The sequence below is a fragment of the Pistacia vera genome, unplaced genomic scaffold, assembly GCF_008641045.1.
Source record: "Pistacia vera cultivar Batoury unplaced genomic scaffold, PisVer_v2 Contig173, whole genome shotgun sequence".
Classification (NCBI taxonomy): domain Eukaryota; kingdom Viridiplantae; phylum Streptophyta; class Magnoliopsida; order Sapindales; family Anacardiaceae; genus Pistacia; species Pistacia vera.
In genome coordinates this window covers 881,294-953,382 of record NW_022195823.1, presented here as the reverse complement: position 1 = coordinate 953,382, position 72,089 = coordinate 881,294, and the positions used below count along the sequence as shown (strand labels likewise).

Below are 72,089 nucleotides of genomic sequence, written 5' to 3'. Positions count from 1 at the left end.
GTCAATCGATCACTTAATTCTCTAATGATTATTTGATCTTCTCATCCACTTTTTATAATTTGCAATTCATCGACATTAGGGGTTCTAATTTGTAATGCTTAAACAATGAATTGTTTGTGGCTTAACATCAGTTTACCAACAACAAACTATATTAAATTCATCAAAAACACTTCTCTTTGCTAGTTCCAAGACAGGATCTTCTATTCGTTTAGAAAGTAGGCAACTGAAGAGCTAAATTGAAATTCTAATATTATAAAACATAATTGAAATCCTAATATTGTACTACTCAAACATGAATTATAAAATAAGAAATTTTTGTAACTACATCTCTATTAAATTATAGACTCTCTATAATAAAATTAATTAGTCCCCATTATGACTATGAGAGGTTTTTTTTTAATTCTAATTTCATTTTCCCAAACAATTTTATTAAATCATTTCTAGTTGCAGTTTTAGAATAACTTTTAAATTCTGGAAAAAATGAATTTTTAATAAATCTTTCAAAATATTTATCTTCAGCCATATTAATAGGTTGATCAGTTGCAGCAATATAAAAAACTAATTGTTCCCTATATACATCAGAATTACAACGCCAAGTAGTACCCATATTAATTATTTGAGTTTGATTGGTTTCTCTATTTCCTTGTTGAGCAATATGTTTATTAGCATGCCTTTTTAAAGAACTAGCACAATTATCTGAATCAGCTTTATAAACATTTCCACAATACTTGCACCTTGCTTTCTTCACTTGAACTTCATTTTCTATCTTGTAAAACTTCTCGAAATGCATCCAAACATCTGATCTGTGTCTGTCTCCGAATCCAATAGTAGTTGATGAACTTGCTTCTTGTTGAGATGAAGTTGGACGAGGACGACTTCTAGAACCACCGAGAGCTGTAGCAGCATGGGGAGGAATCGGGGGCATATTTTAAGGTGTATCGGGTTCTGAGACTGGGAGAGTAGGACTATTTGAATCTGCTGCATTTATGTTAGCAAATTCAGCGGGACTAGGATAGTTTTCTTCATCATCGAAATTGATGGAAGAGTAATATCTATCCATTGTAGTTTAAAAAAAAAAAAAATGATATAGAAATAGAAGAAATAAAAAATTAAAGAAGGAGAATTGGAATATGGAATAATGGAAATATGAATTGAAAAATTGCAAAAACTAATAAAAATTAAAATTAGAACAAATTGACAACAAAGAGAATAATTAGAGATTAGAGATTAAAGAAACTGAGAGAATGAGAGAATTTGGGATGTGAGAAAATATGAGAGTTTAGGGTCAATTTATAAGAAAAAAATGGGAAATAAAAATGACGAAAAAGACCCCTCCAACTACTATAAAACGGCGATATTTCAAGGGTAAAATGGGTATTTGAAAAAATAAATAATATATATATATATATATATATTTTTTTTTTTTTTAAATTTTAACGGTCAACCCGCCGGGTTGGCGGGTTGCAACAACTAACCCCGCGGGGTTGGCGAGTTGCTCACAAAAACAACAAAATAGCAACCTGCGGGCCATCGGGTTGCCATATATCAACCTGGCCCGCCCGAGGCTTGCATGTGGGTTGGACTCAACCCGACCCACCTACTTGGCAGTCCGGGTTGAGCCATCTTTAATGCGGGCCAAGTTAGGGTTGACCCGCCTAACCCAGCCCATTTATTCCACCTCTATGTATAATTATAGGGGTTAACTAAAATTGGTTATACTATTTTTTAATATTCTATATTCGGTGTAATGGCCATAATGCCCTTATATATATTCTTCCTCTCCAATTTCTTGAATTGGTTCAACATAACATGTTTAGATCATGGTTGTCAAATCGTGTATCGTATCGTGTGTCGAAAACCTAATTTTTCGAATTGTATATAGCACATCGTATTGTATCGTATCGTAGGATACATCTTTTTAAAATAAAAAAAATAAAAAAATTTCTAAAAATTAATATCATCCATATGATCAATTAACGAATTTTGTGGTATTATTGGCTTTAAATTATAATATTACATAATCACAAAATTAAGAATCTATGTCATTTTCTCTCAACCATTCATATCATTTCCAAGATCAATGTCAATATTTGTATCTCCATTAATGTTATTATTATCACGCAAAATGGGCAACACATCTTCCTTTTCACTTTCTCCATACAAAATGGGTAAATTTAGGCGGGTTTTAGTGAACCAGGTCGGGTGACCCGGATCCGACCGGAATTTTTTTGGGCCTTTGGCCCAAATTAATAAAGTTATATCGATACTTTTAAGGATATAAATAGATACATATTGTATCGTAGGTTACATATCAACGTATTGAAAGGTTTATGATACACTCTCTGATATGTATCATTGGCGACTCGTATCGAATCGTATCGTAAGATATATATCTCGTATCGTAAGATATATATCACGTATCGTAGGATAATAATAACCATGGTTTAGATACCATATCAACTATCAAGTTAAAATATTGGATACTGGTCGGTGGTGATTTTGTTAATATTTATGAAATATGTTAGGTTAATATGAATAAACTGAAAAATAAAAACAAAATTACAAAAAAAAAAAAACTATAGCCAGGGATCGACAGGTTTGATCTTGTCTGAGATCGTTTGTCAGCAATCCAATTTCGTAGGTTGTCATCTTTATTTTATAATAATTTTTTATTTATTTTTAATAATTTTCAGTATAATATTTTATTAAATAAATATATTTATAATTATTCAAAATATATAGAGTTTATTTTATTTATTTTTTAATTGATAAATAAATATTTTTGAAATTATTTTTCATTTTTGATATTATTTTAATTATTTTGGTATCTGAAATAAAAGTTAAACAAGTACAGTAAAACTTTCTATAGTGATACTCTATATAAGATAAACTCTACATAGTCATAAATTTATATTCCCAACTTGGATAGTTAAAATAAAATAAACTCCACATTGTATAAGTTATAAATTTTCTAATTCCCGTTTTAAGAAAAGTTGCCTTCATGTAATGATTATATGTATATTGCAAAAAAAAAAAAAAAAAAAGTTATTTGTTACTTAAAGGTTTAAGATAAATAAAATATTTATTTAAAGTTGTTTGGAGAATGATTAGTGTTTAGAGTTGTTACCATATCTTTTAACTTGCGGTACTTACTCGCTTTACAAGAATTTATGGTTCTCACAACAAAATAATTTGTCACTACAAATATCAAATTGTGACAATTTCTTTAATGTGAGAATTATATTGTCATTAGTTTGTCACATTAAGCTCGTACTCTTAAGTGTATGGTGACGAAAGAGTGTTTGGTCACCATGCCTAATTATTATTGTGAACAATAAATTGTCACTTTAACTAGCTTATTGGATAAATTATTTGTAACATAGAAACAATTTTGATCACTCCAGTAATATTTTGTCACAATTGATTTACATTTAAGACAATGATAAGCTTTATGGTGAAAAAATCATATATTATGACAATTGATTTTGTCAAATTGTGAATGTGGACAAAATTATTTGGTCATAATTTTAATGTGACAGAAATTTTTTGTCATTGACTTTATTGTGACAACATTTATTTCGTCACATGTTTGTTTATATGACAATATTTTTGTTAAAAATTGTATAGTGACAAAATAATTTTGTAAAAATTTATAGCATGACAAATAATTTGATACAATATTTTTACATGACGATTTTTTATTGTCAAATATATAAGCGTGACAAAAAAATTTTGACATCTCAATAATAATAAAAATTCATGTCTGTGCTTCTAAAATGTGACGAATCTTTTTCGTGAAAAAAATATTCAAGTGAAAAAAAAAATTATGGGAAATTAAAATCGTGATAAATTATATTTATCAATTTTGTTAATAGCGACATAAATACTTTTGTCAAAAACATGAAAAGTATAGTGACAAAAATTTAAGTCTAAATTTTGGACCTTTATATTTTTTTGTTTAATATTAAGTGACAAAAATATCTGTCAACAATTTAAAGAGTAACAAAAGTTATTTTAATCTTTTTTGATTTAACAATTTATATATACATTTCACTTTAATAAATAAAATTATAATAATCTCTTTTTTTTTCCCACAATGGAACGATACTATTATCATTATCAAAACTATGATCCATATATAACTTTAACTTAAGATGAAATTATATCAAATAAAATTATTAAATATATAAAGTCAACAACATTTTAATTTTAATACGTTTAACACATAAAACTAAGACAGTCTACTACAGCAATTTTTGATATAAATAAAGCATCCATGTGTTGATGGTCCCTTCTTGATCATTTTTTCATTCTGCAAAAAAAAAAAAAAAAAAAAAAGGTCATAGGAATAATATATAGAGAGAAGGAGAAAAAAATACAATAACCTCTATATATATTATATTAATTACTAAAAGGCTTTTAATTAAAACATAATTTTCTTTATTACGTTTATTATATCAAAAAGTAGCATGAAAGAAAACTAAAAAAAATTTAGACCTATTAATTAAGTAATGATCTTACCTTCGGGGGAAATAGAACCATCTCGTCCACTACTCCTTTGTTGGCTTAATTCATCAACATTTGACGAGTTTTCATGAATTTCTTGTAAAGTATAGATTATCGCCTATTGATTTGTTATTGCTTATGTGATCTTGTATTTGCTCCTTCAATTGACCATTTCAATGTTGTTCGAATTCAATTTTTCAGCATCGAATTCAATTTTTGCATTTAAAAGAGCCTCTAATTTTGAACTTCTATTTTGGTTTACCCCCAAACTTTCTCTAAAATTTCACGTCCAGTCATATCAATACCCTCCTCTATCGCTTGTGAGTCATATAAACTTTCTCTAATTTGCTCCTATATTATAAAATTAATTAAAAATATTGATATTTAATTTAAAACTTTACATAAATCAAATACAAATAAGAAAAATGAACTATTAGAATTAACAAAAACAAAAACAAACAATCTACCTCTAGTATTAATGATTCAGATCTCATAGGTTTTATTTGGTGTAAGTGTCAAATCATCAATCTTAATTGATTGGGGTGGTGAGATTCGTTTGATATTCTTGAGATATTCTTTTTGAGTTCACACGCACCTTTTGTTATTTTTGGAGATAATTTTATTGAGTTTGACTCAATTTGTTTAGGATAATGTTCGTGATAAGAGTTTTCTTCTTACGACCAGTTGTCATGATTGTTTGTATAATGAAGAAAGATTGACAACAATGCGGAAATACAAGGAAAAAAAAAAAAGATAAAGGTTAGTAAAGAGGTAATTAGATTATTCATTCTTTAAATATACACTTAATATACCTCAATCAAAGAGAAACGACATTGCCAATCAAGAATAAAATAGGGATTGAAGAGGATGGAGAAAAGACAATAAAACAAAAACAACAAAAACAAAAAATGCATATTTGCATTAAAGAAATGATAAAAATGGAGCAAAGAGGGCTTACAAGAAGTTTCACTGAGAAGATATTGGGGGGCGTTCCCTAGTAAAAGCAAAATGAGTAGTTGGTTCTCAATTTATAAGTTTTATAAAGACAGCGAGAGAGAGAGAGAGAAAACGGATTTGACAGTTAGAGTTTTGACAGGACAAGGTGAGACAAAAAAAGAAAAAAATGATGAAGGGTAGTACAAGAAGTAATTAGGAAATATTTTAAAATGGAAATATGTTTAAGAATATTTCATTTTTATTGTATATATATAATTGACTTAGAAAGATATTTAAAATAGGAAGGATCTAAATATTGATGAATGTAATTGCATATAACAATTGATTAAAATAGAAAAGATGTTTAAAATAGAAATTATTTAAAAATAGTTTTAAAGCTTTAATTTTTATATGTTCAAGAGGGAATTACAAAACAAAATTACCGCTGTCCTTATAAATTGCCTCCAAAATTTTCACTAAATGTTAAGAGAAATAAGAAAATTCAACTTTGCAATTGTATATATCAATATCTAGAAAATCCCCGCTTTCATATAAGAAGAATTATCAAGGCGTTGTTCAGTATTAACACAGTGAGAATGGAAGAGGTTGTGGGGCGCCTCGTTTACTTAGAATTTTGTATAAATTTTAAATACAATCTTAAGTTTCATTAATTAAACAGGTTGCTTTCATTTCCCAGAAAGTGAGACTTTACAACTTTTCAATCTTGAAATAATTGGTGGCGCATGGGTCTCTTAATTTATTTTTTATTTTAATTGGAGTTTATCAACAGTTAAGTGATAGATGCAGAAAACGAAAATCATATAATTTTATATTGATTAAAAAAAGAAGCAAACATTTTATAATGTTATCCTTAGTTTATCTCGTACAATTTTATGATACGTTTGATCCATTAGAAAATTTAATTTGATTTTTCTTTACTGTAAATCATTCAAATAAAAATTGTTTATGTCAGCAAATCAAAAAATTATAATCTATAATTATCATGGGATCCTCTAATTTCTAATTTTATGTCACCAAATCAAAAATTATAATTTTATGAATTTTCCATTTCTCTAACATTTAAATTTATAATGTTAGAGAAATGGAAAAGTCAACTTGCAATTGTGTATATCAATATCGACCCAATGGGCTAAAATTTTGAATTTAAAAATTTTGTGATCACTAATTTACAAGCAACTTTATTATTATTTGATATATAATAGTAACATTAAAAGAGATAATAATATACAAACCGGTTATCTTAACCTTAGGACAATCCTTGACTGAAACAAACACAAGGCGTCATAGATTGAGAACCAATCTCTTTTGTTTTTCTATCTAAGCACACAAGAATAAAATAAAGAGTAATGATGAAGCAAAGGAACATGAAGACAAAATAATCTTCTCTAGGATGTGCCTTGAAACTTAAAAAAAAAAAAAAAAAAAAAAAAAAAGTGCTATACACACATCATCCCTACTTGGGACAGCCTTAGTTAGTGTACACATATTTATCTTAACTTACATTCATACTTAACCTAACAACTTAATCCCCTCAATTGTGAATATTATCTGTTTAATTATTATTACTTATGCTTATAAGAAAAAACAAGATTGTCTACTTTAATATATAAAATATATATTATTTTTTGACATCACTATAAATAAATTATAATTGTTTTTTTTTTTTTTTTTTTTGTTACAATGTCAAGCTAATATATATTCCATCATTTACATGTATTAATATTTTCACTCGCCCCATAAAATAGAAGTTTAAATCATTATTCAATTGAAGTCCTAATTGCAATAAATTAGAAATAGCACATCAAATAAAGTAAGTATTAACTAAACCCACATATCAAACAACGCCTCAAGAGTAGTTTGAATTACATAATTTATCTCATATTCTAATTTCATATGACATTATACTATATATGTTTAGTACATGACAACCTAAAAAAAATGAAAGTGTTCCAAAGAGGACGAGAACAACCGTCTGTATGGTCAAATACTGGTTGTAGGGTTTTTTTTTAAATTAATACTTCCGTCAAGTTTTATTAGTCTAGAGTTATTATTAAGAGTGGAGTGTATTAGGATTAAATATTACTAGCTATGGTTAGGAATATTACTCATTATATTATAAACATTACAATCATTTTAGGATTATGGATTGGGATAAGATGTAAGTCTATATAAAAAGCCTAAATCTGGATTATCATTGTAATTTTTTTTTTGGTTAGGATATATTCTAATATGGTATAGTGAGTTTTTTCTTTCTTTTTTCCAATTAGAGAAGTAACATGCAAAGATCATTGGTGGAGCTGCTAAATATTAATGAAATGATTAAAACAAATTAAAAAAGACCAAAGGTTTAAAAACCTTTTTTTTTTGTTTTAAATGAGGACAGTAAATTTGAACCCATGTTCTAAATGAGACAGTAAGTTTGTACCCATGTTCCCTCCCAAGTCTTTCCCCTTAACCACCCGGGCAAATCTGCCATATTTGTTTTAATTTCTTATATTAATTATATATTTAGTTTCTTTATATCTACCTAGAAAAACAAACTCAGCTCAGTGTGAGAGAAAACGACGGCGTTTTAGTTGTTTGTTTGTCCCCTCCCCCCGCATATTTTTCCTTCTTGCCTTTCGTCTGCCATCTTGCTCCCATTCATTTTTTCTTCACAATGGCGAATCTTTATTTTTCTTCTTTCATATTTGTGGTTTTCCCAATTCAATTTACAAAGAAAGAAGAACCAAGGCAGCTCACTTCACCCAATTCAATTTTTTCCCTTTTCGCGCCCAATTCAATTTTTCCCTTTGCGCCCAATCAATTTTTCCCCTTTTCGCCCAACTCTAACCCGGCATTAGCTACAAAAAATTTAGGACAATCAAGAGGAGAGTTCATAACGAAATCAAGAAAAGAAGCAAAGGAGTAAAAGAAAGCAAGATAAGAGTGACTTGAAAAAACCAAAAAGCACTCCAATCTTGAATTTCAGGTTCTTTGGGCTGAAACCAGTAGTTCTTTATCTTATTATTCTTGCTGATCTTGTTGTTTTGATTTTTAATTTATGCAATCCTAGATTATAATACATTTATGATCACCGTATCTTTTTTTTTTTTATTTTTTATTGAGATTATTTGAATGTATAAAGTTGGCTAAACTCAATCAAAGATTCAGCCCCACATACATTCGGGGTCAAAATTTCTTGGATGTTGCAACATATCACGCTGACTCTGCTAGTAGAATTCGATGTCCATGCAAAAACTGTAATAATTGTATCTTGAAAACTTTAGTAGAAGTCAAAACAGTAATAACTCGACCCGCCCCTAATACCCCCCCAATCCTGACCAAATTTCTTAGCCGATGACCTTGTATAATGCATTAGAAGCGCAGCAGAAATTCACTAAGAAAATGCAGAAAGCTGAATGGGTAGTAAATGAATGTGGGAGTAGATGATATTGCAGGTCATGCTGAATTCAATGTAGAATCTGCCGAAAGGTGAATGTGTTAGAAAAATGCAGAAACTGAATTGTATCTAGAATGCTGCAGAAGTTTTCAAGGCCAAAATGCAGAAAGCTGATTGGTTTAGTACAATGCAGAAAAACTGAAGTGTTAGAAAAATGCGAGAGTTGATTGTGTTAGTAAAATGCAGAAAAGCTGAAGTGTTAGAAAAAATGCAGAAGTTGAATGGGATAGTAAAATGCAGAAAAGCGATTGTGTTGTAGTACAATGCAGAAAGCGATTGTGTTTTTACTATTCAGAAAAACTGAAGTGTTAGAAAAATGCAGAGAGTTGATTGTGTTAGTAAATGCAGAAAAGCTGAAGTGTTAGAAAAATGCGAAGTTGATGGGTAGTAAAAGCAGAAAAGCTTATTGTTGTTTAGTACAATGCAAAAGCTGATTGTGTTAGTAAAATGCAGAAAAACTAAGTGTTAGAAAAATGCAGAAAACTGAAGTGTTAGAAAATGCAGAATTGATTGTGTTAGTAAAATGCAGAAAAGCTGAAGTTTAGAAAAATGCAGAAGTTGCATGGGATAGTAAAATGCAGAAAAGCTGATTGTGTTTAAGTACAATGCAGAAAGCGATTGTGTTAGTAAAATGCAGAAAAAACTGAAGTGTGAAAAAAATGCAGAAAGTTGATTGTGTTAGTAAATGTAGAAAAGCTGAAGTGTTAGAAAAATGCAGAAGTTTGAATGGGATAGTAAAATTCAGAAAAGCTGATTGTCTTAGTACATGCAAAAGCTGATTGTGTTAGTAAAATGCAAAAACCTGAAGTGTTACAAAAATGCAAAAGTTGATTGTGTTATTAAAATGCAGAAAAGCTGAAGTGTTAGAAAACAATGCAGAAAGTTGAATGGATAGTAAATGCAAAAAGCTTAAGTGTATTGATAAGCCTCCTATAACTAAATATACAAGAAGAAGAAAAGGGCAGCCTGGAAAGTCATTGGACAGGGCAGCCAAGGAAATTCATATTAGATTAGTTAGGCAAGAATCTCCACTAAGGAGTGCAGAAAGTGTGATTTCAGTTGATTTAAGAGAGAGCATTTGTTAGCTGAAGAGATGAAATCTGAATCAGTGGAGGCCGCTAGACCCTCGAATGCTTAGCCACTCTTTATCTTTTCTCTGTCATTCTTATTTTCTGCTGCAGTTTTTGTCAACCAAATCAAATATATATCATTTGTTTTTTTTTAATGCAGAGCTGTTTCGCTGAGTCTCATTAACAATACTTCATTGAGTTTGGGTGGCATTTTGGTGATCTCATCATGTTAGAAAATGGAGAAAGTTGACATGGGATAGTAGAATGAATATGTTAGTGTATTTTTTTTAGAGACCAATGCGCGGCTGGCGTGTTAGTTGACTGATATTGCAGCAAAATGCAGCTGTAACAGAAGGCAAAAATGATCGTCTGCTGTGCCAGGAAAGAAATGGCTGAGAAAATATGCTGAAGCTGAATGAGTATAAACACTGTAGAAACTGATGCAGTAGCAGACCAAAAAAAAAAAAAAAAAAAGACAGAATGGAATTGAAGTTTTGTTAAGAGGGAATATTAGATGAAGTGGAGAACATTGTCCTGAATGTTTGAAGAGCAGTTCTGTTCGAGAGGGAAATTAGTAAGTGTAGAAGAATGTCCTAATGTTTTTTTTTTTGGAATGAGGTGAATTGTGTAATAGAGTAAAGAAAGGGGGTTTATTTTGTATAGTCCAAAGAAAATCCAACGCTGCTGTTTCTTTATTGTTTTTTTCACCAACTATAAAAGAGTTGTCTTCGTCTTCTTCAAGAGAAGTATAATCACACATTTTTTTTTTTTTTTTCAGTTTTTCGTTTAGTTACAGTCTACAACGTCTTTCATACCAATCCTATGTGTTAATGATTTTTTTTTTAGCGACATATATGCTAAAATTATTAATGATTTTTTTTAATACATATATGTTATTGCTAAAAACTTGAGAGGAAGATAAATATTTGACACATCTAATTATGTTTTTTTTAAGCAAATTTTTGTCACAAATATCACATATAACTTGACTAAGTATTTTTTGTCATTAATACCTTGATTTTAACATATATTATATAGATTCTTTGTAACAAATTAGTTGTAATTATAGCATGTATACTAATATATGACTAAAGTTTTTTATGACAAATATGGTTTGCCACGATAACACATTTCTCGGCGCTTAAATTTTGACTCAAACATTTTGTTTTAATACCTCCATTTTATGCATCTATTATGACATTTATTTTGTAGCATAATACATTCTTTGTGACAAAAAATTTGTAGTTATAACATGTATAACTAAATCATAGTGACTAAAATGAATGTTTATGACAAAATATTTTTGTCATATAAACAATTTACCTAGGTGTCAAAATTTGGCGCCAAATTTGTGACGAAATATTATGAAAAATGTTTTTCTTCATAATTTCTCATGGATTTCTTTATTGTGATAAATATTATACAATATTTGTTTTAGCCACTATATTTCCTTTGTCATACTTAATGTATGGTTTTTATTTTGTTCATAATACTAATTACTTGTGACGAATAACTTTTGATAAAATTAATTTTGTCACAATATAAGATATTTCCTTAGTAGCATGGATTGTTTTGTTGAAGCCAAAATATTTATAGCTGTCAAGCATGTTTGGAGCTTCTTGGCATAAAACTTTTTGTATTTCCGTACTATCATCCTCATGATTATTTCATTTCTTCTTTTGTATTATAGCAAGATTTTTTCTTCAGTTAAAGCATACATGACTTGTTGCTCATTTGAATGATTGAGAAAACATTAATATCCATTCGAATTAGTGTGTGAAGTTGTCAAATCTGATCACTTAATTCTCAATGATTTTTGATTCTTCTCATCCACTTTATTTATAATTGCAATTCACACATTAGGGTTCTAATTTGTAATGCTTAAACAATCAATTGTTTGTGGCTTAACATCAGTTTACCATACACACATGTATTTATTTCATCAAAAACACTTTCTTTGCTAGTTCCAAGACAGATCTTCTTCTATTCGTTTAGAAAGTAGGCAACTGAACGCTAAATTGAAATTCTAATATTATAAAACATGAATTGAAATCCTAATATTGTACTACTAAACATGAATTATAAAATAAGAAATTTTTGTAACTACATCTCATTAAATTATAGCTTCTTAATATTAAAAAATTAATTAGTCCACCATTATGATCATAGAGAGGTTTACTGTATATATTGAAAATGTATACTTTTCTGTAAATAGTTGTTAAAATTAAATATTACCCGAGAGCAAGGGCGGACCCCATGGGGTCCACGTGGGGTCAAGTGACCCCACTTGAGTTTTAGTTTTTAAATTTTTTTTTTCAATTTTGCCCATCAAAAACTAAATTACAAATTACAGTAAATTAAATTAATTAAAAATTTTGACTTTCTCTAATAATATTTTTCCCCCAATCCAACTTTTTCTCTTGTCAACGTGCACGCTCCATCTCTCATCCTTATGTTTCTAATAAATATTAAAATTTATGCAATCATTTAATTTTGTGTTTAGTCTATCTATACGAAAGATTTACTTAACTTTACAAATGAACTCTCAAGCATTATAAAAAAAAATAAAAAAAATAAAGATATTGAAAATGAGAATTTGGTTGAAGCACGTAACAAGTTTACAATTGATGAGGGATAGTGGTGGGAGATTAACTTAGCATTTTTTTTTTTTTTGTCAACATGACATTGATATTCCAAATATGATGCAAATTTTTTATCAGGCGATGACAATGGAAGACTAAAGGTATCACAAACGTGCATCATTACCATATTGAAGTATTTTAGTATCCTTATTTAAGAGTTGATAAATCGTTTCAATGAGGTAAACACTGATTTGCTATTGCTTGATATGTAGTCCAAATAAAAATTTTGCTGCTTTTGATAAACAAAATGATGCGCCGGCTTAACTTTATCTAGAAGTTTTCTAACTTAAACTCACAGCGCTTGATTCTCATTTGATATTTACATTTTGGATGTACATTAATGTCAAATTTATAAATTGAATGGGATTAGAGATCTTACAAGAGGATGGTTGAAACTAAAAGATAGAGTGTTTCTATTAGTTTATATATTAATAAAATTAACATTGATTTTACTGGTTGCCATGCTAGTGTAGAGAGAGCATTTCATCAATGAATGTTTTGAAGAATCATTTTGAAATAGAAGAGTGATTAATGGTTGAATGATAGTTTTTAGTTGTTATAGAGAAAAATATATTTAATAGTTTGATAATAAAGTCATTATACAATATTTTCAAAGATGAAATCTCGTCGAGGCAATTATAAATGTATTAATTAATGAAATTTTATAATACAATATTTGTGTTTATTTTTATTTTTTATTTGTTAATTTTACTTTACCTTTTGACCCCCTAAGTTTCATTCCTAAGTCCGCCCCTGCCTGAGAGGGACGAATCTAATCTTAAGGTGCACTATTATTGCTTATAGTTTACATTTAATTTGTGGAATATTTCATATCAATTCAGGTATTTATTTTAACCAATATATATATATATATATATATAAGGCATTCAGGTTTTGAGATTGCAGTTATCCTTCTTAGAAAAATATAAAAAAAGGCATTCATGTTTCATAAACCTTACCAGTTACACTTTCTGCCATTCTTATATTTATCTTTACTTAGATAAGGATCAAAATTGCAAGAGAAGTTTCAATTAGTCAAGGCAGTGATGGTGATGATGCAGTTCAATTTTTTTTCACAGGAATGGATATTCATTCCCTTTTATGAAAATTGAACTAGCATCACTGCCTTTTAACTATGTAGGACATCACCAATATATTATCCCTAACATTATATTTATTTATGTTATTTAATGCATGCTACATATGAATTAGGTATGGAGAAATCAATAATGATGTGTACCTTTGAACAATGAAAAATTACTTGGACTACTAATTTTACATACACAAAACATTTCTCTTATCACGTAAATTAAAACATTTAAACGGATGAATTATATCCATAATTAAAGGCTTATTAGTTATTTATGAAACATTATTACAGAAAATAGCAATTAAGGATGGTTATATATTTATTAAGTGTCAAACTTTATCATAAATTCAATTAATGATTAGGTTGTAGCGTTTTTGGCATTTTTTTTTTTTTTGGTTGGATCGTGCATCAAAAACAAAAGAACATTCCTAGTTCTGCAAATTTTGTTAAAGTGGGGTTGAAAGGATAGTATTTAAAGCTTTTAACTTTATAACCCTTCAAATGGTTGGTATTTCTATAGATTGATTTATATATATTATGATTATGAGGTACAGTGACTCAATATTTTTATCTCCAAGCTTGTCATTCACATCCCAACAATGGGTACGACTATAGATAATCTCATCCTCTACCTAATAGTCCACAAAAAAACTAGGGCTTCGTTTGGTTATTTTTTGAATACTACTTTTAGTATTCCCAAAAAGTTGAACAGTAAAATACCCAAAAACTCACAATATTATTCAACTTTATTCAACATTTTTTAAACCCCTAAATTGTTAATTCAATTAATACCCCTAATATTTTTAATGTTTTTTGTACGACGACTCCGGCCACCCTCCGGCGGTGGTGGCCAGCTGCTTATTTGAGGGTGGATTGGGGTGTTTTTGTTACTTTTAATATTTTATTATAAGGGGCGTTTTGTAAAAACAAACATAGGGGTACTTTAAATTTGTAAATCCTATACGTAATACCCCGCCACTTCAACTTTTTTTTTTAATTTTTTCAAAAAACTTTCCCAAAAACACAACTTGTGAACCAAACGGAGCCTAGATAAACAATTCTTTGTAACTGATATTTATGGAACAGTTAATTATGATATCAAGTAATCAATGATGATATGTACATATGAAACAATGTAAAATCAATTGGAATACAACTGTATACATATACACATGCATTCCTCTTTATCACATAGACTTAAATTATCAAATATTTTGTATATTCAATAATTTTCTTATACATTTATACATGAACACAAACCAATTTCACTAAAGGGACTTAAAAATATTACTCGTTTGAACTAGTTTGCCCAACTTAGGTTTGGATAAGATTTTTATGTGTTGGACTTGACCGAACCGGCTAAAGCCATATGTGAAATTTAGAGTAGAGCTATTGACACCACTAATAACTAAAGAACATCATTCTAATTTATATTTAAATAGCTCCATCTTTGGGAGATCAAGAAAGTGGCTAAAAAAAACAATAAATTTATATGTAACTACAAACAATCTCATATTCCAAATCCTTTTTTTATTATTCATTCTCATACCAAAAAAATAAAAATAAAAATAGGGTTTATAAGATAATAGTAGTGTGTAAAAAGTAATGGTAAAGGATATGAAATTAAAGTTAATTTTAATAATTTAATATATGAATAAATTTGTCCTTATAAAATTCAATAAAAAGTGGGGTTTCTTGAATCCATTAGTGGGGTGCACCAGGTTATTCTATCGATGATCTAACGGTGATTATTTTGCTTCGGTTTTGCTCAAATTTCAGAATTTTGTTGTTGACGGAAAGATCTTCACATCCAATGACCATTTTCTTGATAACCATTATTATTGTGGAGTTTTTCCTCAAGAAAGACAGTTAAATCAAAGAGTTTGAGTTACAGAATTTCAATCCATCTATCCTTTGGTTTGACGATCAAAAGGTCATCTCTAGTATAATCAACCTGATATTTGGTTAGGACGTTGAGGACATTTGGAGTTATACAGCTTGTAGTTCGAATGCTTTGCTGGTGATTTTACTCAATCTCTTTATAACTCTTTTGTGTATTTCATTTTGTTAGAGTTGCAATAAATCTCTCAATTTGTTGAAATATTTTTGGTGGATTGTGGCTATTGTGATTACCTATTATTATAGTGAATTTAAATGGATCATTATATCCCGTGGTTTTTTAATCTCTTCACATTGAAGAGGTTTTTCAACGCAAATTGCTTGTGCTCCTTGTGAATTTTGATTATTGTTTTCAGGCGTATTTGTTCAAGGTTTTGCTTCTCACATATTCATTCAAGTAGAAAAGGTTTTGTTAGTGCCTTCTTTCCGTTTAATATACACTCATTTATTCTAATTTGAATACATGAGAGTTTATATAAGATTAAGTATATTTAGTATTATTAATATATATCTGATCCAAAGCCAATTCTTGCTTCGTTTTCTCATACTTTCATGTGCAAGTGTTGCTTTTAGGGATTATTAATATGTAAAGTTGATTAAGTTTGTAGAGGTTATACAAGAAGTTTTTGAATCCAATTTTGCTCATGAATTTAAATCTATGAATTTAAAAAAACTGTAATTTATATTTCGTGGAGACTTCATGATCACCTTTTATACCTTTTACTTAGGAAGAAAAATATAATAAACAACTTAAACTAGTACCATATCAAAGATGTTGGATATTCGGTTAACACAATTTGGCGTTTAAGTACCCATTTTAAGGTGTAGCGGAATATTACTAAGTTGATTAAGCAATTTTGATTTGAACACATCAAACATAAGTACGGAAAATAAAGAATACAGCCATATACATGGTTCGGCTAAATCCACTTTTAGCCTATATCCATGGGACCTTGTCTAGATCGAAGAATCCACTAAGTCAAAAACACATTACAAGATATAGTTCAAAGCTGATCTAAGTTACAGTAAAAAGAACTCCCCTGTTCAACTTTACACTTAACACCATACTCTGAATCGTTAACATGTAGCAATTTCTTCGGATCTACTTCATGCTGGGAACACACCTGTGAACAGCTTATAAACCACCAAGCTTTAATTGCTGAAACAACGCACCAATATCAGCAAAGGAACCACATTCTAAGAGCAATCAAGTCAATGTTTGATATGGTGAGGTTTTGGCACTAATGGAGAAAGAACCTTGAAACTTTAAGAGAAATAATACCCTAAGAAATTTAGAGTACGGAATGAAAACAAAAACAAATGTTCAAAAAGGTTAGGTTCATTTAGGCAAGAAGAAGATATATATAATGAAGAGTTTCTTGCTCAGCAATGAAGTGTCACATCAACCAACAAGGAGTTGACCCATGGTTTGTCCAAATAAGGAAAATATTCATTCTTTTGGTTTGGACCACAAAGCAAATCGGGAAATATTACTTTATTCCTTAGGATCACCTAAGCATTTTGTGAGATATGTAAAGAGGTCCTAAAAAGTAAAAGACAAAGATAAATAATATTTTTTCAATTTTATCAGACATGCAACTCGTGTTGAGTTTCAGAAAATCTGAAATGAGAGTGTAAATATAGACCGTTGTGCACACACACGTGAAACGAAATAAGCCAAGATAGAAGTCTGGCAAACAATGTGCACTGAGAACTGACATGCACACACACAACAGGTGAAATAAGCCAAATAAGAGAATTGGCAGTTAGTGTGCACACAAAACTTTTGTGCATACACATAATTTATAAGTTTGACAAAAATAATATTCCACGAAAGACAGAAATTTGTTGATTGGGTAAGAAATTTCAAGAGTTAATGGGAAGAGTAGACAATTCTAAAAGGCAGGCTTTGTGGATGTTTTATTCAAGAACTTGCACTTAAGATCGATAGTCAGCAGTCAGCAGTCCTTGTTCATTGAATATGGATAAGATGTTGAGCACTTTTCTACTCATTAATTCTACTTAGTATTAATTAAGTAATTAATATTGCTTTAGTCCACAGGTTATTATTGTAACACAAATTCTAAGTCTTTGATTCAATATCATCTAACAAACTTGAGAAGCCCGTTAGTTATTTTTTTTACCACCTTAGCAACGTCTCAACCATTAGATTGCAATAAATCAACGGCTGAAAATTTGTATTAAAAATTGAAGTCAAACTTGTAAATTGATATAGATTGACCCTTCATAAGTAAGTCCAATTGGACTTGATTAATTTTGTTTGTTGGATTCTATTGTTAAATGAATTTACATGTATGTAATACAAATCACTGTTGGTATTGATGAACTTGTTTTTCTACAAATTTAAATTGAAACTTCTCTCTTGCGATGCTTTCTTGTGGTGCTTAGCCTTAGCGAAATTTTATGGCTTGACGATGCCATTACTTGTTTAGCGTAATGTACTCGAAGAAAAGTTAAAAACATAACAGTTTCATGCGTCTACATATATTTAAAAGTCGAACTTTAGTTAGTTGGCAATAACAAAAATTAAAAGAAAATTTTATATAGATTTTAAACGTAATAGTTTTGGTTAAATTTTTTTCTTCAAGTATTAGATGACGGTCACCTCATAAGTAATATTATTGAAATATATGCAAGAACACTCCTTAATTTATAAATAATACTATTGAAAAACAAGAAAAACAAAAAATTAAAGAACTATATCATACTAACGAAACATTTAGAAGAATCAAACTTTATAATATCTGTTTATTTCATTTATTTCGTACGAGTTACATAAAACTCCAACAGATACGTACTCAAATAAGTTGTTTTATAAAACAACTCTTTAGGAAACAAGTACTTGTTTCATCACCAAACTTATAATAATTAACTGTAAAAGTTCTGAAATTAAGCATCTAGCATGACAGATTCTGGCCAGGATCAACGCCGAACTTCTTGCAATAATCTCTGTAATATCCGATACGAGCGTTAACCTTATCAGGTTGCTTGCCACCGCATTCAAGAGCGCCGTTAATTTTCTGAATTGTAGCTCCAAAGCCCTGGTTCATAACTGAGTGAACGTTGGTCATCCAGAACCACAAGGCAGCCTTGAAGGAGACAGCAGGGTCATTGGACACTGTTTCGGGAGCTTTGAGTCCATCGAATCCGACAGCTTTTCCGCAAGCTCCGTAGTTGTAGTTCCAGGTGAGCTGCATTGGTCCACGGCCGTAGTATTTCTTTCCGGCGACACATGGATACTGTTTGTATGATTGGTCACAGTAGGCATTTGACTTGTCAATTTCTTCAGTGTAGCATAAGTCTGCAAAATTAATGGAGTAATGAATCAATGGAGGATGAAGTCATATAATTTATTGTCGTTTAGAAAACTCATATAAATCAGCTGTTCTTCGGATAAAATCTTGCTCGCACCAAGTTGGAGGATTTGCTCATGTGATAGTGTCCTTTCATGGAAAAAGGAAGAGAATAGCAATCAATTAAAAGAGAGAAACAAAACTTACGTCCAGTTTCATGAGTAACATGAGCAAAAAATGCAGCAATCTCACGCTTGGATTCAACAGCGGAGCCTGATCCAAATTTAGGAAACGAACTGGCAGCCTTAAGAAATCCATCTCTTGTGTAGAAGCTCTTGCCAGCACAGCTTGCAGCAGCTTGATTCTTTATCCCATCAAAAAATGCAGGTGTAACAATACTAGCTACATTTTGAGACATCCCATTTTGGGGAATAATGGCCAAGGCAAATATTCCCAATAGAGCAAATGTGAGTAAATCTTTTCTCATGTTGAGAGCTATCAGTTTTGAGAGAGGTTATTTGAGTGATTAATGAGAAAGAGAGAAGGGATTTTTGATGTGTGAAAATTTAGTGGAGAGGGCATAGCTATTTATAGATTGTTGAGGGAGTTTACGGGTCAAAAATGGCGTTGGACTTGTCAAAGAAAACATTAAAGATAAGGGACGTGTTGTTATTGATGTTGAAGTAATGATTTAATCATCTTTAAAAGTCTTGATCAATATCTACAATTCGTCCTCGATTAGTGGCGTAAAGTTGTTGCACAGGCAACAGATATCTTAAAATATATGCTCCACATGCACATATATGAGTTTTAGTAAATATATACACAAACTATTGAATACAGTACTCTTTGATTTATATATCAGGTATCAAATATATATTTTTAGAATGAATTTTTTTATTTTGTATCCAGGTCAGTTTTTCAATAAAATCTTTTATTAGTCATATGTATATCTGATGATTTAAAGGAGCTCTTGCTTTGCGTTTTCATAGTTTCATCAAATAAAATTATATGTACATACTTCTTCTACAAACATATAAATAAAAACTAATGTGTTATAGTATGGTTAACTTAAAATTAAATAAATTAAAATAAATGATACGTCTAACATTTACAAGGTTGCCAGGTTTGTATAAATAACATTATTCTATAATTCCGTGATCAAGTTTTGTTTCGAATCAGTAATAAAGCAATAATATATTCAGTTGATTAAGTTTTTGATAGGTTCCACGGGAGGTTTTGGAAAAAAATTTTGATCTCATCAGATTAAAATTTATATATTTAAAAAGTGTAAAACTTCATGGTCACGTTTTATCAATAAGATAAAGATTTCAGAGTTACTGGAAGAGCAGAAAATTCAACAGGCAGATTTTAGTGAACGTTTTCTTTGAGAAATTGATGCTAAGATGGACACTTGTCAACAGTTCTAAATACATTGAATACAGATAAGATATATTGACCTGGGTCGTCTATCATTGATTATACTCCTTATTGATTAAGTAACTAACATTACTTAGAGTCCACAGTTACCAATATTTATTGACATTCATGCCACAAAAATGATTTAGTCAAGTCATGTAAAGTAAATTATTTTTTTGTATATATAATTAATCACAACATTATCAAATAAATTTTTTGTCTAAATCAAATAATTAAAAAAATAATAAAAACTAATAATAGATAGTATTATTAGAATCTTGTAAGTATACGTTTATTAATATACTTGTAAAAATTAAACCATAAATATTTTAAAAAGAAATCAAATATCTTCGTATTGAAATAAACTCGTGGAATTTTTTTTTTTTTTCATAAATTAAGTTTTTCAAGTGAAGTTACAAATGTTCTATATCAATCTCATTGTTTTCCAGTTGGGCCTATTTAATATTTACTATATAGCTTTGTAATTGTCTGCACTTCATTTGTCAACCCAAAAAATAAGGCATTCGTGCATGAATCATAAGCACATCAATGCAAAAATAAGGCATTCGTGCATGAATCTAAACTATTCAAACCCATATAAGAGCATGCCTAATTCTCAAGGTCACGAAATATCTTATAAGTTTAATGGATTAAGGTAACTTTCATGCGACTCGAATACAAAACTCTCTAAGTATAACTAGTCTTAATAACTAAAGGGTTTGTCATCTAATCACAATAGGAGAGGAAAAAAAATTAATATTCAACAAAAGAAAAGGTGTTAATATTCCAAGTCCATGTGGGGATTCGTCGTCATTGTATTATTATTTTTTTTTTTTTTAATGTTCAAACTTATAAGAATAATTTCATAAAAACTAATTAAGCAGGTCGGATCCTAATTTTAAAACCCTATAATATAAGGAAATTTTAAAACTTTCCTCTTCACTGACACCCCCTAGGTTTGTGAAATTACATCACCGACCACATGTTTCATAAAATACGGCAACACCCCCAAGCGTTTTTGATTTATAATAATTGAGTTCAGATTTTGTTATATGTATCATAATTAGAAGTACTGAATCATATACAAAATACTCTTTTAGAAAATAAAACTACTGAAAATAAGAAGAAAAAACATAAATAATGCAAATTAAGCTCAACACTTTGAAGAAACAAATTCTATATGGGCTTCCAACTTTATAATTTCTCTTTGTTTCATTTATTTCATTCGAGTTACTCCCACAGTTTTTTTACTCAAACAATTTATATGATAAAACAAATACATTATTTCATCACCAAGCTTATAATAATAAACTCTAAAGTTCTGAAATTTAATCATCTAGCATGACAAATTCTGATCAGGATCAACACCGAATTTCTTGCAAGAATCAGAGTAATATCCAATACGAGCGTTAACCTTATCAGGTTGCTTGCCACCGCATTCGTCCCAGCTGTCAAAGTTCTTAATAGTAAACTATATATATGTCTTAAACTCTTTTCCTAACATATTATGGATTAATATTTTATTAAGTTGATGGACTTTTATATATACTCATTTACTCTAATTTGAATACATGAGAGTTTATATAAGATTTTGTATGAGAGTTTATTTAAGATTTTGTATATTTAGTATTATTAATAATATGATGATGCCAATTCTTAAGCATATATTATTGGATATATTTAAGTATCAGGGTTATTAATATTGCAATATATCCAAAAACACTCCCCAATTTATAAATAACTATTGAAAAAAAAAAAAAATATAGGGATAAATCAATTACCCCCTATTAGTTTAAAAAATGACAAAATACCTTAAAAGTTTACAAATACACCCCTAAAAATATACTATTTGGGTTTAGGGTTTAATTAATGTAATATATAATTATTAAATTGTTAACATTTAATATAGTATGTAATATTGTTTATAATAAATGTTATAATAATTAAGTAATCATACCTAATTTATAATGTAATGTTATAATTAATAAAATTCTAATCATTTAATAAGTATTGTGTAAATTAGTAAATTACTAATGTTTATAATATAATGTCATAATCAATTAAATCTTAATTATGTAATGTTATTAATTATATGATCATACATAATGTAATGTTATAATAATTAAGTAATTAGATATAGATCTTTAATGTTATATTATAATTAATTAAATTTAATCATTTAATAGTAATGTAATAAATAATAATGTAATAAATTAATAGTTTGAATATGATGTTATAAATTATAACTAATTAAGTAATCATTTAATTATGTAATACTATAATATTAAGTGATCATAATTAAATGTAATGTAATAATGTATAATTTAATTAAGTAATTATTAACTATAATGTATATTTAATTAATTAAATTCTAATAATTGTTATAATGTAATGTTAATAATTTATAATTATGTCATAATCAATTAAATAATCATCTATATGTAATGTTATAATAATTGTAATCAACTAATCATACTATATGAAATAGTGAAATGTTACAATGAATTAAGTAATTTACTATAATTTTTAATATTTATAATTAATTGTTTATAATAGAATATTTAATTAATTAAGTAATCATTTAATTATAATATAATGTAAAATTAATTACATAATCGTACTATAAATTTATAATGTAATGTTGTAATTAATTAAATTTTAATCATTTAATTAAGTATTATGCTAATGTTTATGTAGTAAATTAGTAATTACAATATTTTATAATATATGTATAATCAATTAAGTAATCATTTAATTATGTAATATTATAATATAATAATGTTATAGTGAATTAACATTAAGTAATCATACTATAAATTTTTAATGTAATATTATAATTAATTAAATTTTAATCATTAATTAAGTTTGATTATGTTTATAATAAAATGTTATAATTGACTAGTAATTATACTATAAATCATAATGTATACATAATTAATTAAATTTCTAATTATTTAATTAAGTAATATACTAAATGTTATAAGTCAATTATTAAGTAGTAATCAATTAATGTAATGCTATAATAATTATACTATAAATCAATTAAGTAATGTTATAAAATTATAATAATTAGTACATTTAACTATAATGTAATTTATAATTGATTAAGTATGATATTTAACTAGTAATTAAATTTATTAATGTTTATCAATTTATCTATATAATTAATTAATTCTAATTTATTATAGATATACTTAGAACTTGATAATTGAAGTAAATAACTAAATATATTATTACTCAATCAAATATACTATTTTCAAAAATAATTCTTTAATAACATTAAAAATGTAAAACACTTTAATTGGATCATAATTCCAATTTTACTTTATTAATCAAACTTAATATTAATGTATTAAATATATTAAAGCTTTAATATGGTGTATTTATATTATAATAAGTATAATTTTATTCGTATATTATTAATTAGTTATTCTAAAAATTTAACTTTTTCTATTTAATTTTTTTTATATGTAAAATAATAGAAACCCTCCATTATTCACATCACAAATATTTCATTGTAGTCCAAGTTCCAAAACAGGTTCAAACAGGTTCCAAAACAAGTTCCAAAATCGGTTCCAAATCGGGTACCCTACAAGGTTCAAAAGGGTACCCTTTTTCGGTTCGGTTCCTCCACACACAAGAACGAACCGAACCGCATAGTATCGGTTCCAAAAAATTGAAACCGGAACCTACCCGCACAATACGGTTCGGGTAGGTTCTGGTTCCGGTTTACCCCTCGGTTCCGGTTCTACCCGCACCCGTGCTCACCCCTATAAAAGGTCTAAGGAAGGGAAAGCCATGAACACCAAACACTTTCAAAGACTCATAAACGGTTGAACTTGAATAACTGCTGATAGGAGACAAATAAGCTTGAGAACTGTAGGCATTCTATTGATGAGAAAAATTACAATTTCAAAGCTAACCACAAACTGAAGGGGCATAGAGGCATGGCAAGCCAAGTTAAATTGTCTCCACTATGTGCCTATGTTTTCTCTCACATCTACCATTTTGTTGGTGTATATGGGAACATGAAGTCTGAACTTAATGCCTAAGTGTGAGGTAAGAATGATGCAATGTACTCTCCTCCTTGATCAGACTGTAGGCACTTAACTTTGTGGCCAAATTGTCTCAGCAAGAGTGTGAAACTAATAAAGATTGATTTAACTTCAGCCTAGTCCTAAATGGAAAAAGCCAAGTACCTACTATATCATCCAAGAATAGAAAATAATATCTAAAACATCAGGAAGGTAAAGGGCAAGACCCCACACATCTTGTGAATTAGTTAAGTGGTGAATAGCTTGAGATGTGGATGATGGAAAGCTAGTAAGATGTAATTTACCTACTGACATGCATCACAAAAGGTGGATGGAGAACTGAACAATGTTTAGACTTAAGTAAGCATTCTTAGGTAAACAACAATGATTTTCTGCAAAATAAGGAATGAGGGTCTTAAACTTTGTGCCATGTCATGCAATTAGTATCAACTTTATCAGCAGTGAAATATGTAGCAACATAATTGATAGGCACTATTCACTCTATTCAGATAGTTTGCATTAGAAACAACAGATTATATTATTAATAGAAAAGGTGTTACAAGGGATAGTATCATTAACACAAACTGAGACAATCACATGTAAAGCGACTATTCTGAACACAAGTTGCAACATTCAGACAAGAGCTGGACATACCTTCACAAGAGCTAGAACCTGCATTATAACTACTGGATAGGACTTGGACACAGAAGGACACCTAAAGATGATTGTGGATAGAAGAAATCGGGCAAAGGAACATTCAACTGGTACAGGCCTCCCTTGAGTTCCCTTGTAGATGTTGCTCTGGTCAACCTTCCTTAACATAACAACAAATCAGCATTAACTCTACAGAAACATCATTATCTGCAGTGAATTTGGAAATGCTGGAGTTCTTGGTAATGGAAGGACACACAAAATGTTTTTAAGATATAAACATTTAGAATGAAAAGAACTAGGCAGAGAAGTATGGCGGTATGTAAGATAGGGAGATACGCACCATTACTACTTGAAGCTGATTTACCCATCATAACTCTTACTGACACTCAGATGATTTAAGTCTGTGGCAACATGATCTGTGCACCTGAATCCATATACCACACAAGATCAGATGGAGTAAAAGAGGTGGCAAGAGCAGAGTGCATGGTTGGGGAATGTGTTGTGATGTATGAGCCAGCAGGTCCATTACTGTTCTGAATAAAGATCATGTACCAGTGGCAGCAAGAAAAGCTTGATTGTTCCTGTCATCTATTGACAAGGAACACTAATGAGAGATAGTGGGATATTTTCATATGGGTTATGGAATGGTTGGGTTTTGCAAACTGTTATTGTGAAATTGTTGAGGTCTTGGATGAGTAGTGTTGAATTAGGTAGTATAGGTATTAGAGTAATGCTGCTGAGGATTGGACATTGGTACTGAGGATCCATATGTAGTGGATGAACCTAAACAGGGAAGGTTGCTGAACATTAGGCATTTGTGATAGTGGACCATAAACATGTGAGTTGGCTGATTGGGTTCCATTAAAACCACTGTTGTAGGCACCATTATAAGCTAAATTGAACGATGATAGCACTGGACAATGAATGTACCAACCTTGTTACAAACTCGACAGATTAGTCTGTTTTTGCTAAAGATTCGACCTCTGCCTCTTCCATACGATTGAAAACAGCAGGTCTAGAGTTAAAATAGGAAAAGATTGTTGCATGAGTTGGTATTGTAATTCTCGTTGTTGGAACTACATACTGTTGCTGATAGTGGATTTCTAACGAGATGAGTGAGGGAAAAGCATAAGGGTGTGGAACTGAGAAGGTTTAACATTAGAATGTGAATTAGCTGAGGAAGCTGCATTAGTCACATCCTAAGTACTCCAGATTGCTAAGAGATGCTAATTGGCAGAGCTTTTATACGATACAGTGGAGTTAAATTTTTCCAACCTAATCTCATACTTTGCAATAAAAACCGAGCCTCTTGCAATGAAGTATCAGCTTCGTTCAAGACTAGAGGTTTAGATTCACCACTACTGCATTGTTGGGATTCATGCATTTGGGATCATGGAAATGTGGAAATGGATGAACAGATGATGGATGCAAGGGTAGAACACAACATAACACATTAGCCCAAAAAATTTCAAGGCAAGGATGGAATATTACCTACTCCTTTGCTATTCAACACTTGAATCTTCTTTCTGACCTTAGTTCTTCAAGTGAAACTTGAAGAACCTCAAAATGTGATCACAACAATCAAGGAAGAGAAAGTCCGTAGAGAGTGGGAGAGAAAATGAGAAAGTGATTTTGTTTCAATTGATTCAATTCATTAAAATGGTATAATATAATACTAATTTATAATATAACCTAAATGAAGCAAAAAAATCAATATGTGAAATAAGAACACTTTCTTTTATTCATAATATTTACAAGATATAATGTCCTGAAACCACAACACGATTGGTTCTGGGCATACACTAAAACATTGTATTAGGCCCTAGTCATCTAAGACTGTAAAAGATCTTCATTAGAGACAACAATCCACTAGTAGATAAGCTTCAATTATTCTTTCATTTCTTTATGTATCTCTATACTCAAATTGCACTTGTACGGTTGTCTGTAACAAATTTTAAGTGTAATGCCCTTGCTTGGAATCACTTAAAACTCACTGCAAGAGCAATCACATTTTTGTGTAGAGTGACAAATTCGAAAAAAACTCCAAACAACTTAGATACAGAGGCCAGAAGCCAGCTAAGGAATTTATTGGTACATTTCACAATAACATACGCAGGGGTTCAACTTATCACCCATAGAACAAATAGTTTTTAAGCTCTCCTCTAAGTGACCTAGGTCGTATCAATTTCAGAATTTGACAGTAAAAAGAGGAGGAGGACATTGAATTTTCACAGAAAATAATCCTCGACTCATGTGATCCAACCGTAAACAAGACTTGTGAGCTCCAAAGCTGTATTGTTGGTGGTAAGCTCGGATTGATAATTGCAAGCTTGAGGCTTGAGCAAGGTGGAGCGATTTGCAGATTCTTTAAGAATTTGTGAGGTGGAACACAATATAGAGTCTCTCAACATCTCTCGAAGCTGTTAAGCAAGAAGAGGAGCTAGAATCTTTGCCAGAATCTTTCGCCATTTATGCAAGTAATGCTTGATACCGTGTGGAAATGACAAATAATGAACGAGAAGATGAATTTGAGAGAGTAATTTTAGAGGTGTAACTGTAAAATCTTCTTTCATTAGTCAAATAAGTGTAGTCAATAGCTCTATTTGTATGAACAAAAGGAAAGAGTAAAGTGATTTGTGGAAAACGACACAATATGACTAAACAAAGTCAAATTACAATTGTAGCTTTTGGCACATTAGTCAACAAGGGGAGATGTGCTTGGGTGTGGTTGGGGTAAAGGGCGAGCAGTGGTTGGCATAGTCAAAGGCAGAGAGTTTGGGTGGCAACGACAGGGAAAACAGCCAAGAAAAAAAAAATACAAATCAAACAACAGAAGAAACACTTCCATAAACAATCAATTTCCCTTAAACAGCTTCAAATCAAACCCAATTGAAAACCCAATTCACTATTGCGTAAGTCATTGGGGAGTGGTGGGTGACAAACCAACTAGCAATCACAACATGGGGTGTTGGGGGTTTAGAGAGGGATGTTGAGGATCGAAAGGTGGTGTGGGGTAGGTTTTCGACATCAGAATCGGTTGAAATCGGCAAGAAGCATGCGATTCCAATAGTGGGCCTATCGATTTGGCGGTGTAAAGGTGTGAGATGATAGGGGTTTGTATGGAGGATGTAGAGGGATGGGTTTGGTGGTGGCGGGGCGTTCCAACGATGAGCAATTAGGCCAATTGGCCTGAAAACAGCGACACACGGTGAGGAGGTCATGGGTGAAATCTAGGCAGTTGGGCAAATTTTAGTCAAAAGGGGGCTGGGGAGTTCGAACGATGCGGGGGAGTGATTCCAATCAGGTTTGGGGGATTTCCGGGTGAGGAAGCAACAAATGGCTTCGGAATTTATGATCCATGGGTGGTTTTTTGGGGCAATAAGAACTCAACAATCAATCACGATGTCATTTAAAGGAGGGAATATGGATTTATGAAACCAGGGATGGTAACCTTGAATTCTGAATTTGGCTAAACCTTGGGGGGAACAGGTCGTTTAATTATTTTTTATTTTTTTGTATCAAGTCAGTTGTCATAAAAATCTTGTATTATATATAATATGATGACTTAAGGATCTTTATTTGCATTTTCATAGTTTCATCAAATAAGATTATTGTACATATTTCTTATACAAACAAAAATCAACTAATGTGTTATAGTATAGTATGATGATTAACTAAATAAATAAATAAATAAATGATATATCAACATATCAAGATTGCTAGATTTGTATAAATAATGTTATTCTATAATCCGTGATCAAGTTGTGTTTCAGTCAATAATAAAGTATAACTATTCAGTTGATTAAGTTTTTAAAAGTTTTACGGGAAATTTTGGAATCAAATTTTGATCTCATCAAATTAAATTTATATATTAAAAAAATGTAACGACTGTTTTGTTGGCGGAAACTTCATGATAATGTTTTATAGCTTTTATTAGATAAATGAAACTAGTTAGTAGCTACGAATGTAGAGTCTTGTCTTTAGTGAAGATTTCAGAGTCACTGGAAGAGCAGAAAATCAACGGGAGACTTTAGTGAACGTTATCTTTAAGAAATTGTGTAAGATGGACTCGTTCAATAGTTTTTAATACAATGAATATAATAAGAATATGAGCACTAAAAATTAGTGGTGTAAAATTGGGTGCAAAGCCATCGGAGATCTTAATTAAAGACATGCCTCCATGTGCTGTGCCCATATATGAGTTTTAGTACACATGCAAGAGGCAACTATTTAATACAATACAAATTTAGTGTATAACTCTTTATTTAAATATCAGGCATTGATTCATATTCCTCCCACAATATACTTAGATATTATAGTATGATTTGGTTAACTAAATAAAATAAATTAAAGTAAATGTCAGTCGTTAATTTATAAGAAATAGTTGTTTATAATTAATGGATATAAATAACAGATCTATAATTCCGACCAAGGCTATTTTGAGTTGAGTATAAAGTAATAATGCATTCAGTTAGTAAGTTTTTAAAATGGTTCAGAACATTTTAGAGTCAAAAATTGATCCATTCAAATTAAAATTATATTATGCAAAATCTCTGTTTAATTTCGTGGAAATCTGTGATCCCGTTTAATACTTTTGTTTCGGAAAACAAAGAATAATAAATTAAATTAGTTAGAACCGAAGCACTGTAGATTGTGATTGATAAGATAAAGATTCAGAGTTACTAAGAGCAGAAAATTCAACAGGTTACAGGCAGAAATGGTGAACATTCACTATATTGATATGGATAGATAGCGAACATTTTTACAAGACTTCTACTTGGGCAGTCCATCATTATTACACTCGATAATTAATGATTTATATTACTTCTAGTCAACAGTGCCAATATATAATTTTATGGAATTCATAAAAACTTTGGTCCAAACTGGGTCGTTATAAATAAGAATAAATTATATTGTAATAACTTAATTTTCCTAGATTCTGTCTTACAGAACTTACCTCCAGATAGTAATAATATTTATATATGCAACAAATATATGTTATGCTATATTAAAAGTTTAAGCTGAAATAAAATATTTATTCACATTAATTTGAGAGAATAATGAATTGGTTGAAGATTGCATGGTTGTGTTATAGTAAATGTCCTTGGTATTGTTATCCTTCAGCGAATGGAAGACTAGACGAACAAATTGTTGTGGCAGGATGCTACTGTTGAGATTGTTGAATAACTGTGTCCCGCTAAAATTTAATTGTTTCTGTTTTTCTAATAAATCTAAAATTTTTATAATGGTATGTATTACCAATGGACTAGTAGGATAATACACACCATAAAGTTGTAAAGCGATGGTAAAAATTTTTAAGAAAAGAATGAAATTTTTTAGCTATAGCCATAATTTCTACCAAATAATGAGGACCTCTATTATTTGCTACAAAATAACTATTAAATTTGCGTAAGGTAAATGAATCAACATTAAATAGTACTATTCCATCTAAAAGCAGTCTAATGCAAAGTTCTAGGAGACATAGTTGATTTGTACAAGCATCTTGAAATTGAGCATTTTTTACTAATACAGTAATCCAAGACTAAAGAATCCCTGATTCTATCATATTTTTCAATTTTTTCATACCTTTTCAAAATAAATTATATGTGACATGCACACGTTGGTGTGAAAAAACTTCAAATTGTCATAAAAAGGAAATGGAAATTAATTTTAAAAAAAAATCTATGAGTTGTACTTAGCACTTGCCTTATCTAAAGTTAAACTTACACTTTATTAACAACCTCATAATCTTCTAAAACTTCAACAATTTTATTATAAATTTGTTGACACTATGATCCACACTCATTATCTAAATCCCAATAAAGATTATTTAATTATATTCGTTATCAAAAATGATTAACACACAAAATATATGTTTAGATATATCACTCAAATCGGGATTAGAGCCACACTAACCAGACAACTATGTATTTATTTTTTAATTCTAATTTCATTTTCCCAAACAATTTTTATAAATCATTTTATGCAGTTTTAGAATAACTTTCAAATCTGGAAAAAATGATTTTTAATAAATCTTTCAAAATATTTATCTTAGCTATATTAATAGTTGATCAGTTGCAGCAATATATAAAGCTAATTGTTCCCTATTATATTAGAATTATAATGCGAAGTAGTACCCATATTTTATTTGAGTTTAATTGTGTCCGTTCCTATTTCCATGTTGAGTAATATGTTATTAGTGCCTTTTTAGTACTAGTACCATTACCTGAATAGCTTTATAATATTTCCACAATACTTGCATCTTGCTTTCTTCACTTGAACTCCATTTTCTGTCTTTGTAAAACTTATTGAAATGCACCAAACGTCTAATGTGTGCCTGTCGTCGGTTTCAACAACAGTTGAGAACTCGTTTGCTTGAGAGAAGTTGGATGAGGACGACAATACGAGGATGACTTCTAGAACCACTGAGAGTTGTGAGCATGGAGGAATCGAAGGATATTAAGTTTGTATGTATAGATTCTGAGACTGGAAACAGGACTATGAATCTACTGATTTATGTGTAGTAAATTCAAGGGGACCAGGATAGTTTTCTTCGTCATCGAATCGATGGGTGGAAATATCTACCTTAGTTAAAAAAAAAAAAAAAATGGATATAGAAGAAATAAAAATTAAAGAAGGAATATTGGAATTTGGAAATATGAATTGAAAATTGCAAAAACTAATAAAAATTAAAATGAGGCAAATGAAACAAAGAGAATAATTGAGATATTTCATAGAGAATAGAGAAAATGATGAGAATGAGAGAATTTTGGATGTGAGAAAATATGAGAGTTTAGACCTATTTATAGAAAAAATAGAAAAGAAAAGACAAAAGACCCTTCCAACCATATAAACAGGTATATTTCAAGGTAAAAGGGGGTATTGTAAAAAAAATTATATTAATTTTTTTCGTCCACCCACGGGTCAACTTAGTGGGTTGACCGTTGGCTTGCAACGGCCACCACGCGGTTGAAAACTCCAACCCGGGGGTTGTGAGGGTTTTTAAAAAAAAAATAAAAAATTTAACTGCTGGGTCACCAGGTTGACATATAAACCCGGCCGCTCAGCAGGGTATATGTGGGTTGGGGAGGCGTTTGGATTGAACCTGTCTTAATGCAAGGATGGGTTATGTTGACCGCTAACTGCCCATTTGTTCCATCTTACTGGCATTCTCTCTTTTAGTTCATGAGATGGGAGTAGCGTCCATGTCGATCTTCTGTTGGGCCACAGTCAGGGCGAGCAAGGACTGCATAGGAAAAGAGGCAAAAGTCAGTTTCCTTCTCAAAATCATAAAGCTAGAAGGTTCCCGAACGGAACAAGCCGTTTACTTGATTGTGCAGTTGGAGCGCGGTAGTTACTAGGTGGCTGTTGCGAGGCCATGAACTCTTGAAGGCCTTGGCAAGCTGGTATTCAGTAGGGTGTACATCACTGTTGCAAAGCTCTCTGCAATTGCCCTAAGGAATCCAACAGGACAGGCTAGCCTTGAGAGGCATGTGCATCCTGATCGGTGCTTGCCTGCTCTTATGGGCAACCGCGGTCACCCTCGCTGTGGCGTGAGCTCCGGAGGCACTGAAGTGACAGGAGGGGCCCATCGGGGTGCTCCGAACACAAGTAAAGGGGTAGGGTTGAGTTCTCTCTAGCAGCACCCTGAAGCCTCTGGTTCGACTCCGTTTCCTCCTTGAACGACCACTGATTCCTCTTTTAGTTTTTTTTTGGCCATGGTTTTCTGTCTTCGTGGCACGAGCGGCCAGGGTCAGGGAGATCTTCGTGTCCTCTGGGGTGGTTGCTTTGGCACCGATTTGCACCTCTTTTGGGATGACTGGGGGTCACCTCGACCGGCTCGGTTGGGTTGACCTGGGGGAATACAAACCCCCGGCCCTGTCGGGGCCTCGAACCTTTGGTGGCATAGTCGTTGCATGCCATGAAAAGGTGTTAGAAAAATCATCTTAGCACAAGGCTAAAAGATCTTATGGTACAAAGATACTTACGAGCTGGAGCTTCTGGAGGGCCTCGAGGCTAAAAAATGTGTACTTTCGCAGGTGGCATGGCCACGAGTAGTTTGCGTGGACTCTATCGGGAAGTGAACAAAAGTTCAATGCGTCTAAAATCTGCTAGAGCCGACAAACTGATCGTCTTCTCTGCAAAAATAAAAAAAATTAAAAAAATAAAAAAATTAGTCTTGACCACCAAAAGAGAGTTAAAGGAAGGGATGGTCAGTTTGAAAAATTAAAGGGAAAACCTACCCCGCTCCCTAAACTTATAGACATTGTAATACTCAAAGAATAAATATTGATGTCATAAGCCCAATGTTGCTAGGGTAACCAAAATCCCTCCCTCGATGTAGATCGCTTCGAAGATAGAATGAATATTTCCTTGCTTTTCTTTAGTTGTAGGGCAGCAGTTCCCACTGTTAACTCGCCCGTTCGTGTTTGCGCATGCGATTATACATAGCAATTGCAATCATGTAAGCGTTGGGTGTCAGTTGCAATGAGCGACCACGAAGTAGTCAAGGATCGATCTGATAAAGGGGTGAAAAGGTATCATCACCCGCATTTAAAGATTGCCCTAAGATCGTAGCCATTCCATTTGGAGGGTCCTAAGTGTTGTGCGATCTATGTGGTAGACGTTTACATTGATCGCAAACTGATCTAAGCATTTGAATCTCATTCGAAGTGGTTGTTGATAGCATCGCCTGTGCGGGGGCCTGTCAAGGTGCTCGAGGGCGGCGAACTAGTTCCTTCGTTGCTCACATATCGAAGCGTCAATCGCTCCTAAGTCTAAAAAGCGCAAACAGTAGAGGTGACTCAGTCTCTGTATAGTGTGGTACGAAGACTTAATGAGTAAGAAAACCCTAATTTTCTCTCCTTAACTCCTAAAAACCCTAAACTCCTTGAGAATTAGTTCCCAAGGATCTGGGCTTAGGTTTTTTATTCTTGAGGGTGTTTCCTTTAACACACACCCCAGAATTGCCTAAAAATTACCAAGCGTTCAAGCCCATCATTATTGTGAAAGAACAGCTTTAACAGGAATGAAAAGAAGAAAGGAAAGAGTTTTCTACCTCCTAGTTGCTGGGAACGAACGCTGTCGTAACGGAGAGTGCGCATCAATGGAAGAAAGATGAACTTGTTTCTTGAGATGGAAACTCTGTATTCTCTCTAAGATTCAAACTCTGTGAAAATTCTGGGTAGGCTTAGGGTTTTATAGGGAAAAGGCGACCCTTGGTTTCTTTCTCAAGCAATGTTTGGGCAGCGGTTTCCAACGTGGGATGCGCCACGTGTCCCAACCTCGGAAGAGTGAATGCACGCTTCTAAGATCAATCGACGTTTCCCTCGTTTGAAAATACCAAACGTCGGCGTGGTTAACTTCACCACATTAAATACGCCCCTCATCGCATAATGCCTTAAAGAGAAGGTCGTTTAGATGACCTGCATTTAATGCTCATGACTGACTAATTGCCAAGACACGTCTGTTAGATAAATCTTCTTTATTGACCAGGCCAGTGTCAGGTGCAACAGATAAAATCTAAGAGGGTCGTTCGATTGAAAAACTTTCTCGTGTACTAGGCCAAAGCGAAGTGACTTTGATTTTCGACAAAAAATACTCTTAAGTGTTTTCAGGTCGCGAACGTGGGCAAAGTCCAAGCAGTTGGTATAGCATGAGCAGGATCCGATCCCATGTCACTAAACCTTTAGGGGATGATCACATAGGTCGCTTGTGCAACTCACGAAGCTTTGCATCGCCGGCCTCTATTCAGTTCGTGGTCAAGTTAAGTCGTGTGCTTCGCGTTACCTTGGGCGATCTCCATCAACAATTTGACGGAGCAATCCTCGGAACAAGTCAAATCATGGCATAATCATGAAGTTCTCAAAGTTCCAGCCTGAACTTAAGAACTGGGGCTCTGTTTTGCCTATAAAATCCGGCTGATGTAGACTCACGTCACAAGGATTATAAAGTTTAGGAAGGCATGTGCCGTCTAGGCACTGCCACGTTGTCCAAGGACGAAGGAGTAAGGTTGTCATCAACTGACAAGTGGGAAAGGCTAGTGAATGGTTGGGAGTCATCCACTTGTCCGATCCCTACGCAATTTAAGGATACCTACCCACATCTAGCCAATAGGAAGCAAGGTAGGAACTATACGGTACCTGCTCATTGACAGACCTGTAATCATTGCCTAGGAACCTTTTACTATAAATAGAGAGCTCCCCTCCTCATTCGGATTTGGCTTCTGATAATAAACACTCTCTCTCCCTCTCTGTATTTCTTTTCTGATCGCTACTGCGACTATTGTAACCTTTCTCTATAAAAGACAGTGGAGTGGGATTCGCTTTGAACATCAAACCACTTTAAAATCTTTTCCTTAGTTATTTATTTATTTCCATTCCTAGTTTACGGTATTTAAGTCCGCTTAGCACTTTCACGTGCGAAATATTGGTGTTAAAATCTAGCATCAAAAACACCAACATGGCTAGAGATTTGGGCAAATTCTGAAGAGATTTAGGCCAGAAACCGCTAGATCATTGTTTCAAAAAAACTCCATGAATTTGTCGTGATGATAAGAGGAATGTGAAGCCTGGAAATTGCAATGGCAAGGCAACAAGGTAGGACAAGAATTGGGATAGTTTCTTTATCCAAAGCGAATAATTTTCACCATCGTTCTTCGTTTATGATAGGCTGGTGAAGTGTGTTGCTACAAAATTGTCTAATTAAAGAGAAGTATGCAGTTGTTAGGTCTTCTTAAATAACAAGAGTCAAGGCTACAATTGAGAACTTCACTGTTTGGTGTTTAGGTGCAAAAGTGGAAGTGTTGAAGAGATGAAGAAGGTGTATAGGGTTTCAGTTAGGGTTCGGTTTTCCATGAGTGTACTGACCTATACTATTATTCTTCAGTCATTGACTCATATCCCGTGCTGACCTATACTATTATTCTCAATTCAGTCATTTGACTCATATCCCGTGGATGTAGCCAAAACCACATAAATTTGGTGTTCTTTCATGTGAGGTGTGATTGTCTTGTGCCTCCTTGATTTTCATACTCATATATCCTATGCAAGTCTTATTTTCTAAACAAAGTATGCAGTCATTTGAGCTATGCTAAAGTCATTGAGTTTATATAAGCAACATGTGTTGAACAATAAAGATTTTGGCGCCAAAGTTGGTATGGCTTACTCACCTAGAAATGGTAAGGCATTGATACACTCAAGCTGATTTCACAAGTTTGAAGCTGGAAATGTTGTGATCATCATAATAGAGTTAGAAAAACAGAGAATATGATGCTTAATGTTTACTTTGAGCTGTAATTTTCCCCTAACCAGTAATGATAGTACTAAATGCATAGTAATATCAACTTCCAATTGACATACAATAAAGTAGGCATACACTACATCACAATATTAGTACGTATGGTTCATACAAAGTTATTTTCATATGAACCTCGTCGCAAACAGTTCCTCTAGTTTAGTTATGTTGGATTGTTGATGATAACAGATGGGATCATTTCTTGGCTACTTTCAACACCATTCAAACAGGCTGGCTTTGCAGCCATAGTAAAAGAAAGCCATCATTTAGATAACTCATCTGCAGTCGAATTGCTAACAACCAATAAAACATAAGTTTAGATCACAATTAGTATTATAAGACCTAGAAAAGACTAGAGACTTTTTAATAAGGATAACCTTTCTTCTCTGTATAAGATCTTTCCAGCTTTAGTGAATATAACCTCTGGGAAGATGGACACTGTGAGCAGAAACCAATTGTGCTCGACATTGAATCAACTGCAACACACTGTTGAATAATATGTTACATAAGAATGCAAACAAATGAAGAAAAATAAGAATTAGAGTAGTTTTGCTATTACTAACTCTTGGTGAAGGTAGCCGACAATTCCAGATGATGTGCACAGCTTTCTCTATTTCGTCCCGAATTTTTTTGTTCCTTTGGTCTGAAGAGAATCAAATCAATTCCGAATGAGAACATAACAGAAACGAGCACAGTAGAGATGCAAGAATTAAACAATTGTACAACTATGGGGATCAAATTACCTCAGGTCTATATATATATTTTTTTAAAGAATGGAGATGGGTCATAGCCCAAATCAATTTTTGATCTCCTACCCTAACCCCATACAAACTTGGGTGCCAACAAAAAAGGGGCTGGTAAACCACCAGGCTGAGCCTAGGGGCAATTACCTCACGGTCTAGTGTTAATAATAAATTTAGTTAAAACAAAAATAAAACATATAAAAAACAAGAACTAACCTTTTATACCGATTATGTACAAGAACAATTAAAGGACTAATGTCTTTGAACACCATCTTTCATTCTACAGTCTTGATATCTTTGATTGGGCGGATATAATTGTCATCTTGCCATACTATTTCGTTCTCACTATCATAATTCTCATCATCATCATCCTTCTTCACATTCTTGATGGTAATCTGTCAAAAAATTGACGAGACTGAAACCCCAGCCATCAGCATCTTCAGGCCAATCAGGATCATCTCTTCCACCACAAGGGGTAGGGTATCAGCTAGCAGCTTCTTAACTTCTTCTTCTTTCAATAGGGTCTATCTCCTCCTTAACACAGGACACCGATCAATCACTTCTCTGATCTTTCTCCTCCATTCAAGTCTCTCTTCAGGATCCATAAATGGGCCGTCATCCACATTATTTGTCATCGAGGAATCATCATCATCGTCTGCATCACTGATTCTCCTCCTCCTTTCCTTCCAAGTTTTTCTACCAAAGATCTTACTGCTGTACTTCTTCTGAAACTACTGTCTGCCCTTTTCAGATAATTAAATTCCACACAATGTACATAAATATAAACATATATTCACACTTATATAAAGACAAAATATATGAAAATTTTAAAATATTAGGGATGCTCACCATGAATTGGTGAAAAACAACACACCCTTGGAGACAATTTAAGAGAGTTTGATATGAGACCAGTACACCATCTTGGGAAGAATCCCGACGTGTCACTTTGGCATTGAATTTTCCAGCAAATGAAGGAGAATTTTTGATCTATTCTCCATTAAAGGTGGATAAAACAACGGAAACTCGTTTTATACTGTAGCGCCATTTCACTACAGTCCTTGATTACAAAATAAACATAAAACATCAAACAGCAATATATAAGCAAGGAACAAAATATTTTCAAAAGAAAATAAGACGAAGAACAATCAAAATATATCATTATTCTTAAAAAGAAACCTATCATCCGAGAAAGGGGGCTGATTCAACGTTCAATTATGGTTGCCACTAAAGTGAAAAAAAGCAACCTATCAATATAGTAAATTTAATAAAACCACATTCAACCAGAAAATAGAACCCAATAGCCATTATTCCATATCTAAAACTCAATAATGAGTCAAGAATCGTAAACATTTTCATATAAGAATAGTGGAAATCTAAATCATCTGAGAAATGGGGATTATTTCAAGCTTAAACTATGGCTTCCCTGAAGAGAAAACAAGAAACCCATCAGAAAAAAGTTGTTGAACCCATGTTTATTAGCAAGTAAATTCAATAACAAGTTTAACTTTTAAGCTGAAAATAGTTCAACTTTCCAACTAATTTACCTCAAGAAACATTTTGAGCAAGTTAACATCAACATAATTGCATAAAGATTGATTTCCCCAAAAGGGTAGTATGAATAATCAAGAAAACCAACTCTGTTTTGACACTCACCAGTAGAAACTCTTATGCCTGTTGAGCGGTTTCAAAGAATTACAAGAAACAAGCAACTGAGAAAACTAAAGAAAACAACGAAAATGAGCTGATAAGAGAAAGAGAGAAATGACTCACCACCTCTTCTTCTTCTTCTTCTTTAGCTGCTGAAAACTCTCCCTAAACCCATTCACTAAAACAAGGCTAAGCCGCTCCGTTTTTGGATAGGGTTAGTGAGTGTGTGTCCATTCAAGTATTTAGTACCTAATAAGTATTTGAACCCAACCCGACCCGCCAAATAACTGAATTCCGAACTTATCTTAGAGATTTTATAAAAGATTATGCGATTCTTAAAAATCAATTTACAGAATATTTTAGATTTAATATTTATTATTTATTTTTGGATTCCTTCATTTTATTCTTATAGTGTCACATGTACATGTAATAGTGTTACATAAACATCAAACTTGTGGACGAATGATAAGACTTTAATCATAAGAATGTACCGAGAGGTCTGTATTCAAATCCCCGTAGTAATCCATTGAACTACAGTGTTAATCAATCCGGATTCAACCCCGATAATTAAAAAAAAAAGTGTTAAATATATCAACAAAGTGATACAGTTCTTGTACATACCATAACTATTATATAGAAGAATTTGTATTAAAAGTTAAAATTATTAGAGAGAAGATAAAAAATTCTCAATCACATATAATCAATAAAATACATGTGTAACTTGTAATAAGATCCTTCAGAACTCTTCAGAGGTCAGTCAGATTCACAGACAATCCATTCATCAGATAAGGAGTCAGGAGACGAGCATTTACATTGTCCAAGTTAACTTGCTAAGTATGACAGAACTTCAATATGGAAAATTATGTCCTGCATCATACTCTTCAGCTACTCAGAACCCTCCCTTTAAAACAAGAATAAGAAAGGAAACAGGAGAGCAGAGCATTAATTTTACAAAAAACCCAGTAGACCTATCCACAAGAACATGATATACAGAAAAGCAAATGGAGTAAATGTAATTCACCAATGATCCTAAAAAATGAAGTTAACGCGGTATATGGCAAGTCAAATATCTTGGATTAATGGGAAGTTAATGACGGAAGAAGCCAAGTAAAGAATCCAAGATTTGTTTGTCCCTTCAATCTTTGCAATGAGTATTCTACCATATATTCCGAGGTCCCCACTGTCCATTCATGTGAAAGAATCCACTGTGTCACCTATATTCCAATGTCAAACGGATTCTTATCGTACACTGACAATATATATTCAGCAACTTAAGATCATGCACTGAGAGAAAGAATGTAATAGGCCTCATGACATGATGGTATAACATATAAGCACTTGAATTTACCTTGCAGCAAAAATTTTAGAAACATTGGCCAGATGATGGTGTAAAAGAGAGATGATGAAGAAATTGCAATAACAAGAACAAGATAATACCTGACCCAGGTTCTGTAATGCCTCCATGCCAAATGTTATGTAGACATAAAAGGTCTTAATGCCTGAAAGAAAATATTAATTTTTTCTAATATTAATGCCAAAGAAAACAAGAAACGAGCTAGGAGAACACACCAAAAAAGTAGAAAACTTCCAACAAAAATTAAGGTTTGGTCTACTACCCCTTCCATCCAACACACAATATATATGTATGAATATATAAGAAAATTTCATGAACTCCTATCACTCCTACGTACAAGAATTAACTCTTGCTAACGAGAATTCAAATCCGCAACTAAAAAAATTCAAGAAGTCTGTAGGAGAGACGAACTATTATATATAACGTGCCTTTACAGTGTCTTATAAAGAATTATTACCTGTGAGCAGCAAGCCATTGAATTATGGCCTTCAGTCAGGATCTCCCCCAAAAGCGCCACATCCCCAATTCCCAGTCACCATCCCTGGAGAATCCTTATGTCTCAGAAACTGACAACTCTTCTGGTCAGAATTCCCGCATCAATTTACAGATATTCCTTCATTTGTTTCAACACCAGTGAGGAAGCTTCATGTAACTACAAAATTTAAATTAAGAAACAATTAAAATTTAATCTTCGATTTACGTACAGAAGCAAGATCAATTTATTCTACATTACAGAACTCACAAATAACAGTGCATCAAATTAGAAAAGCTAGTCCAACATGTCTGGAACATCCAATTGACATGCTGAGAAGATTTTAATAAAAGAAAGCAAATCGTAGAACAAGTAACTAAGAACTCGCACCGAAAAATTATTCCTTGATATGTTGTCGTTATCTTTGGCTTCATGAGGTCCCATGTCTGGAAAAAGTCTCTATATTGCCCAAATTTAGATTGATCAATAAACCCACAAAGTGCCTTATTTGTCTCCCTATCAAAAGAAACAAGTTGAAGTAAATAAATATATTTGACTAATAAAGGAAGAAAAAGAAAGAAGAAATCTGCAGATTCTAAAGAATGAAATGGCATAAACTTTTACTTTTGTCTCGTGTCTAATGCTTCTAGGTATAGGAACAAACTGCATAAAACCATAAGAAAAAAAGAAAAGTCCTTTGAACTAGATGAAGTATGCAAGATGTAATCTGAGAGCAACATCACTGAACAAATCAGACTTGGATGAATATTCTGACCAATTTGAGGTTTCCAATGAAACTGACATGTATTCTCCAAATAATTGTCATGTGTATTCGAGGTGTTACCGAAGGAGGTATTTTAGTGCATATTGTTTCATTCCAGGCCAGCATAATGCATCTATAGCAATATCCTGTCTTAGTCTCCGAAAAACATCAACATTCTTTTATCACATGATCACCAGAAAATGAAAATGAGAGGCATACCTACACCCATGTAAAGATGATACAATGATCAGATAATAACTACAACACAAGTGATTAAAAATAATTCTTGTATATGCTTGATATAGCCAACTGTTAGCAATATAAAAGATTTAAATCATTTATGTAATAATGAAAGGGTGAGAATCAATAAAAGCCCAACCTGATAACATGAAGACATAACATGTCAAGATAATATCTTGATATTCAGGTCTTGTAATATTACTTTATGGAGAATTTCCAACTAAGAATTTTGGCAATATAAGGATTTCTAAATTATTGGTTTTACATTTATTTAGAATAGTCATAAATGTACGAGAAGAATTAAAAAAATTGTACTTTTTTGGCAAAGCGCCATTTTAGTATCCAAAAAAGCATTAATTTTAGAAAAAAAAATTATTTAACTTACACACAGTTGGAACTATGATAATACAGTTTAGAGTCCTAAAACCTCACTAGCAAACCGTGTCCTTCAGCAAATACCAAAAAACTTCATTTCGACATCTCTTATATTTATCTACGTATAAATAACAAAATATGAAGTCAATAAGCCATCCTATTAGGTGTCTGTATCTCCATTGACAAATCTTGGATTTACCAGTTCAATGTGTAGACTTCCCATTATAATCTGAGAATCTTTCTGCACCAACAATTTTATAGCCTCGTTGTCAGCCATGGAAGGCAAGAAAAGCATCCCAGCAATTAGTTCTGGATTGATCATGAAACGGATCTCTTCCTACATAGATTGTAAAGATAATAAATAATAAGAAATCATAGATTCTACATTGAGTCAGATGCAGGAAGATAATGGCTCATGTGACACATGAGAAGGTAAATATTGCAGGAAAGCAACTTAAAAGAGAAAGGCATGCATGCCAAAGGAACAAATTCTTGGAAAATAATTTTAAATTTAGGTGATGAAAAAAAACCTAATTAGGCACGAACCATGAAGGACTCTACAATTTAATATTGAAAAGAAAATTTTACCTGCACACAGCCCTATGAAGTGCACACCTCCAATTACTTGTTTGCAAAATCCACTTGAAGAGCTCGGTGGGTGATCTTCTATTGAGCCTAAATTGTAAGCCTACCAAGTATAAAATTGCCTTATCACAGCTAAAAAGTTGAAACTAAAGAAAAAAATTCAACACTGTAGATTATAGAGTATCTTGAATTACTCAAAAGGGCAGAGGGCACGGCAGATTTGCTCCAAGCGTCAGCATCGGGATACGAGATGAATAGAGGATGATAGTCTAAAGGAAGAAACTTCGCTCAAATGAGACGAGCCAACAGGCATACATGAAGATATCCTTTCAAAAAATGTACAATGCACCTTATTTTATTTTCCTGATTTTCACTATAAATTTCAATAGACTCCTGAAAAAGATGAAAGTTTTTTACTATTCATTTACTAGCTTCAAGAATTAAAAAATAAAGTTTCAAAAGTAGACTTTTGTAAGAGTTCGAACAAAATAACCAAACTGAAGAGAATCAATTGATTTCAGGTGAAGAAGAAAACAATTGATTTCATGGGATACACCCGAAACCATGAAAATCAAATCAACCATAAAGCGAAATAGACTCATTAAGTAAAACTATCTGTTAAAAAAAATAACACCTGCTCGTAGTAAGACATTAAAACATCAGGTGAACAAGGAAATTCCAAATGTTTGTTTTCTACAAAAATGATAATAATCTTTACCAATTGTAATTACTTTCAAATCTTAGCCATTGGTGCAAGACACTGTATCCATCACAATATGCACATATCCACAACCTAAATATCACACATACTGGAATATCCATATGTCACTATGATATTTCTAATACAGATGCATGGTATAGTAAATGGTCCGCCATAAAAAAAAGAATAAAAAAAAAAAAAGATTAAGGTTACATACGCAAACAATTCATCAAAGTTGATGGTCGGAAGATGGTTTGCACTCTATTAGTGACTGGGAACAAACAAAAGAAGAGCATGAAGAAAAGCACCAATCAATTCCTGAAAGCAACATTTACACTATCATGATTACGCCACATTAGAAAAACAACCAAAAGGAAGAAGAATAAACAATGAAACCACTGGCAAAGGCCAAGAAACAATTTTTAAGATGATAAGGTGGTGTCTTATCTAATAGATTATATGACACGAGAAATATCAACTTTTGCAGCACTTATGCAACTTTATATACACATCTTTAGTAGACCTAAAAAAACCATATATTAAGCTTTGGCAGAGCACTGAATCATGTCCCTAACAATTGATAGCTCTAATATAAAGATACCTGGCTGAGGAACACTATGCCTGCTTCTTGTGGACCCAATATCCGGAGACCGTTTTGATGCCATATTTTCCAAGAAATCTCTGCATTTTGATAGTGACTTTCTAATAGAGAGGGCAACTTCAAGAGAAAATTTGCCAGTGCTGGACAACCTCTCCAAACCACTTTGTGTTCCTCCCGAGATATAAGCTGCACAAATCCCCCTTATTAGCTTCAGATTAATAATGTCTTTAGTAATTAGCGATCAGTTAATCAATTCACTAATATCTTATGCTTCCAAATTATCTTCAAAAGAGAGCTTTTGACATACATTATGATTCCAAGCCAACAATTTCTTCATGATTATAGGCATAACCAAACCCATCAAACCCAAACTCACAAATTTCACTTCACATTCAAACTATAAACATACCCATCAACACAGAATTCATAAATTTCACACGCATATTACCACAATAACCAACAAAACTCAAGTGAAAACATACCATTAACACAAAATTCACTTCACATTGAAACGTCAAACAAAACTTATATCCCAGCCAACAAAATAAATAAATAACCCATCAACAAGAGTTCATAAAAATCAACTCAAATTCAAATTATAACCCCAAATATACAAGTAAAAACATACCCATTAACACAAAATTCATAAAACCCACTTCAAATTTAAACTACAAACCCAAATGAAAAACACTGATCTTTTTCAGGAGAGAAGAATTACATCATCAAAGAAAAGCGCGTACCATCGAGGGCAAAAGGCGCAAGAGGTTCAAAGAGAGAGAGCGAGCTTCTGATGTCACAATGGCCACAGAAAGCACTTCTCCTGAGTTGACCCGGCTGTGTTCGGGTCCTTTCGCCATTGATTTAAGAGCTTCGACTACCTTCGATGGCCAAAACAGAGTTGATGATCGAACCATCAAGGCAAGTGGGTAAAACTGACTTCAAGTCTTCTTTTCCTCCATTTTCTTCTTCGTTTTGATGTTGGCCGTCTCTCCGTTAGTTACTATAACGGGAACGTGGTATTAATAAGTTATTAGTATAATTTTGGGGTTCGCTAAATTGCATACTATTTTCATATTCTATATCAGTGTGTAATGACCATAATGCCTTAATATATTCTTCCTCTCAATTTCTTGAATTGGGTCAACGATACTTTTAACTCATACTCTGTTTTTATACCCCTCTTACCATATCAAGTTTAAATGTTGGCTAAAGTTTGGTAGTGATTTGTTAAGATTATTTGTTAAGATTTATGAATAGTAAGTTAATATAAATAATACAAATTAAAAAATATAAAAATGCAATGTAGTCGAAGATCGCCTGGTTGATCTTGTCTAAGATTGTTGGTCAACGATCCAATTTCGCAGTTGTAATCTTTATTTTTTAATAGTTTTTAATTTTTTATATTTTGAGTATATTATTTTATGAAATAAAAATATTTGAATTATTCAAAATATATAGAGTTTATTTTCTTTTTTTTTAATTGATAAATAAATATTTTGAAATTATTTTCATTTTTGGCATTATTTTAATTATTTTAGTTTTCTGAAATTAAAGTTAAACTAGTATATTTTGAAAATGTATACTTTTCGTGGAAATAGTGTAAAATTAACAATATTACCCGAGAGGGACGAATAATCTTAAGGTGCACATTATTGTTTTATTTAGTTTACATTAAATTTTATGGATATTATCATAACCAAATATATATATAAGGCCAAACGTATCATAAGATTCAATTAATGATTAGGGTGTAGCGTTTTTGGACTTTTTTTTTTTTTTTTTTTTTTTTTTTGGTTGGATCGTGCATCAAATGAAAAAAGAAGAACATTCCTAGTTCTGCAAATTGTTAGAAGTGGGGGTTGAAAGGATAGTATTTAAAGCTTTAACTTTATAACCTTCAAATGACTGTATTTCTAATATTGATTTATATAATATTATGACTATGAGGTACTAGTGACTCAATATTTTTTCTCCTAAGCTTGCTTCACATCCCCACAATGGGTACTGCTAGGAAAATCACATCCTCGTTGCAAGGATGAGATTATCATAACTTACCGAATAGTCCAAAAAAAATTAGAAAAATATACCTTATAACTAATATTTAATGGAACATCTGAATTATGATATCAAGTAATCAGTGATATATGGACATATGAAACAATGTAAAATCAATTGGAATACAAAATATATACATATACACATGCATTCCTCTTATCACATAGACTAAATTACAAAATATTTGGATTATATAATAATTTTTATACATTTATTACATGAAACAAACCAAATTTACATAAAGGGATTAAAAATTACTCGTTTTGAATAGTTTGCCCAACTTAGGTTTGGATAAAGTTTGTGTTGGGCCTGACCGAACCGAGTTAAAGCCCGATGTGAAATTTTAGAGTAGAGTTATTGGCACCCCACTAATGAATTAAAAAAATCATTCTAATTTCTTAATACACCATTTCAAACTTCAAAGTAAATTAAATATGTTTCTTATTACCCTTCATAAATTCTATAAATGGCCTTTCCATTTTTTTTTTAAATTTTAAAGAGTTAAAATTTTCATTCTTTTCACATATTTTATATCCCCCCACTATCATTATTCCTAACCAAAATTTAGATTATAAATTGAAGGTTCATAAAAAGCTGATTTTTTTTTTTCAAATATTCCCAAGAACATAATAGAGAAAACAACAAAAAATATAAAGTTTAAATAGCTACCAATACTTTGAAAAAAAAAAAAACAATAAATTTATATGTAAATACAAACAATCTCATATTCCAAATCCTTTTTTATATTAATTCTCATACCAAAAAATAAAAATAAAAATAGGGTTTAAAGAAATAGTAGTGTGTAAAAGAATGGTAAAGGAATGAAATAATTAAAGTTATTTTAATAATTTAATATATGATAAATTGCTTATAAAATTCAATAAAAAGTGGGGTTTCTTGAATCCATTAGTGGGGTGCACCAGGTTATTCTATCGATGACTAACGGGGATTATTTTGCTTCGGTTTTGCTCAAATTTCAGAATTGTTGTTGACGAAAGACTTCACATCCAATGACCATTTTCTGATAACCATTTTATTGTGGAGTTTTTCTCAAGAAAGACAGTAAATCAAGAGTTTGAGTTACAGAATTTCAATCCATCTATCCTTGGTTGACGATCAAAAGGTCATCTCTAGTATAATCAACCTGAATTGGTGGACGTTGAGGACATTTGGGAGTTATACGTTGTAGTTCGAATGCTTTGCTGGTGATTTTACTCATCTCTTATAACCTTTTGGTATTTCACTTTGTTAGAGTTGCAATAAATCTCTCAATTTGTTGAAAATTTTGGGGATTGTGGTATTGTGATTACTTATTATTATAGTGAATTAAATGGATCATATATCCCGTGGTTTTTAATCTCTTCACATTGAAGAGGTTTTTTGACGCAAATGCTTGTGCTCCTTGTGAATTTTGATTATTGTTTTCAACATATTTGTCAAGGTTGCTTCTCACATATTCATTCAAGTAGAAAGGTTTGTTAGTGCCTTCTTATCATTCAATATACACTCATTTATTCTATTTGAATACATGAGAGTTTACATAAGATTCAGTATATTTAGTATTATTAATATATATCTGATCCAAAGCCAATTCTTGCTTTGTTTTCTATACTTTCATGTGCAAGTCTGCTTTTAAGGATTATTAATATGTAAAGTTGATTAAGTTTGTAGAGGTTATACAAGAAGTTTTGGAATCCAATTTTGCTCATGAATTAAATCTATGAATTTAAAAAACGTAATTTATATTTCGTGGAGACTTCATGATCGTTTATACCTTTATCTAGGAAGAAAAATATAATAAAACAACTTAAACTAGTACCCTATCAAAGATGTGGGTATTCGGTTAAACCACTGATGTTTTAAGTACCTATTTATGTGTAGGGAATATTACTAAGTTGATTAAACATTCTAATTTGAACACATCAAACATAGTGCGGAAAATAAAGACAAGCCATATATATGGTTCGGACTAAATCTACTTTTAGCCTACATCCATGGGACTTGTCTAGATCGAAGCAATCTACTAAGTAAAAACACATTACAAGATATAGTTCAAAGCTGATCTAAGTTACAGTAAAAAGAACTCTTCTGTTCAACTTTACACTTAACACCACATTCTGAAGTTAACATGTAGCAACTCTTCGGATCTACTTCAAGCTAGGAACCCACCTGTGAACAGCTTGTAACACCACAAGTTAATTGCTGAAACAACGCACCAACATCAGTAAGGAACCACGTTCAAGAGCCATCAAGTCAATGTTGAATGGTGAGGTTTTGGCACTAATGGAGAAAGAACCTTGAAACTTTAAGAGAAATAATACCCAAGAAATTTAGAGTCGGAATGAAAAAAAAACCAATGTTCAAAAAGGTTAGGTTCATTAGGCAAGAAGAAGATATATATAATGAAGAGTTTCTTGCTCAGCAATGAAGTGTCACAGCAGCCAACAAGGAGTTGACCCATGTTTGTCCAAATAAGAAAATATTCATTTTTTTGGTTTGGACCACAAAGCAAATCAGAAAGTTATTCATTCTTAGGACCACCCAATAGCGGATCCAGAATTTATGCTAGGGTGGCCAAGAAAAGTAATTATACATAATACTTTCGTCCATTAATATTTTTGTTAGGGTGGGCAAAATATATAAATTATACATATTAATATTAAAAATAAAAATAAGTGCACCCAAAAAGTGGCTGGATCTGCCCCTAGGACCACCAAGCATTTGTGAAATATGTAAAGAGGTTCTAAAAGTAAGAGACAAAGATAAAAATATCTTTCCAATTTTATCAGACATGTAACTTATGTTGAGTTTCAAAAAATCTGAAACGAGAGTGTAAACAAGCCGTTGTGCACACACATGTGAAACGAAACAAGCCAAGAAGAGTCTAGCAAAAGTATACCTGAGAACTGGCGTGCACACACATAAAATATGAAACAAGTCAAATAAGAGAATTGATAGTCGTGACACAAAACTTTGGATACACACATAATTTATAAGTTTGACAAAAATAATATCTACAAAAGACAGAAATTTGTTGATTAGATAGAAATTTCAGGAGTTAATGGAAGAGTAGAAAATTCTAAAAGGCAGGCTTTGTGACGTTTATTCAAGAACTTGCATTAGACGATAGTCCAGTCAGCAGTCCTTGTTCATTGAATATGGATAAGATGTTGAGACACTTTTCACTCATTAACTCTACTAGTATTATTAAGTAATTAATATTGCTTTAGTCCACAGGTTATTCATCTAAAGACGAGAAGCCGTTAGTTATTTTTTTTTTTTTTACCACCTTAGCAACGTCTCAACCATGATTGCAAAAATCAACGGCTGAAAATTTATTAAAAATTGAAGTCAAACTTGTAAATTGATATAGATTGACCCTTCATAATTAAGTCCAATAGACTTGATTAATTTGTTTGTTGGATTCTATTGTTAAATGAATTTACATATATGTAATACAATCATGTTGGTATTGATGAACTGTTTTTCTACAAATTTAATTGAACTCTCTCTTGCGATGCTTTCTTGTGGTGCTTAGCCTTAGCGAAATTTTATGGCTTGACGATGCCATTACTTGTTTAGCGTAATGTACTCGAGAAAAGTTAAAAACATAAAAATTTCATGCGTTCAATATATTTAAAAGTCGAACTTAGTTAGTTGGCAATAACAAAATTAAAAGAAAATTTTATATAGTTTAAGCATAATAGTTTTGGTTAAATTTTTCTTTAGTATTAGATGCGGTCACCTCATATCATAAGTAATATATTGAAATTATGCAGAACACTCCTTAATTTATAATAATACTATTGAAAAAACAAGAAAAAAAAATTAAAGAACTATATCATACTAACGAAACTTTAGAAGAATCAAACTTAAATACCGTTTATTTCATTATTTGTTCGAGTTCATAAAACTCCAACAGATACGTACTCAAATAAGTTGTTTTATAAAACAACTCTTTATGAAACAAGTACTTGTTTCATCACCAACTTATAATAATTAACTATAAAAGTTCTGAAATTAAGCATCTCTAGCATGACAGATTCTGGCCAGGATCACACACGAACTTCTTGCAATAATCTCTGTAATATCCGATACGAGCGTTAACCTTATCAGGTTGCTTGCCACCGCATTCAAGAGCGCCGTTAATTTTCTGAGTAGCTCCAAAGCCCTGGTTCATAACTGAGTGAACGTTGTTCATCCAGAACCACAAGGCAGCTTGAAGGAGACAGCAGGGTCATTGGACACTGTTTCGGAGCTTTGAGTCCATCGAATCCGACAGCTTTTCCGCAAGCTCCGAGTTTGAGTTCCAGGTGAGCTGCATTGGTCCACGGCCGTAGTATTTCTTTCCGGCGACACATGGATACTGTTTGTTGATGGTCACAGTAGGCATTTGAATTGTCAATTTCTTCAGTGTAGCATAAGTCTGCAAAATTAATGGAGTGAAGTCATAAATTTATTGTCGTTTAGAAAACTCATATAATCAGCTGTTTTGGATCAAATCTTGCTCGCACCAAGTTGGACGATTTGCTCATGTGATAGTGTCTTTCATGGAAAAAGGAAGAGAATAGCAACCAATTAAAAGAGAGAAACAAAACTTACGTCCAGTTTCATGAGTAACATGAGCAAAAAATGCAATCTCACGCTTGGATTCAACAGCGGAGCCTGATCCAAATTTAGGAAACGAACTGGCAGCCTTAAGAAATCCATCTCTTGTGTAGAAGCTCTTTCCAGCACAGCTTGCAGCAGCTTGATTCTTTATCCCATCAAAAAATCCCGGTGTAACAATACTAGCTACATTTTGAGACATCACATTTTGGGGAATAATGGCAAGGCAAATATTCCCATAGAGCAAATGTGAGTAAATCTTTTCTCATGTTGAGATCCATCAGTTTTGAGAGAGGTTATTTGAGTGATTAATGAGAAAGAGAGAAGGGATTTTGATGTGTGAAATTTAGTGGGAGGCCATAGCTATTTATAGATTGTTGAGGGTTACGGGTCAAAAATGGCGTTGGACTTGTCAAAGAAAACATTAAGATTAGGGACGTGTTGGTTATTGATGTTGAAGTACAAACACCGCAGATTGAGCAGATTATGAAGACTTAACCTTTACTCTGCTCACAACTGTCAATTTTTGTCTTAGTTCAGCAAATTGTGAAGCAGACAATGCTTTAGTTAAGACATCAGCTATTTGAAGTTTAGAGAGAACATATTGAATGACAACCTTATTGGCTAGTACTTGCTCTCAGATATAATGGACATCTATTTCGATGTATCTAGTTCATGCATGAAACACCGGATTAGAAGCCAAAACTGTTGCACTAATATTATCACACCAAATCACAGGTTTGGTTTGGACAGGAACTCCCAACTCAGTAAACATATTTTGTAACCAGGCCACTTCTGTGGCAGTTTGTGCTAAAGCCCTATACTCAGCTTCGGTGGATGATAAAGCCACAACCCTTTATTTTCTTGAGCTCCATTGGATCAGATTAAGGCTCATATATACACAATATCCACAAGTTGATCTATTCTCTAAATTGCTACCCCAATCGGCGTCAGCATAGCATTCAACAGTGAGAGGATGCTCTGATTGAAAATGCAATCCATAATCAAGTGTCCCTTTAACATATCGAAGAATTCTCTTACGTGCTTGTCACTGAAGATTAGTTAGGGCAAATAGAAACTGACTTAGTTTATTAACATGAGAGCTAAGATCAGTCTTCTAAGAGTAAGATATTTAAGGGCCCCTATAGTGCTCCTGTACAGACTAGAGTGCTCAAACAAATTACTGTCGGCTGAGAATAACTTTGTCCCTACAGCCATGGGAGTGGAGCAAGCATGAGCATCATTCATTATTGTCTTAATTAGGAGATCAGAGGCATATTTGGTTTGCTTCAAGTGACTACCACTACAGATCCTTGTAGCCTCCAAACCAAGAAAATAATGCAAAGATCCAAGAGCCTTATGAGCAAATTGATCATTTAAACTTTGCATGAGTTGAGTAATAAAGGCTGAACTAGAACCTGTGAGAAGAATACCATCAACATACACTAATACATAGATAAGTAAAGATCATTGCTTAAGAGTGAATAAACTGAAATATGAAACAGAATTCAGAAAACCCTGTGTGAGTAAGGCTGATTTTAACTTGTCAAACCAAGCTCTTGGAGCTTGTTTGAGTCCATAGAGGGCTTTGTTCAGTTTGAACACATAGGAGGGTTGAGTTGAGTCCTCAAAACCGACATGTTAGTTCATGTAAACCTCTTCATTCAAAGTGTCATTCAAAAAGACATTATTAACATCAACTTGCTGCATATCCCAACCATGTGTAACAGCCAAGGTAAGGATGATTCTAATGGTGGAAGGTTTGACTACAGGACTAAAGGTCTCAAAGTAGTCAAGTCTAGGAGTTTATTGAGAATCCTTTGCCACTAACCTAGCTTTATGCTTCTGCAGTGAATCATCAGCATCGAATTTTGTCCTAAAAACCCACTTGTTCCCTACCATATTCACATCAGAAGAAAGGGGAACTAATGTCCAGGTTTGATTGTGCACCAGAGCATCAAATTCAAATTGAATTGCCACCTTCCATTTAGGATTAGCTAAAGCCTCAAACACTGTGGTAGGTTCTGGTTCAATAACATTCTGTTATGTAAGAAGAATAGTGGAAGGATGGACTTCAATAATGGAAGGAAAGGATACAGCAGCTGCTTTGGCTCTTATCCCCATAGGGTGGGTATTAGCAACGACTGGTTATAGGGGAATATTAGAAACAGATGGCTGAGGTGGCTGGGTAGGCTGTGGAGCTTCAGAGAATTTGGTAATGTAAGATCAGCCTCAAGTAAGTAAGGTGGTAATACTGATGTTGATGGTAGGACAGGGAGAGAAGAAATGTCAAGGGATGCCTTTTCTAAAGGTTCAGTAGTGGGAAAGTGTAGAGAATTAGGATTGAAAGAGGTATTGGGAGAAGATGTGTGGGATTTTCTAAGGCTGGTAGAGCTAATATCTGGTGTAAGGGTGATGTGAATAGAACATAAATGGTCTGGTGCTCAAGTGTTGTTAATAGACTATTGTAATAAGCTTGGCACTACAGAGGGAATATGAGCCTGACCTGTTGAAGTGGTAGAATGAGAAGAAAGAAGAAAAGGAAATGATTTTCTATGGTCAGAAGAAAAAGTGGACTTGGAAGAGGACTGAGGAATAGTAGTGGAGGAAGTACTACCTTGTGAAAAAGGAAATTCAGACTCATTGAATTTGACACATGGAGTAATAATGACTTTCCTATCTTGTTTCAAACATTTATATCCCTTATGAACCAAAGTATAGCCTACAAACACACATTTTGTAGAGTGAAACTGAAATTTGTGTTTATTAAAAGGTAGAGGTGAGCCCGGTTTCGGATACCCTCCATTTTTCGAGGGAACCGGAACCGCACAGTATAGGTTCCCAAAAAAAGGAACCAGAATCGCACAGTGCAGGTTCTTCAATTAAAAGAACCGGAACCTAAAATGCAAGTTCCAATTCCTTTCCGGGGTACCTATAAAAAATCAATTACCCCCTATTAGTTTAAAAAAATGACAAAAATACCTTAAAAGTTTACAAATACACCCCTAAAAATATACTATTTGGGTTTAGGGTTTAATTATAATGTAATATTATAATTAATTAAATTGTTAATCATTTAATTAAGCATTGTAATATTGTTTATAATAGAATGTTATAATTAATTAAGTAATTAATCATACTATAAATTTATAATGTTTCTAAATATGCTATTGAAAAAAAAGAAAAAAAAAAATTAAAGAACTATATCATACTAACGAAACATTTAGAATAATCAAACTTTAAATATCTGTTATTTCATTATTTCGTTCGAGTTCTATAAACTCAACAGATACGTACTTAAATAAGTTGTTTTTAAAACAACTCTTTATGAAACAAGTACTTGTTTCATACCAAACTTATAATAATTAACTATAAAAGTTCTGAAATAAGCATCTAGCATGAAAGATCGGCCAGGATCAACACCGAACTTGTTGCAATAATCTCTGTAATATCCGATACGAGCGTTAAACTTATCAGGATGCTTGCCACGCATTCAAGACCATTAATTTCCGAATTGTAGCTCCAAAGCCCTGGTTCATAACTGAGTGGACGGGTTCATCCAGAACCACAAGGCAGTTGAAGGAGACAGCAGGGTCATTGGACACTGTTTCCGGAGCTTTGAGTCCATCGATCCGAGAGTTTTTCCGCAAGCTCCGTGTGTAGTTCCAGGTGAGCTGCATTGGTCCACGGCCGTAGTATTTCTTTCCGGCGACCATGGATACTGTTGTTTGATTGGTCACAGTAGGCATTTGACTTGTCAATTTCTTCAGTGTAGCAAGTCTGCAAAAATTAATGGAGAATGAAGTCATATAATTTATTGTCGTTTAGAAAACTCACATAAATCAGCTGGTTCTCGGATCAAATCTTGCTCGACCAAGTTGGAGGGTTTGCTCATGTGATAGTGTCTTTCATGGAAAAAGGAAGAGAATAGCAACCAATTAAAAGAGAAACAAAACTTACGCCCAGTTTCATGAGTAACATGAGCAAAAAATGCAGCAATCTCACGCTTGATTCAACAGCGGAGCCTGATCAAAATTAGGAAACGAAGGCAGCCTTAAGAAATCCATCTTGTGTAGAAGCTCTTTCCAGCACAGCCTGCAGCAGCTTGATTCTTTATCCATCAAAAAATCCAGGTGTAACAATACTAGCTACATTTTGAGATATCACATTTTGGGGAATAATGGCCAAGGCAATATTCCCAGTAGAGCAAATGTGAGTAAATCTTTCTCATGTTGAGAGCCATTTTTTGAGAGAGGTTGTTTGAGTGATAAGGGATTTTTGATGTGTGAAAATTTAGTGGAGAGGGCATAGCTATTTTAGATTGTTGAGGGAGTTTACGGGTCAAAAATGGCGTTGGACTTGTCAAGAAAACTTAAAGTCTCGATTAGTGGCGTAAAATTGTTGCACAGGCAACAGATATCTTAAAAGATATGCTCCACTTGCACATATATGAGTTTGTAAATATAAAAAAATATGAATGCAATACAATTTATGTTTATAACTCATTGATTTATATATCAGGATCTTATGTATTTATGAACATTTTTAAAATGATTTTTTCTATGAGTAAACGAGATGTTCACATTGAAGGTTTAGCGAAATCTCAGGTTACCACCCTTGGTTTTATAATTCCAGATTCTCACCCTTAAATTAACAGAAAAACGTTTAACGTAATGGTAAAGGGTAAAATGTCATTTACCCACAATAAATTTGAAATAAAATAAAAAATTTTAAAACAACCCTCCTATCTCAAATTTCTCTCACACAAGCACCTTTCTAACATTTCTTCATGCGGCCAGGTTTGGCCTTTGCATGGGCCAAAAAGCAATGGCCAAATGGCTGCTTCTTGGGCCTCATGTGGCGACCTCTAACATTTCTCTCACGGCGGCCAAGTTTGGCCTTTGCATGGGCAAAAAGCAACAGCCAAATGGTTGCTTCTTGGCCTCACATGGCAGATTTTGGCTATCATGTGACGGGCCTCGTGGCGACTAGGAATTAAAGCGCACACGTGATAGGCTGTGTGCGCTGGAGTAGCGCATAGGGGGTCAAAATGACAAATAACGAATGAGAGATGAATTTGAGAGAGTATTTTAGAGATGTACTGTAGAATCTTCTTTCATTAGTCAAATGGGTACAGTCAAAGCTCTATTTGTATGAACAAAAGGAAAGGAAAGTGATTTATGGAAAATGACAGTATGACCAACAAAGTCAAATTACAGTTGTGCCTTTTGGCACATTAGTTAGCATTCCCCCTCAAACCAAGCTCCAGAAGGGTGTGAGAGGGAATTCGAACAAGTCTGAGATGAGGCACAAAAAAGGTGCTTTGGGCGTGTTTGCAGCAACATAGAGTGTTCTATGCACTTTTGCAGCATGTTTGAAACAAGAAAAGCAAAATGAACCCAGCAATTAACGAAACGTCACAGATCTGAACTAAAACCTCACTGATTTACTGCTTCTTTTGCAGTAACCAAAGTAACAACGTGCAATAAAACTGAATTGAACTTCTCTGAGCCTGATCTAAACTACTCTGAGCTATGCTGCCTTTTGCATCAACAAAATAACAAAAAACTGGTTGCTGAAATACCACTAAGCATTGAGCTGTGTTTTTTTTTTTTTTTTTTGTGCATTAACAAAAAAAAAAATCAAAATGCAATTAAACGGAACCGTCGCACCTTGTGTAGCAAAAAGAGACATAAAACTGAACTCTCCCTTTGTGTACCATCAAAGTACAAAACAAAAAATGCTGAACTGTTTCTCTTGCCCTGTGCAACTAAAGTGAGCATAACTGAACGCTTTCCACAACTCTCAAAATACAAAACAAGTGCAACTGATGCTTCTCCTTGTGAACCTCTCAAAATACAAAACAAGTGCAACTGATGCTTCTCTTTGTGAACCTCCAAAATACAAACAAGTGCAATTGACTGACTGCTCTCTGCGCCTTCGTGCAACTAAAGTGAGGCATAACTAGACTTGCTCTCTACACTTCTCAAATACAAACAAAGTAACAACTGAACTGAAACACCGCAGATTGAGCAGATTATGAAGACTTAACCTTTACTCTGCCACAAATGTCAATTTTTGTCTTAGTTCAGCAAATTGTGAAGCAGACAATGTTTAGTTAAGACATCAGCTATTTGAAGTTTAGAGAGAACATATGAATGACAACCTTATTGGCTAGTACTTGCTCTCAGATATAAGGACATCTTATACACTCATTTATTCTATGAGAGTTTATATAAGATTCTGTATATTTAGTATTATTAATATATATTTGATCCAAAGCCAATTCTTGCTTCGTTTTCTCATACTTTCATGTGCAAGTCTTGCTTTTAAGGATTACTAATATGTAAAGTTGATTAAGTTTGTAGAGGCTATACAAGAAGTTTTGGAATCCAATTTTGCTCACACTAAATTAAAAAGAGTACAAGTTAAATCTATGAATTTAAAATACTGTAATTTATATTTCGTGGAGACTTCATGATCACGTTTTATATCTTTTACTTAGGAAAAAAAATATAATAAACAACTTAAACCAGTACCCTATCAAAGATGTTGGGTATTCGGTTAACAGACTTTGACATTTAAGTACCCATTTTAAGGTGCAGCGGAATATTACCAAGTTGATTAAGCAATTCCAATTTGAACACATCAAACATAACTGCGGAAAGTAAAAAACACAAACATATACATGGTTCGGCTAAATCCACTTTTAGCCTACATCCATGGGACCTTGTCCACATTGAGGCAATCCACTAAGTGAAAAACACATTACAGGATATAATTCAAAGCTGATCTAAGTTACAGTAAAAAGAACTCCCTTGTTCAACTTTACATTTAGCACCACACTCTGAATCCTTAATGTGTAGCAACTTCTTCAGATCTAGTTCACGTCGGGAACACACTTGTGAACAACTTGTAAACCACCAAGCTTTAAGTGCCGAAGCAACTCACCGGCATCAGCAAAGGAACCACGTTCCAAGAGCTATCAAATCAATGTTTGATATGGTGAGGTTTTGGCACTAATGGAGAAATGACCTTGAACCTTTAATAGAAATAATACTCTAAGAAATTCAGAGTACATAATGAAAACAACTGTTCAAAAAGGTTAGGTTCATTTACACAAGAAGAAGAAATATATAATGAAGAGTTTCTTGCTTAGTAATGAAGTGTTACATCAACCAACAAGGGGTTGACCCATTGTTTGTCCAAATAAGAAAAATATTCCCTTTTTTGGTTTGGACCACAAAGCAAATCAGGAAAAATTACTTTATTCCCTAGGAACACCTAAGCATTTTGTGACATATATAAAGAGGTCTTAAAAGGTAAGAGACAAAGATAAACAATATCTTTTCAATTTTATCAGACATGTAACTCGTGTTAAGTTGCACAAAATCTGAAACGAGAGTGTAAACATAGATCATTATGCATACACACGTGAAATGAAATAAGCTAAAACATAAGTCTGGCAAAAAGTGTGGACTAAGAATTGGCGTGCACACACATAATAGATGAAACAAGTCAAATAAGAGAATTGACAACTAGTGTGTAGACGTAATTATTGTGCATATACACAACTCATAAGTTTGACAAAAATGAATAATCCACAAAAGAAAGAAATTTGTTAGATTAGATAAAAAATTTCAAGAGTTAATGGGAAGACTTAGAAAATTCCAAAAGGAAGGCTTTGTGAACGTTTTATTCAAGAACTTGCACTTAAGATCGATAGTCAGCAGTCAGCAGTCCTTGTTCATTGAATATGGACAAGATGTTGAGCACTTTTCTACTCATTAATTCTACTTGGTATTAATTAAGTAATTAATATTACTTTAGTCCACAGGTTGGACTATTATAACACAAATTCTAAGTCTTTGATTCATTATCGTCTAATAGACTTGAGAAGCCCGTTGGTTATTTTTGTATTTTTTATTTTTTTTCCTACTTTAGTAACGCCTCAACCATTGGATTGCAATAAATCAATGGCTAAAAATTTGTATTAACAATTGAAGTCAAACTTGTAAATTGATATAGCTTGACCCTTCATAATTAAGTCCGATTAGACTTGAATAATTTTGTTTGTTGGATTCTATTGTTAAACGAATTTACATGAATGTAATACAAATCACTGTTGGTATTGATGAACTTGTTTTTCTACAAATTTAAATTGAAACTTCTCTCTTGCGATGCTTTCTTGCAGTGCTTAGCCTTAGCGAAATTTTATGGCTTGACGATGCCATTACTTGTGTAGCGTAATGTACCCGAAGAAAATTTATTTCTACATTTATTTAAAAGTCGAACTTTAGTTAGTTGGCAATAACAAAAATTAAAAGAAAAATTTTATATAGATTTTAAACGTAATAATTTTGGTTAAATTTTTTTCTTCAAGTATTAGATGACGGTCACCTCATATAATGATGATGTCAATTCATGTGCGTATATTATTGTATATATTTAAGTATCACCATTAGTAATATTATTGAAATGAGTAATGTTACACTTATACAATTTTTTTATATTATTTTTATTACATCATGATGTGGTATATGCCACAACCACACAAATTCTATTACAATATTAAAAATTAAAAATAATTAAAAATTTGTATGGTTGTGGCATATGTCACATCATGATGTAATGAAAATTGTATAAAAGAGTGATGTAAGTGTAGCATTATTCGAAATGAGTAATATGCAAGAACACTCCTTAATTTATAAATAATGCTATTGAAAAAAAGAAAAAAAAATTAAAGAACTATATCATACTAACGAAACATTTAGAATAATCAAACTTTATAATATCTGTTTATTTTATTTATTTCGTTCGAGTTACATAAAACTCGAACAGATACGTACTCAAATAAGTTGTTTTATAAAACAACTCTTTATGAAACAAGTACTTGTTTCATCACCAAACTTATAATAATTAACTATAAAAGTTCTGAAATTAAGCATCTAGCATGAAAGATTCTGGCCAGGATCAACACCGAACTTCTTGCAATAATCTCTGTAATATCCGATACGAGCGTTAACCTTATCAGGATGCTTGCCACCGCATCAAGCCCTTAATTTCAGAAATTGAAGCTCACAAAGCCCTGGTTAATCACTGAGGGGACGTTGTTCATCAGAACCACAAGGCAGTCTGTGAAGGAGAGCAGCAGGGTCATTGGGACACTGTCTCGGGAGTTTGAGTCCATCGAATGCCGCAGTTTTGCCGCCAACGCTCCGTATTGTGAGTTCCAGGTGAGCTGCTTGGTCCCACGGCCGTTAGTATTCGTTACGCGCGACAATGGAATACGTTTGTTTGATTGTCCCACATAGGCATTTGAACTTGTCATGTTCGTCATTGTAAGCATAAGCTCGAAAATTAATGAGATGAAAGTCATCTATAATTTATTGTCGTTTAGAAAACTCACATAATCAGTCGTTCGTGATCAATCTTGCTCGACCAAGTTGAGCGTTTGCTCATGTGATAGTGTCTTGTCAATAAGAGACAAGGAAGCGAATAGCAACATTAAAACGGAAACAAAACCTTACGCCAGTTTCATGAGTAAACTAGCAAAAAATGCAGCATCTCACGCTGGACACAGCGGAGCCTGATCCAAAAATTAGGAAACGAACTGCAGCCTAATGAAAATCCTCGTGTAGAAGCTCTTTCCCAGCACGCCTGCAGCAGCTTGATTATTTTATCCCATCCAAAAATAATGGTGTTAACAATACTAGTACCTTTTGTATATCACCCATTTGTGGGGAATAATGGCCAAGGGCAAAATTTCCCATAAGGCAAAATGGAGTACAGAATCTTTTTCATGTTGAAGTCCATTCAGTTTTGAGAGAGGTGGTTTGATGTGATAAGGGATTTTGACTTCGTGAAAAGTAGTGGAGAGGGCATCACTAGCTATGGATAGATGTTGAGGGAGTGGGAGTTAAAGGGTCAAAAACATGGCGTGGATTGATCAAAGAAACCATTAAAAGTCTCGATTAGTGGGCCCGTAACAGTGTGGAAAGGCAAACCGATATTTAAAGATATGCTCCACTTGCACATATATGAGTTTTAGTAAATATAAAAAATATTGAATGCATTACAAATTTTGTGTATAACTCATTATTTATATATCGGTAGCTGATATGTATTTGTATGGAACATTTTTAAAAGATTTTTTATTATTGAGTAAACAGAGTTCCACATTGAGGTTTAGCGAAGCTCAGGTTACCACCGGTTTTATAATTCCAGATTCTACCCTTAAATTGAACAGAAAACGGTTTTAACGTAATGGAGATCATAAGGGGTTTAAAATTATCATTATACAAAGAAAATTTGAAAATAAAAATAAAACATTTTAAAACAACCCTCCATATCTCAAATGCTATCAAAAGACCCTTTCTCTAACATTCTCTTGGCGGGCCAGGTTTGCCTTGATGGCCAAAAAGCAATGGCCAAATGGCGGCTTCTTGGGCCATGTGGCGACCTCTAAAAATTTTCTCTCACGGCAGGCAAGTTGGGCCTTTGCAATGGGCCAAAAAGCAAACAGCCAACATGGTTGCTTCTGGGCCCTCACAATGGCAGATTTTGCTATCATGTGACGGCCCGTGGCGACTGGAAAAGGAACATTAAAGCGCACACGTGAATAGGCTGGATTGTGTGCGATGGAGTAGGCATAGGGGTGTCAAAATGACAATAACGAAGGAGAAGAGAATTGGAGAGAGTAATTTTAGAGATGTAATCTGTAGAATCTTCTTTCATCGTCAATGGGTTACAGTCCATAGCTATAGGTGTAGAACAAAAAGGAAAGGAAAAAGAGAAAAGTGATTTATGGGAAAATGACCCAGTAGTATGGGACCAAACCAAAGGAAAAAATTACAGTTTTGTAGCCTTTTTGGCACATTAGGTAGCATCCCCCTAAACCAAGCTCAGAAGGCGTGAGAGGAAGGAAATTCTGAAAAAGTCTGAGATGAGGCAACAAAAAGCGTGCTTTGGGCCTGTTGAGCAACATAAAGAATGTTTCGATTGCACTTTTGCTAGCATCGTTTGAACATGCAAAAGCAATAAGAGAACCTCAGCAATTAAATGAAACGCACAATCTGAACTACTAAAAACGCAAGGATGCATGCTTATTTTGCAGTACAAATGTATAACAAACAGGCATAAAAACTCGAATTGAACTCTCTGAGCATGATTAAATAACTCTGGCTCATGTATGATTTGCATCAACCAAATAATACAAAAAACTTGAGTCTGCTGAAATACACTAAGCATTGAGCGTTGTGCGTTTTTTTTTTTTTTTTTGTTTTTTTGTGCATTAACAAAAAAAAAAAAAAAATCAAAAATGCAATAAAGAACCGTCGCACCTTTGTGCCAAAAAGAGACATAAAACTGACATGTTCCCCTTGTGTTACACTCAAAGTACAAAAGCACAAAAAATGCGAATGTTTCTCTTGACCTTGGTGCAATAAAAGTGAGAATGACGCATTCCTACACTCAAATAAGGAAACGTGCTTCTCAACTTGAACCTCTCAAAATACAAACAAAGTGCAACTGATGCTTCTCTATTGTGAACTCTCAAAATACAAAACAAAGCATGCAATATTGAACTGCTGCTTCTCTGACCTCATGCAACTAAGTGAGGCATAACGACGCTTCTCGTACACTTATCAAAATACAAAACAAAGTACAACGAACTGAAACACACCAAGCGTGATTAAGATCTGAGTAGATTATGAGATCTTAACCTACTCTGCTCACAACCGTCATTTTGTTCTTAGTTCAGCAAATGTGAAGCGAACAATGCTTGAGTAAGATCTCAGCATTTGAAGTTTAGAGGGTCAGAAAATGAACACCTTATTGGCTACGTCTGTCCTAGAATAATGCCGATCTATTTTCGATGTGTTTGGGTTCATGCATGAAACACCGGATATTGAAGCCAAAAATGTGTGCACAATATGATAACACCAACTCACAGGTTTGGTTTTGGACAGGAACTCCCACTAACAGGGCTAAATATTTTGTAACAGGCCAATTCTGTGGCAAGTTGTGGTTGTGCTAAAGCCCTATACTAGGTTCGGTGGATAAAGCCCAACCCTTTATTTTCTTGAGCTCCATTGGATTAGATTAAGGCCTCATAATACACAATATCCACTAGTTGATCTGTTCTTAAATTGCTACCCCAATCGGCATCAGCATAGCATTCAACAGTGAGAGGATGGGTTGATTGAAAATGCAATCCATAATAAGTGTCCTTCAACATACGAAGAATTTCTTACATGCTTGCCACTGAAGATTAGTTGGGGCAAATAGAAATGATTAGTTTATTAACAGAGAGCAAGATCAGTCTTCTAAGAGAGTAAGATATTAAGGGCCCCTATAGTGCTCCTGTACAGGACTAAAGTGCTCAAACAAATACTGTCGGCTGAGAATAACTGTGTCCCTACAGCCATGGGAGTGGAGCAAGCATGAGCATCATTCATTATGTCTTAATTAGGAGATCAGAGGCTATCTGGTTTGCTTCAAGTGAATACCACTACAGATCCTATAGCCTCCAAAACAAGGAAAATAATGTAAAGATCCAAGAGCCTTAAGAGCAAATTGATCATTTAAACTTTGCAGAGTTAGTAATAAAGGTGAAACTAGAACCTGTGAGAAGAATACATCAAACATACACTAATACAGAGTAAGTAAAGATCTTGCTTAGAGTGAATAAAAGAAATATGAAATAGAATCAAAAACCCTGTAGTGACGTAAGGCTGATTTTAACTTGTCAAACCAAGCTATTGGAGCTTGTTTGAGTCCATAAAGGGCTTTGTTCAGTTTGCACACATAGGAGGGTTGAGTTGAGTCCTCAAAACCAACATGTTAGTTCATGTAAACTCTTCATTCAAATGTCATTCAAAAAGACATTATAACATCAACTTGCTGCAATATCCCAACCATGTTGTAACAGCCAAGGTAAGGATGATTATAATGGTGGAAGGTTTGGACTACAGGCTAAAGGTCTCAAAGTAGTCAAGCTAGGAGTTTATTGAGAATCCTTGCCACTAACTGAGTATACTTTGCAGGAACATCAGCATTGAATTTTGTCCTAAAAAAACCCACTTGTTCCCTACATATTCACATCAGAAGAAAGGGGAACTAATGTCCAGGTTTGATTGTGCACCAGAGCAATCAAATTCAAATGCATTGCCTCCTTCCATTTAGGATTAGCTAAAGCCCCTCAACACACTGGTGTAGGTTCTGGTTCAATAACATTCTGTTATGTAAGAAGAATAGTGGAAGGAGGACTTCAATAATGGAAGAAAGGAGACAGTAGCTGCTTTGGCTTTACCATTGGATTAGAAAAAAACGACTGGTGTAGGGGAATATTAGAAACAGATGGCTGAGGTGGCTGGGTAGGCTGTGGAGCGTTAGAAATGGTAATGTAAGATCAGCCTAAGTAAGTAAGGTGGTAATATGATGTGATGGTAGGACAGAAGAGAGAAAGAATGTCAAGGGATGCTTTTCTAAGGTTCCGTAGTGGGGAAAGATGTAGGGAGAATTAGGATTGAAAGAGGTATGGGGAGAAGATGTGTGGGATTTTGAGGCTAGTAGAGCTAATATCTGGGTAAGGGTGATGTGATAGAACATAAAGGTTGGTGCTCAAGTGTTGTTATAGACTATTGTAATAAGCTTGGCACTACAAGAGGGAATAGAGCCTGACCTGTGAAGTGGTAGTAATGAGAAGAAAGATAAAAGGAAATGATTCTTACTGGTCAGAAGAAAAAGTGGACTTGGAAGAGACTGAGGAATGGTAGTGGAGGAAGTACTACCTTGTGAAAAAGGAAATTCAGACTCATTGAATTTGACACATGGAGTAATAATGACTTTTATCTTGTTTCAAACATTATATCCCTTATGAACCAAAGTATAGCCTACAAACACACATTTGTAATGAGTGAAACTGAAATTTGTGTTTATTAAAAGGTAGGGGGAGCGCGTTCGGGTACCCTCCATTTTTCGAAGGGAACCGGAACGCACGTAAGGTTCCCAAAAAAAGGAACCGAGACGACAGTGCAGTTCTTCAATTCAAAGAACCGGAACCTAATGCAGGTTCGAGTTCCTTTCCGGGGTACCTATAGATAAAATCAATTACCCCTTTAGTTTAAAAAAAGACAAAATACCTTAAAAGTTTACAAAATACACCCTAAAAATATACTATTTGTTAGGGTTATTATAATGAATTTATAATTATTAAATTGTTTATCATTTAATAAGCATTGTAATTGTTATTAATGAATGTTATAATTAATTAAGTAATAATCATACTATAAATTATAATTGTAATTAAAGTAATAAATTCTAATCATAATTAAGTATTGTGTAAAATTAGAATTATAATGTTTATAATTATGTCATAATCAATTAAGTAATCATTTAATTATGTAATGTATATTAATTATATGATCATACAGATGTATGTATAAGAATTAAGTAATAGATCATTAGATCTTTAATGTTATATTATAATAATTAAAATTTTAATCATTTTATAAGTAATGTAATAAATATATGTAATAAATACTAGTTTGCTAATATGATGTTATAAATTTATAACTAATTAAGTAATCATTTAATGTAGATACTATATTAATTAAGTGATCATAATATATAATGTAATGTAATAAGTTATAATTTAATAAGTAATTAGTAACTATAATGTAATATTTAATTAATTAAATTTCTAATAATTGTTATAATGTATTACTAATTAATTTTATAATATATAATGTCATTAATCAATTAAATAATCATCTAATTATGTAATGTTATAGATTATGCTGTAATCAAATAATCAACTATAATGAAATAGTGAAATGTTACAATGAATAAGTAATTATACTATAAGTCTTTAATTAATATTATAAGTTAATTTGTTTATAATAGAATATTATAATTAATAAGTAATCATTTAATTATAATATAATGTAAATTAATTACATAATCGTACTATAAATTTATAATGTAATGTTGTAATAATTAAATTTGATCATTTAATTAAGTATTATGCTAATGTTTATGTAGTAAATTAGTAATTACCTAATATTTATAATATAATTCATAATTATAAGTAATCATTATATGTAATGTATATAATTTATTAAATTATATATAATTAATGTAAGTGAATTAACTATTAAGTAATCATACTATAATTTTTAATGTAATATTATAATTAATTAAATTTTAATCATTAATTAAGTTTGTATAATGTTATAATAAAGTTATAAGTGACTAAGAATTATACTATAAACTCTAATGTAATACTAATAATATAATTTCTAATTATTTAATAAGTAATATACTAAATGATTATAAGTCAATTAATAAGTAGTAATCATATATGTAATGCTATAATTAATTACTATAAATCAATTAAGTAATGGTTATAAAATTATATTAATAGGTAATCATTTAACTATAGGTATGTATAATTGATAAGTATGATATTTAATAGTAATTAAATTTATTAATGTTTATCAATTTTATCGATATAATTAATTAATTCCTAATTTATTATAGATATACTAGAAACTTGATAATTGAAGTAAATAACTAAATATATTATTACTCAATCAAAGATTACTATTTTATTCAAAAATAATTCTTTTAACCATTAAAAATGTAAAACCACTTTTTTGGATCATAATTCCAATTATTCTATCGAGTAATTCAAAACGTTAATATTAATGTATTATAATATATTAAAGCTTTTAATATGGTGTAATTTATATATAATAAGTATAATTTTATTCGTATATTTATTTAATTAGGTTATTCTAAAAATTTAACTTTTTCTATTTTAAATTTTTTTATATGTAAAATAATAGAAACCCTTCATTATTCACATTTCACAAATATTTCATTGTAGTCCAAGTTCCAAAACAGGTTCCAAACAGGTTCCAAAACAAGTTCCAAAACAGGTTCCAAAAATCGGTTCTAAATCGGGTACCCCTACAGGTTCCAAACAGGGTACCCTTTTTACAGGTTCCGGTTCCTCCACACACAAGAACAGGAACCGGAACCGAAACCGCATAGTATCGGTTCCAAAAAATTGAAACCGGAACCTACCCGCACAATACCTGTTCTGGGTAGGTTCTGGTTCCAGTTCCGGTTCTACCCCTCGGTTCCGGTTCTACCCGCCACCTGTGCTCACCCCTATTAAAAGGTCTAAGGAAGGGAAAGCATGAACAACCAAACACTTTCAAAGACTCATAAACTGGTTGAACCTTGAATAACTGCTGATAAGGAGACAAATAAGCTTGAGTAACTGTAGGCATTCTATTGATGAGAAAAATTATAGTTTCAAAAGCTAACCACCAAAACTGAAGGGGCATAGAGGCATGAACAAGCAAAGTTAAACTTGTCTCCACTATGTGCCTATGTTTTCTCTCACATCTACCATTTTGTTGGTGTATATGGGAACATGAATGTCTGAACTTAATGCCTAAGTCAATGAGGTAAGAATGCAATGCAATGTACTCTCCTCCTTGATCAGACTGTAGGCACTTAACTTTGTGGCCAAATTGCCTCTCAGCAAGAGTGTGAAACTTAATAAAGATTGATTTAACTTCAGCCTTAGTCCTAAATGGAAAAAGCCAAGTATACCTGCTATATCATCCAAGAATTGAACATAATATTTAAAATCTTTAGAGGAAGGTAAAGGGACAGGACCCCACACATCATTGTGAATTAGTTCAAGTGGTGCAATAGCTTGAGATGTGGATGATGGAAAGCTAGTAAGATGTAATTTTCCTAACTGACATACATCACAAAAGGTGGATGGAGAACTGAACAATGTTTTAGACTTAAGTAAAGCATTCTTAGGTAAAACAACAATGATTTTCTACAAAATAAGGGAATGAGGGTGTCTTAAACCTTTGTGCCATGTCATGCAGTTAGTATCAACTTTATCAGTAGTGAAATATGTAGCAACATAATTGATAGGCACTATTCACTCATATCAGAAAAAGTTGCATTAGAAAAACAAAGATTTATTATTATTAATAGAGAAGGTGTTACAAGGGATAGTATCATTAAGCACAAACTGAGACAAATCACAATGTAAAGCGACATTATTCTGAACACTAGAGTTGCACACATTCAGACAAGAGCTGGACATACCTTCACAAGAGCTAGACATTGCATTATAACTACTGGATAGGACTTGGACACACCAGGACACCTTAAAGATGATTGTGGACAGAAGAAATCGGGCAGAGGAACATTCAACTGGTACAGGCCTCCCTTGAGTTCCCCTTGCAGTAATGTTGCTCTAGTCAACCTTTCCTTAACATAACAACAATCAGCATTAAACTCTACAAGAACATCATTATCTGCAGTGAATTTGGAAATGCTTAGGAGATTCTTGATAATGGAAGGTACACACAAAATGTTTTTAAGATATAAACATTTAGAATGAAAAGTACTAGGCAGAGAAGTATTGCTGGTATGTAAGATAGGGAGATACGCACCATTACCTACTTGAAGCTGATTTACACCATCATAACTCTTACTGACACTCAGATGATTTAAGTCTGTGGCAACATGATCTGTAGCACCTGAATCCATATACCACACAAGATCAGATGGAGTAAAAGAGGTGGCAAGAGCAGAGTGCATGGTTGGGGAATTGTGTTGTGAGTATGAGCCAACAGGTCCATTACTGTTCTGAATAAAAGATCATGTACCAGTGGCAACAAGAAAAACTTGATTGTTTCCTGTCATCTATTGACAAGGAACACTAAGAGAGGATGGTGGGATATTTTCAGATTGAGGTTATGGAATGGTTGGGTTTTGCAAACTGTTATTGTGAAATTGTTGAGGTCTTAGATGAGTAGTGTTTGAATTAGTAGTAGTATAGGTATTAGAGTAATGCTGCTGAGGATTGGACATTGGTATGCGGATCATATGTAGTGGATGAACCTAAAACAGGGGAGGTTGCTGAACATTAGGCATTTGTGTGGTGGACCATAAACATTGTGAGTTGGCTATTGGGTTCCATTAAAAACCACTATTGTAGGCACCATATAAGCTAAATTGAAACGATGATAGCACTGGCAGTTGAATGACCAACCTTGTTACAAACTCGACAGATTAGTCGTTTTTGTAAAGATTCGACTCTGCTTCCATACGATGAAAACCAGCAGGTCTAGAGTTAAACATAGGAAAAATTGTTGCATGAGAGTATTGTAATTCTCAGTTGTGGAACTACATACTAGTTTGATAGTCTGGATTTCCTAACGAGATGAGTGAGGGAAAACATAAGGGGGTGGAACAGGAGAAGGTTTACATTAGAATGAAATTAGCTGAGGAAGCTGTATTAGTCACATCACTAAGTAACTCCAGATTGCTAAGAGATGCTAAATTGGCAGAGCTTTTATACAGATCAGTGGAGTTAAATTTTTCCAACCTAATCTCATACTTTGCAATAAAAACCCCTCTTGCAATGTGATAGTATCAGCCTTCGATTCAAGCCTAGAGGTAAGATTCACCACTACTGCATCTGTTGGGATTCAGCAATTTTGGAAATGGAAATGGTGTAAAATGGATGACAAGATGATGGGCAAGGTAGAACACAAACATAACACGTTCCCAAAAATTTCAAGGTAAGGATGGAAATTACTACTCTTTGCATTCAACACTTGAATCTTCTTTCTTGGAATTAGTTCTTCAAGTGAATTGAAGAACCTCAAAATGTGATCCAACAAGTCAAGGAGAGAGAGCGAGAGAGTGAGAGAGAAAATGAGAGATGTGATTTTGTTTCAATTGATTCAATCCAATTAAATGGTATAATACTTAATTTATATACATGGGCACAAAGTGTAATTTTAAATTGTTTTGGGTATGCCTCAAACAATTAAAATAACTTGAGAATAAACATTTATGTCAAGTCCTGGTTTATGGTAATTCAAATTAGACCAAATTTTAATTCCATTAAATATTCTAACTCTTTAGATAAAACCAATGCACTTTTCCACCATCATTGAATCCAATTCAATAATAAAATTTAATAAATCCTATTAACCCTTGGTTAGTGCTAGCTATCATGGATAATCATTTCTCACCGATACATAATTCGGATGCAAACGTTTACGTCTGAACATCATTAATCTGATTATGATTGTAATACTCTCTCCCTCCTTGACGTTGGTTTTATGTGTGACCATTTTGGTTACTGTGATCTAGTCGTGGGCTCTAATATGAATTTTGATATGCTTCGTTATAAATAACGAAACTCCACTGATTATGGTAGATGTCTAGCAATGTTCCATAACCCCTAAATCACAATGAAGTGTAAAACCAATGAACCTATTCGATCGTACTATTGTGTAGTAAAATCCCTTCGTCATCTAATCCCTATTAAGAATGGTTCATGGTATTGTCAAACCCTTACTTAATCTTAATCGAATTGTCAATCGATTAAAATGGAAATCGTCAACATGAAATACTTTTCATCTGACATTCATTATACTCTGACCGCATTTTCCTTTTCCAATGTTTATTGACATTGTCTGGGAGCTTGAGATTGGACTATTTTGAGTTAACGGATCATCTTGACACCTTGTCCTCGCACATGAATAACATAGACACAAACGGCTATTACACAAGCATGACTAGTCTGTGCTTATTACCATATGAACCATATTCACCTCTGTTGAATCCAACTGTGATGTCTCAGGTCTAAGGATTAAGGTACACTAGCATGATCTACGGTGCATCATTGACCATATCCATGTGATCCATCGAATTGGTCGTATTCGATAAAACAGTTCACTAACGTTTATCATGCTATGCCTTAGTGACATACTTTATAATCACCCACACTAGTACCATACATGATATTCAATATATGGGACATTCACATGCCTACTATGTAATGTTATTGCCAATAACATTACTTGCGTAGGGAATTCTTTGATGATTGACTTTTGAAGATCCGTGTCATCCGACATTTCACATGCAATATTAAATATAATATAACATAAATGAAGCAAAAATCAATATGTGAAATAAGAACACTTTCTTTATTCATCATAACTTTACAAGATATAATGTCCTGAAACCAACAACACGATTGGTTCTAGGGCATACACTAACAGTATCGTATTAGGCCCTAGATCATCTAAGACATATTGTAAAAGATCTTCATTAAGACAGCCAATCCACTAGTAGATAAGCTCTCAATTATTTCTTCATTCTTTTATGATCTCTAATACTTAAATTGCACTTGTACTTGTCTGTAACAAATTTTTAAGGTGTAATGCCTTGCTTTGGAATCACTTATAAACTCACTTGCAAGAGCAACCAAATTTTTGGAGTGACGAAAATCGACACAACTCCAAACATACTCTTAGATATAGAGGCCAGAAGCCAGCTTACGAAGAATTTATTGGTACGTTTCCACATAACATACGAGGGTTCAACTTATCACCAATAGAATCAGAAATAGTTTTAAGCTCTCCTCTAAGTGACCTAGGTCCTATCAATTTCAGAATTTGACAGTAAAAAGGGAGGAGACATTGAATTTTACCAAGAAAATATCCTCGAACTCATGTGATCCAACCGTAAACAAGATTGTGAGCTCCAAAGCTGGTAATTGTTGGTGAAGCTTCGATGATAAACTTGCAAATGAGGCTTGAGCTAAGGTGGAGCGATTTGCAGATTCTTTAAGAATTTGTGAGGTGGAACAATGAATAGAGTCTCTAACATCTCTTTGAAGCTGTTAGCAAGGAAGAGGAGCTAGAATCTTTGCCAAAATCTTTCGCCATTTATGCAAGTCAATGCTTGATACTGTGTAGAAATGACAAAAAATGAACGAGAAGATGAATTTGAGAGAGTAATTAGAGAGTGTAATATGTAGAATCTTCCTTCATAGTCAATGAGTGTAGGCAATAGCTCTATTTTATGAACAAAAGGAAAGAGTAAAGTGATTTCGGAAAACGACACAATATTGACTAAACAAAGTCAAATTACAATTGTAGCTTTTTGGCACATTACACAAGGGGAGATGTGCTGGGTGTTGGTGGGGTAAGGGTGAGCAAGTGGTGGCATAGTAAAGGCAGAGAGTTTTGGTGGCCAACGACAGGGAAACAGCCAAGAAAAAAAAATACAAAATCAAACAAGAGAAACACTTCCATAAACAACAATTTCCCTTCAAACAGCTTCAAATCAAACTCAATTGAAAAACCAATTTCAACTATTGCGTAAGTCCTTGGGGGAGTGGTGGGGGACAACAACTAGCAATCACAACATGGGGTGCGGGGGTTTTAGAGAGGGGATGTGAGGATCGAAGGTGGTGTTGGGGTAGGTTTGTCGGAATCGGTTGAAAATCGGCAAGAAGCATGCCATCACTGAGTGGCGACTATCGATTTGGCGGTGTAAAGGGGTGGAGATGATATGGTTTTGATAAGGAATGTGAGGGGATGTGTTTGGTGTGTCGGGCGTTCCAACGATGCGCAATTAGGCCAATTTGGCTGAAAACAGCGACACACGGTGGAGGAGGTCATGGGTGAATATAGTGCAGTTGGGCAAATTTTAGTCAAGAAAAGCGGGGCTGGGGGAGTTCGAACGATGCTGGGGGAGTAATTCCAACAGGTTTGG

At 32.8% G+C, this 72,089-nt stretch overlaps 2 protein-coding genes and 2 pseudogenes across 2 annotated transcripts; all 4 read right to left on the bottom strand.

Moving 5' to 3' along the window:
- Nucleotides 1-18,462: 18,462 nt before the first annotated feature.
- LOC116125855 (endochitinase A-like) lies at nucleotides 18,463-19,489 on the bottom strand. The gene is made up of 2 exons (XM_031411571.1): nucleotides 19,128-19,489; nucleotides 18,463-18,928 (listed from the first exon to the last, which is right to left on the bottom strand). The coding sequence occupies exons 1-2, from the start codon at nucleotides 19,405-19,407 to the stop codon at nucleotides 18,525-18,527; spliced, it is 684 nt and encodes a 227-aa protein (XP_031267431.1). The 5' UTR covers nucleotides 19,408-19,489; the 3' UTR covers nucleotides 18,463-18,524.
- Nucleotides 19,490-36,485: 16,996 nt separating this feature from the next.
- On the bottom strand, nucleotides 36,486-37,962 carry LOC116125887 (annotated as a pseudogene).
- A 1,806-nt stretch (nucleotides 37,963-39,768) lies between these two features.
- On the bottom strand, nucleotides 39,769-44,716 carry LOC116125886 (annotated as a pseudogene).
- A 5,053-nt stretch (nucleotides 44,717-49,769) lies between these two features.
- On the bottom strand, nucleotides 49,770-50,793 carry LOC116125885 (endochitinase A-like). The gene is made up of 3 exons (XM_031411597.1): nucleotides 50,479-50,793; nucleotides 50,138-50,283; nucleotides 49,770-50,089 (listed from the first exon to the last, which is right to left on the bottom strand). The coding sequence occupies exons 1-3, from the start codon at nucleotides 50,665-50,667 to the stop codon at nucleotides 49,888-49,890; spliced, it is 537 nt and encodes a 178-aa protein (XP_031267457.1). The 5' UTR covers nucleotides 50,668-50,793; the 3' UTR covers nucleotides 49,770-49,887.
- Between the last annotated feature and the right edge of the window lie 21,296 nt (nucleotides 50,794-72,089).

Excerpts from the sequence above, each read along its gene's own strand:
- LOC116125855 (XM_031411571.1), bottom strand. The coding sequence starts at position 19,407 with ATGAGAAAAGATTTACTCACATTTGCTCTATTGGGAATATTTGCCTTG. Across the intron at positions 18,929-19,127 it reads TGTTACTCATGAAACTGGAC|ACTTATGCTACACTGAAGAA; the intron begins GTAAGTTTTGTT and ends TTAATTTTGCAG.
- LOC116125885 (XM_031411597.1), bottom strand. The coding sequence starts at position 50,667 with ATGTCTCAAAATGTAGCTAGTATTGTTACACCGGGATTTTTTGATGGG. Across the intron at positions 50,284-50,478 it reads AGATTGCATTTTTTGCTCAT|ACTTATGCTACACTGAAGAA; the intron begins GTTACTCATGAA and ends TTAATTTTGCAG. Across the intron at positions 50,090-50,137 it reads TCGGAGCTTGCGGAAAAGCT|CTGTCTCCTTCAAGCTGCCT; the intron begins GTCGGATTCGAT and ends CCAATGACCCTG.